Source organism: Glandiceps talaboti, chromosome 3 (genome assembly GCF_964340395.1).
Source record: "Glandiceps talaboti chromosome 3, keGlaTala1.1, whole genome shotgun sequence".
Classification (NCBI taxonomy): Eukaryota; Metazoa; Hemichordata; class Enteropneusta; family Spengelidae; genus Glandiceps; species Glandiceps talaboti.
The window spans coordinates 23,657,909-23,729,997 of record NC_135551.1 but is presented as its reverse complement, the minus strand read 5'-3'; the positions used below and the strand labels follow the sequence as shown (position 1 = coordinate 23,729,997).

Here is a 72,089-nt window from a genome sequence, read left to right as displayed (position 1 = left end):
GTTTAGTCTAAGATGGATAGAAATAGGTGAAAAACAGTGACAGTGTTGTTGTAGCATGAATCAATTTGGAATAGAGCATAGTTTGTAAGTCTAGGTAACTCTGGTGTCTGGTCTCCTAGTTACATGCTAAAAATCAAAATGGCGGACATTTTTGTAATAAATTTTAATAGTTTAGACTAAGATGGATAGAAGTAGGTGAGAAACAGTGACAGTGTTGTTGTAGCATGAATGAATTTGGAATAGAGCATAGTTTGCAAGGCTAGGTATAACTCTGGTGTCTGGCCTCATACAAAAATGTAGTTACATTTGTACATGTTTAAAACGAAAATTGCGAACATTTTTGTAATAAATTTTAGTACTTTAGTCTAAGATTGGTAAAGGAAGGTCAAAAACAAGGAAAGAGTTGATTTAGAATCCACCAGTTTGGAAAGAGCTTGTTTTGTCAAGAATGATAGCCCTGTGAAACTTACAAGTGTGTCTCTGAATTGTCTTTTATATGCTGATGAGTCTCTACCACTAGAAATTAAAGTTGAGTTGCAAAGTTGTTTATTTAAATTACATTATTTTGTACAAAGTAGAAAATAATAATCAACATTAAGAAATCAAGGTCATATGTAAATACAGGAAATCCAAATTTTATTTTTTATAATTTTACTCTCGACAATGTAAGCCTAAGAGAATACTGTTTTCTTGGTATCATTATTTCTTCTAACAGTAAATTTAAACAAAACCTCAATAACTTGAAGTTTAAATCCACGAGAGCTCTCTTAAGTTCATGTATAACTATTTCTTCTAACTAGAGTATTTCTATTGATGTGGCTTTAGATCTCTTTGATTGTTTAATTGTTGCTATTGTGACTTACAGATGTGAAGTTTGGGGTTATGAAATTGAGAAATTTTCAGATTCTTGTTGATGTTTTTTTTTCTTTTTATAGATTTCTACTTTGGGTTTCTTATAAGATATCAAGATGTGGTATTGTTGGAGAATTAGGTCATTTCCCCACTAATTTCACTGTAATTAAACTTCTGTTAAAGTATTGGTATAGATTAATTGTCGATGGACAATTTATTGTGAGCAGCCTACATTTGTTCTATGTGTTATTCAACATGGGGTATTTATATTTTATTATTAGAAACTTACTTGTTAAATATAATGAGAACAGTGTGTGGTCAAATCTTTGCAGGTTTAATTATACTAGGAAGGTTCATCATAATTTTATGACTTATGTCTAGAATTTTGTAATCATGGTACAGGGAATTACATAATGACATTAGAAGAAAAAAGTACTAATAAAAACAAAATGAGAACATTTAGATTATTTAAAACAGCTTTTGGTTTTGAGAAACATCTTCTGCAAATTAAAAATCCAGTTGGTAGAAGACTAGTGACTAAATTTAGAATTTTGGATTATAATATTTATATTGAGTTGGGGAGATGGTGTACTCCTAAGATTCCTGTACATGATGAAAGAATCTTTAAATTTTGTCAAATTATGCGGTAGAAGATGAATTTCATCATTTCATGCTTTATTCTCATTATACAAATTAAAGAAAGGCACTTATTCTTCTTCTTTTTCATTAGATAATTCAAATTTTCATTCAGTTTCTGCATATTTTGACCTCAGATGATAGACTTCCTCTTGGAAACTTTCTAGTCGATGTAAACAGTGCTCCATCAGTTGGTTAAAAGAATATATTTTAATCATTTTATTTCTGCATGTTATTTTTGTATGCTTTACCATGCATGTAAAGATTGACTGACTGTAGACACAGCTGAGAATACAGTACTAATACCAGTATCAATGTCTGTTGTTAAACTTCATGCTAGTCACTAGGAAAGCTCAGAAAACTGTCTATGTATACACAATCTTGCATGGTTCTCTTCAAAACATCGTTCATTCCAACAGCTGTGTTTATTCAAAACTCATTATATGGCCCATTTTAAACCCACAGAATGTTAATTGTACTTGTGTCAATTGCTTTGTACATTGTATTTTGAGCATAAAGATGCATTCATAATCATGTACGCATAATAAATGTTACACCTCGTTATCTTATCTTTATCTGTGTTTATGTGTTACAACTCAGAGTGAGACAATGCATAGGGATGGGTCTATACATGGATGTATCACTAATACATCCATGGTCTATACTAGCGACAAACACACTACTTTCTAAACTGCATGTCCTGCTTGATATTACGGGAAACGTTTCTGACAATGGAGAATCAGTCCCTTGTGACGTGAGCTAAGATTCTATTCAAGAATGCTATCTATGATGATCATACAAAATAATGACGTTATTTGGGTATATACAATATTCAAAGTTATCGTTGCCGGCGATTGCTCCGGAATATTCAGCTGCCAATATTGATTGTTTTGTATTACGGTCGAAATAGAGTAGAATATTGCCATCATTGAATTGTGTATACTTATTAGCACACAATTACAAGTTGTTGTGATCCAGACACACGCATAGTTTTTCTAATAATAGTGACACATGTACATTTTTGTCGATGAAAGAACAGGGGTCAACTTACCGTGAAAGTTCGCACTTGCACTACGCTCTCGCGATGTATACATCTAGACTGGAACACAGACAATTCTGTGACTTGAAGGAGCACTAGCACTGCACGTGAAGTACAAGTGACACATGTGCATGATGTGAATAACTATATACACAAACAAATTGTAACGTGTGCAAAATGCGCAGGCGTAAACCCGAATATGTATTAAAGCAGACACAGGCGTTGTTTACCAGTCACATGCGTTACTGGCAACTCTCATGTCTGCAAACTCGACAACGCGCGTACTGCCTCTATCGAATGACAAGGTCTAGCTGTGACTTAGGTCCTCTTACGTAACCATGTTACATTACCCGCCCACGTCCTTTTACCCGCCCATGTCAAGTACAAAGAATGCAAGCAATGATACACCAGAGTTAAAACTGTCAGGAGCAAAGCTTGCTATTAAAATAGAGAGGTTGTGAGTAACCAGAATACGTATTGATTTACAAAATATACTTATGTTATCTGTTAATATCAACATTGGCAAAACTGCTAAAAAAATTCGTAAAAAAAGGTTTATAGTGCAGGGGCATATGGGTTTTCGTGTGAAATGCATGTTAATTTTATGAAACATATATGGTTACGTTCATTATAGGACCACATATAAAAAAGTACATGTTGGCAATTTTTATCTTCAAAATTAGTCTTAGGGGGCTAAAAATAAAATGTGGCCCCAAGACCCTATTCTTAACCATTGGTTTGGCAATGAAAACCCATGAATCCATGTGATTATAGTCAACTTCCATTGATATGGCCTTAGCAACAGCCATTAATGCCAGTACATTTTGCAAAGATAACAACATTTTTGGTTAGTCAGGCCAAAAAAAATATCAAAACATGTATGAAATATGCCTATCAACAAGACCATGTCCATAGCAACAGTCAGAACATTATGTATATTGTAAAGATAACAACAGTAATTGGTAGGTATATATAAGGGCAGCTTTAATTCTGTTTCTCATGACCCAAACGACCCTAAATGTCTTCAATTAGATGAAAAAAATTTAAATCGACGCCCTATATGGCAGGGTTAGGAAAACCATGAGTGAATGAAAATTATTTTTTATCGCTGAAATTTGGGCAAATTCAATAAAACAAACAGTTCAAATGTTCCTTCTGACTTTACTTGCCATTTCTAAGTCATTCAGAATGTTAAAATATGATTATGAATCGAAGTAATTTAGTACATACATTAATGATAACAAAGTGCATGTGTCATAAAGTTTGATAATACCGTATAGCTTGTAATTTTAATGAGTTATTTGCATAATTAGTGATTTTCAGTAATTACGCTAGATCTTAAGAATGCACTCATCCTCTGGTGTTATATGGATGTGTGAGCTGATTAAAAATATGCACTTCTGATCGCAATAGATATTATACTTAATCGATAAAATAGAGAAAATATCACTATACTAGTACATGTATATTTTGGCATGTCATACCTCTCAGTATCGAAACAATAAACGGTTCATGCATATATTCGGAATAGGTAGCCGGTGGGGGTCAGCTATGAAACAGTGATGCGAAGCCCAGGGTTAGTCGAATCTCCACTAAAACTACATCGAGCTGTAAGCCATTAATACACGTACAATTACTGAAATTTAACTAGCAAATTACAGTCTACCATCTTTGAAACAAGTGAATATATCCATCGCCCTTTTGTAATAAAACTTGGCGAATCTCATAAGCTTAAGGTGAACAGATTACACTAACCTAGATCGTGTGGTGGTGTCTGTGGATGGTAGGCTGGTAGCCTGAATGAGAATGAATGGGTACTCTTAGGTAGGTTTTATTTGAGTAGACGTGGTAACAAGGAAAAAAATAGTTGACAAAACAACTACTTGAGTGGTAGACCTGATTATTTTTTTTTCAAAATTATTGTCTAGTATTAAATTGATTTTACTGGCACGACCCAACCTTTACCATACCTGTGACCCACCTAACTACCATCTCTGTCAAGGGGTAGTACGAGACAAAGTGACACTTTTGACTGTTCACAGCCCCCAGGGGAGAGGTCACCGGGGGTGAATTAAGTCAAAGGTGTCACTTCATCTCATACTCACCACATTTACACATCCTCTGCTAAAGATTTACCCCGGTGGAAAGACATGGTCAAATATGACTTTTCGTATAGTGAAACTAAAATGGTGGACTCTAGTGAAATTTACAGCGGGTTAAAAATACACCAAACTCAACTTTTACAAAAGAGGATATGAACAATAAGTTCCAAAGCTACGTTTTATTTATTGATGTAGTAACTAATGGATATGCAATATCATGTCTGGTAGCGCAGAATTTTTCTTTCGACAAGGCGTGAAGGAACAGCAATCTAAAGTTTTGCCTTTATTGAAGGCATTCAGTTTACATCTGATATAAACATATTTTTTTATCAATAGCATAGCATCAATTGAATCGTTACTATACAAAGTTATGTATTCGAGTGAATAGACCCAATTATTTTTATTCAAAACTACTGTCTAGTCTCTCACTCACGCCATTATGTCGTATGCATTGTCTACGTTTCTACTAGTGTAGCTATTTGGTTGGAGTTACATGTCAATTCAAGGGAACAACATGAAAAGATGTGTTCTCCGCTGTTACATTTGATTACGTTATTTCATCGAAATTCTAAAATAAAACAGGATAAACAGCATAAAATAAAGATGATAAAATCAGTATCTGAAGAATATCTTTTCTAATATTTCAAAGGAACAATATGAATATATACATATTTAGTTTAGTTATTCAGCGTGAAGGCACTCTTACATTCGATTACGCAACGAACTTTCTCTTGGTCAGTCATGAATAAAGGTTGAAAGTAACAGCAGAGACACATTCTAATGTACCACCCAACCCCAACCACCAACCCACCAGAAAATAGTATCTTAAATCAAATTTTATTGCATTGTTAGCCATCATTCCAAGTTTTTTATTACTCAAATAAAATCTGACATTCAAATCCTCAACATAAACAACATGGAATGTACCCTTCTACATCTTTTGGTAATTCTCATACACAAATAACCTTTATTGCTGGGAATAAGTAGTCACATGCCAACTTGATGACTAAGTCTATCTCATTTTGACACCATTGCAAAGTGGGAAATTAATGAGCCCTCATGAAATGCCTTTAACAACGATTCATTTACTTTTTAACATGATATTTCTACAGAACATAGAATACAGAACAAATAACAAAAACGTTCTAAAGTAGCTGCCATATTGACTTTTTCCATTGCTCTAGAATGTATCTCAATTGATCAAAAGTGGGGGTGAAACATTCTGAAGGTTTCTAAAGGTGTTTTACTGAGTGATGTTTCTTTTCTATCTAATATTTGCAGGAGGTCCAATTTATGTAACTTGTATGCTAATATTGAGGTAAAATTTCAAATTTTGTGTAGACCTAAACTTGGACTCTATATCCTGTGTAGAATGTACCTGTCCAGCATTCAATACTACATGTGTAGATACGTATTAAAACCAGATGCCAGATCTGAAAAGGAATATTTTTAATGTGTGTATGTACACTTGATAACAAGCGACTTCTGTCGTTTAGATTTCAAAATCAGTTCAAGAGATTTCGAAAAGGACCGTACACAAGCGGAGTTGCTAAACTACAAACTCCACGATCACATCTGTTGTAAGTATTCATTGCAGATTTGAATGTCGTGTACTAGTATATGTTTTGTTGTACTGTCATGTGTGTTGGCGATTTTTCGCCCAAAACTCAACATATAATCTATACACTGAAAGTTTATTTTTAGGACCAGACAGACTATTACGTCGCATTATATAAGCTTACACTCAAATGTTATGTTACAACATGACAAACGTTCACAGGCACAGACAAACCGATAAAAGAGTCGCGTGAACCACAGACAAGTACATGTATGTGCATGAACCTACAACAGAGGGGCGTGCCCGGTGTTGTTTTTGTACCAATATTTGTCAGTTTGATAGTGATAAGAAGTAGACTTTTTATTTCGTTCTGATCACAGGCGTTTCTATATAACTCCTGCAATCGTAGTATATGTACAAATATACAGCGTCAAAATGATTTAATGTGTATGTATACATATAACGGGAATATTGATTAACGTTCAGTATATGCAGTTGTCATGGGGAGGGTCATGTTTTACAAAATGGGACAAAGGGGAGGGTCACTTTTTACGAATGGAGAATGGGGGGGGGGAGGGTCATGTTTTTCTTAACAGACCATGTGTGATTTCCTCCGCCCCCTGTAAATACTGAAGGCTCCCTAAACCAACCAGAGTATTCAAAGTAACTGAAATAATTCATGGTTGGCGTACATTTTTGAAAGAATAGCAATCAGCAACATCAAACAATACAGGAAATCAAATAAACCTGAAGCATCATACATAATATGCAAATGATATGCAAATAAATAAGCCAGAATTTATAATATTGTGATTAAAATGCAAAATTATACAACAGTCTACAAGTTTATCGTCAACAGGATGCCCATAAGTACATTTATACAGATATAAAGCAATCGTACAGTTCACATATTTTAATTTGCCATCAATATACAGAAAAACCATGATTTTACATCATTTATGAAAGTGCTGCAAAAATTACCCTTCATATTGAAATAAAAATTGCCAACATATATTTTTTAATTGCTCAGATGATGGGGAACACAATGATATATGTTGGCAAAAATTAACATGAATTTCACACGAAACCCAAAAATCTGCCATATGCCCCCGCACTATTAGGGTCGGCATGAAAAACTAGATAGGTGTGGTCGGGTAACTGGAACCAAACACTTTTTAGGTCTTATATATCCCCCCGAGCATCTCCATTCCAAAGTTTAACTTTACAATAAGTCAGAAGAATTTCAAATATGTTTAAACCAAAGAAGGGAAATCCCTGCCAACTAAATAAATGTGATGAATTTAAGAAATCAATGAAGTCACGTCACACCTTTTTCCTTTTATCTGTAAATATGTAGATATCTTTTTGTGTGTTGTCATTGATTTCGTTTGTTTTGGTTTTTCGTTCTGTTTGTTTGATATTCTTTATGCTATATCATATTTTCTTTGTTTAGTATTATTGTTCATTTCTATATTTTGTATACGAATGTAACTATGTATTTGATTATTTATTTATTATCTATATGTACGCCTTGTATTTAGTTACTTCCCATATTTACCAAGTCCATAGACTAGATTAGTGAACTATTTCCATGCTCCCCACTAGAACATTCTCTTAATAATGATATTTTATGTTTGTACTGTGATTATCTTATGTTTCTGGTACAAAAAATAATTCAATTCGATTCAATTCCTCAGCATTTAATTCATTTTATGAGAAATGTCATTCATTCATTCATTCATTCATTCATTCATTCATTCATTCATTCATTCATTCATTCATTCATACACTCACTCACTCACTCACTCACTCACTCACTCACTCAATCAATCAATCAATCAATCAATCAATCAATCAATCAATCAATCAATCAATCAATCAATCAATCAATCAATCAATCAATCAATCAATCAATCATTCATTCAGTCATCACCATTAACAACATTATGTTAATGACATCTTTCTCATTAAATTGTAATCGTATGTGTTCAGATAAACGTTCAGAGCTCAATGGTCAATGACCTTTTAAAGTCAGGGCTTATTTATTTCTATTCGCTAAATTTGGCGAAATTGAATTAAGAATGATAGAATTTCCAATGATGCCGTCATCAAGTACAACAGGTGCTTATTTGTTGATGTTGAAAACTTCAGCCGCCTTGAGATAAACTCCATCTACCTTCTTCCAGATGACTAGAAATTTGCCGACAACCACACCGGTGCCATCTTCTTTGAACATTTCATAGTTGGTGCGTTCAAATGCCGTATATCAAGGCACATCTTCGTTATGCCTTTGGACTTTAAGTCATTGATAGCATCTACAACAGCTGCAATATTGTAAAAGAAAACAGACTGTTTAATACAAACTTGTGATTACTAATGCGATGGTTTACTGACAATGTCGTTCCACATCTGGCTCAAGTGTCAAGGTAATAGTTTGCTTGATTAACCGAGTTTCGATTCTGATTTGCTATGTACTCTTCTTAGTCGTCATGTCCCATGTCCCATGGCATATAGAATATTGTGTTGTATCGATGTAAGAGAATTATATCGAAGCCCGCCCACTTGCGGTCGGAAGATGTAATTTGAGATGAATCACACAAATGCATTCAGCTGCTAATAAAATATCGACGGATGCATAAGCTTGTGTGTGTGTGTGTATGTGTGTGTGTGTGTGTGTGTGTGTGTGTGTGTGTGTGTGTGTGTGTGTGTGTGTGTGTGTGTGTGTGTGTGTGTGTGTGTGTGTGTGTGTGTGTGTGTGTGTAACACTGTAATACTTATCTGTGAGCATAATATGTACTTTGTCCACTCCTTTCCCTCGGACGTGCTAAGCAACAAGTGTTCACACGTATTATTAATAAAGATCAAATTTACATCCGAACGTGAATGGTATCAATGCCAACCATATAAGAGTCATCAACTTGAGAGGGAGCTGTCATGTCATTTGACCATTTCAAACAGCAATGATCAATACCGTGACCTTGAGTACAGTTTACTGGTATGACCCTTCAATCAAAGTAGAGAAATTAGGGTACACTATGGCTATATTATGGAAGTTTGTACAATGTCCCATTATATTACAGTTGTTGAGCTTTGTAGTTCAAACCCCAGGCTGAATTGTCACAGTTCGCCGAAAAAAAGACATGTTAGAGTTACTGTAGTGCGTTCAATTGAAGAGTTCTGCGTCACAAATGCAACTTACCTTCATAACCTGTCTTTATTTCTTCACCTGGTGCCAAGAGTTTAAAATCTGCTGTGTAAACTCGTCGAAGAGACTCTAAGTCGGTATTACCACTTGCGAATAACTCCTCTATCTTACGATCTTGTTCAGCAATAGCTGCTTTTAAGCCGGAGTCAGCCATGATTGCTTTTCAGATAATAACCCGGAAGGACATCAATAAGGTCGTCATTTTGAACAAGACACACGTTTGCACAATGAGCGAGAAATGATAACTTGAAGGTTCTTTTTTCTGTAATCCACATTGGCATTATATACAAGTTCTCTCTCCAAGGGTCTTTCTTTTCTTCCGTGATTCCAATAAGTTATATATATATATATATATATATATATATATATATATATATATATATATATATATATATATATATATATATATATATATATATATATATATATAGTCCAACCCACGGCCATATATCATCTCAATGTGATGTGAAGTCTGAATATGACATTAGCTAGACGTTCGGGCAAGCCCTCACTGCGAACTTCATTCGCTTATCGTATCGGAAGAAACCCTGAACGTCTAGCAGCAAGACTAGCCTCTTGCCTGATAAGCGACTTTCTCCGACGTAAAGCTGGCGAGTTCCCCGTAAAAAAAGTGTTATTTCATCAGAGAAGAAGAAGTAGAGAAGACAAGAATTATTGAATGTACCAAAGAGATCCAGCGACAGAGTCTTGAACTATACTAGGAACACTGAACTAGCTTATGTGAACTCTGAACTTTTTAACTATTATAGTATTCATTTTGTCGTATTATGGTGTTTTTGTCTACCCAATGACTTTAGATCTTAGAAAAATATTTTTATTGTTTTTCTTGTTGTTCGGCAACATTATGCGCAGGTTTCATGGCCACTTGCATTATTAGTTGGAATAGTTTGGTTAAAACTTTTTATGTAGTCGTAGTTCAACAGAGAAAGCCAATGTCACTAGTTTATCTTGATTTCTCCAAGGGGATTCAAAATGCTCACATTCACTATTGCTATTTTGCTAGACGACATGTTTGTGAAACATATTCTGGTTTTAAAACTTTAAAAAAAGCGTCTGTAAACACCTTAAAATGACCTTCTCTCAGTCAGTTCCCTTCGGATTTACTTCGAGAGTTTTCGGGTATTTCCGGTCCCCTCGATCGACCACGCGATTTTGTTACATCATAAGGAGAAGTCGTTAGCACTAAGGCTATGATGAGCGTAGTCAACAGGTGAATAAAAATCAACAGCGTTGTGAAAAAATACATTGCTGATGGTTGTAATAGACATCAGTAAACAAAACTACAATCTACATGTCTTATCAACCAACATTTACCGATGTTTACTCATGCTATCTGACAAATTGTCAGTGTCTGTGGGTATAAATGCAAAAATACTATGTCCCCATATATAGCAAAATAAATCAAAACGGCTAGACTAGATATACATAAACACTTTTCATGTCGGGTGTTTCAAATTGAATGACTTTTATTGATCTTATTTTTTGTTATTTGCCGACAAGAAGCATTACAATACCATCGTGACGAATGACGAGTCTACGGCATATTTTAGACTACTGTACTCGCTGATGACGCATTTTGCCATTTAGCAACAAAGTAAACATATTTCATCTCGAATAAATATACTTGCTATTAGAATACCCATGGGAAACTTCAAGAAGGCGTATCAGAACATGCAGTGCAACATTATATTTGTTTGTCCCATAATAGTAGAGTAACTGATTGTATTTGCTCCGAGCACTGATGTGGAAGCACGCTCCAAGTCGTTGCATGTAAATAGCACAGTGTACCACTCAAAAGCCTGGTTCATATAAGTTACTTGCTAAATTTCGATGAAAATGATGTTAAAAAATAAGGTTTATTAACCGGATTATATTATCAGCAATACAAATTGTAAAGAATTACGAAATTTAACGAGTTTCGTGTTGCCATTTAATGACTTTATTTATCAACTCATGGAAGAAAACTTGTAAGGTTTCCCTTGTTGCTATATCACTTCATACAACAAGCCTATTTAATATTCATTAAAAGAATTTTGTAACGAATCATGGTATTCGAAGTATACAGTTTAGGAAACCAACAAATCAAATTTCACGATGTTTTCATGATCTTCTATATGATTGGACAATATTGACGTCAGCAATCATGGTTATGACAGAAAGCATGCAACTAGAATATGAGAAAGCACAGCCACCGAATGAATTACATCTGTAATTAGGTTCAAAAAATAAGTATTTGTCCAATGACCGAAGTGTGCGGAGAATAGGCTTCTTATGGATAGTGTCTGATATAAGTAATGCGGTGAAAGACCATGCAATGTTTTATAGGTGGTCAGGAGAACTTTGTAATCAATTCTGTATTGTACAGGCAACCAGTGCAGTTCCTTTAGTATTGGTGTAATATGTTGACGTTTCTTTACCAGTGTGATGATCCTGGCAGCTGTGTTCTGTGCATGTTGTAGTGGTTTGATGTGTTCATATGGTAGTCCGTAAAGAAGCGTATTGCCATAGTCGAGTTTGGAAGAAAGGAGGGCTTGAATCATTTGCTGACAAGTGTGTTTACTGAGAATGTGACCGATTTTGCGGAGATGAAATTGGATGGAGTGACAGGTTGCAAATATGTTTTCTGTATGTATGTATGTATGTATGTATGTATGTATGTATGTATGTATGTATGTATGTATGTATGGTGACAATCAAAGCTAACTCCTATATCCCTAGCTGAATCTGTTAATTGGATGTTACTAGAGCCAATCGAGATTTGGTTGATTGGACATGGCAGGTGGTTGAACTTAGATCTTATCAGCAGCACTTCTGTTTTGTCATCGTTCAGTTTTAATTTATATCGAGTCATCCAGCATTTGAAGTCATGAATTGCTGATTCCATGATGTCGACTGAGGGTGAGGTGTCTCATGGTCAAAATGATGATAAGTACAACTGATTGCCATCCGTGTATAGGTGGAAATTCAGATTATGTTGACGAATAAGCTAACCAAGTGGTGAGATGTATATGCAGAAAAGTAAGGGACCGAGCAAGGAACCATGTGGTACACCAGATTCCAGACTTTGGGATGCTGAAGAGATACCATTGATAGTTACTGATTGGTGTCGATTTCTTGGGTAACATGAGAGCCATTGTAGAGGAATACCGGTAATGCCAAAGTTGGATAATCTTGATAGTAGAATGTGGTGAATGTGATGTGGTGTCGAAAGCTGTGGAGAGGTCTAGTAGTACAAGAAGAACATATTTGCGGCATCATTCATTCATTCAGCACGAACAACATCGTGCGAATTATATACAGCATGTGTATGTGTAGAGATAAATGCCCACAGCTGGCCAATGACCTTTTAAAGTGAGCACTTATTTCTATTTGCTAATTTTGGCGAATTTGAATTAAACATCATAGAATTTCCAATGATGCCATCATCAAGTACAGCTGATGAATTTATTTGTTGCTGTTGAAAGCTTCAGCCACCTTGAGATAAACCCCGTCTACCTTCTTCCAGATGGCGAGCAATTTGCCTACATCCGCACTGGTGCCATCTTCTTTGAACATTTCATAGTTGGAGCGTTCAAATGCCGTGTCTCCTCCTTCGATTCCACCCACTTCCTGTATGTCGATGCGTATCTTTGCTATGCCTGCGGACTTGCATCCACTGATAACTTTTGCTACACCTGCAGTATTATGAAGGAAAACAGATTAATATAACATTGTGATTACTAATGCAACAATGGTGTACTGACAATGTATTTCCAAATCTGGCTCAAGTGTCAAGGCAATAGTATGTTTGATTGATTTGATTAAAATTCGATTATGATTTAATTCCTATATGCTCCTTTAGTCGTCATTGTATGTCCCATGGCATTCGTTTATAAAATATTGTGTTGTATTAATTTGCGAAAGAGAATTCTATTCTATCGAAGCCCTCCCCCTTGCGGTCGGAAGATGTATTTTGTGATTAATCGCACGAATGCATTCAGCTGATAATAAAATATCGATGGATGCACATAATCTCGAGATAGAACATAAGTCAATGTATGTACCCTTGGGTACTCACGTGTATTAACCATACGTCACGGTAAATAATATAGCAGCACAATGTAACAATGTAACACTTGACTGCACAACATATAGGTCGCATATATATATATATATATATATATATATATATATATATATATATATATATATATATATATATATATATATATATATATATATATATGACATTTAGTTGATACTTTATTTTTGGTATCACCTACAGTATGCAGTAGGTAGATCAAGTGTCTATACAAACGATCATTATTATATCTCCGCAACTTGTGCACGGGGTCATTTGAACTTTAGGGAATTAGTCTAGAAGATATCCCACAGGTTTATATCCCAAGCCGGAGTAAACACCATCAGGACAGCAGAGCACTGATTAGCATATGTACTCCGTCCATTCTTTTCCTCTGGACGTGCTAAACCACAAGAGTTAACGTTCGTACATGGTATTATCAATGAAGATCAAATTTACATCTGAACGTGAATGGTATTACTACGAACCGTATATAAGTCAAGAGAGGGAGTTGACATGTCATTTACCATATCAAACAGCATTGATAAATGATGAGTACGAATTCTTGTTATATCAATATCCGAAATGCATGTATACTTGTTATCTGGCTTAAGGCCCGGGGGCTTCTCCCCTTATTTGAGTAAATATAAATATATCAATATCCGAAATGCATGTATACTTGTTATCTGGCTTAAGGCCCGGGGGCTTCTCCCCTTAATTATTTGACTATCTATACGTATATGTGCCGCCCTTTGGGTTGCATTTTCTAGGTCTAAAATGAGGTCTGGTTTTTTTCGCGCTGCAGGTCTTAACTTTCATCTTTTGGTCAAAGTGGGTCCGGGCCTGGGGGTTCCCGCACTGGCCCCACACCGTGACCCCTACCAGAGCTGGCCACTGGCACCGCCCCCTCGTGGAGGACTCAATATCGTGACCTTGAGTTCAGTTTACTGACCCTTCAATCAAAATAGGGCATACTGTGGTCCTACATGTATTTTGGAGTTACTACAATGTCATTGGCAACACTTGTTGAATTAAACTCCAGGCTGAATTAATTGTTACAGTTCGCCGAAAAAGGATACGTTATAGTATAGTTTTTTTTTCAATTCAAGAGTTCTATATCACAAATACAACTTACCTTCAAAACCTGTCTTTGTTTCTTCGCCTGGTGCCATTATTTTTAAATCTTCTGAGTAAACTTGTCGAAGATTCTCCAAGTTGGTATTACCACTTGCGAATAATCCCTCTATCTTACGATCTTGTTCAGCAATAGCTGCTTTTAAGCCGGAGTCAGCCATGATTACTTGTTGTCCTTATATTGTAACGTACCTGGCCTATTTTACCACTTAATCTTATAGTTCAGATAATAACCCGGAAGGACATCAATCAAGGCTGACATATGTGAAAGACCCAATCGTTGGTCCTCTTATGCACATCCAGGCTTGTGTTGTAATTAATCACTTGATACCCGCCCACGTCAGGCACAAAGTACGCAAACAATGGTACACAGGAGTTAAAACTGAGAAAAGCTTGCTAAATACAAAGATTGTGAATAACCAGAATACTTATTGATTTACAAAATATATTTAAGTTATCTGTTAATATTAACACTGGCAAAACTGCTAAAAAAATTCATATACATCACAAAATTCCCTGTATAAAGAATCTTTAGCGGACCTTCAACAATTTCAAGGGGAGAGACGGGAAACTAAACCCCAGTCCATTACATTCAATTTTTTCTAAAAGTGGCCAATCCGAGTTTTCTCTAAAACATTGTCTTCACTCTGTTCAGATATGTCCAAAACATGGAGAAGTATTCTGTCAGATGTGAAAAGGGAAGCAGGTCTCATCAGAATCAACGGTAAAGGACTCAATCCCAAAGCAAATAAAATAATTACAAAAATGTTGGTTTTTATAGTGCTTTTCCACTTTGTGCTCAAAGCGCTTTACAATTATGCACGGATATATAGTGACACCACGACAATTTATACTTCAACTCCCTTGGGAGCATACAATCCATTGCAGCCTTTATAAGTCAGAGCCTATTTCTATTTGCTAACTTTTGCGAAATTGAATTAAGAATGATAGAATTTCTAATGACGCCATCATCAAGTACAGCAGATAAATTTATTTGTTGGTGTTGAAAACTTCAACCGCCTTGCGATAAACTCCATTTGCCTTCTTCCAGATGACTAGAACTTTGCCTACACTCGCACTGGTGCCATCTTCTTTGAACATTTCATAGTTGGAGCGTTCAAATGCCGTGTCTCCTCCTTCGATTCCACCCACTTCCTGTATGTCGATGCATATCTTTGCTATGCCTGCGGACTTGAATTCATTGACAGCATCTGCCACACCTGCAGTGTCATGAAAGAAAACAGACTGTTTAATATAAACTTGCGATTACTAATGCAATCGTGGTGTACTGACAATGTCTTTCCAAACGTGCCAGAAGTGTCAACGTAATAGTATGTTTGATTGATAGGGTTTCGAATTCTGATTTGCTATATACTCCTTTGGTCGTCATGGCATGTCTCATAGCATATAAAATATTGTGGTGTATTAATGTGTGAAAGAGAATTATATCGAAGCCCTCCCTCTTGCGGTTGGAAGATGTAATTTGCGATGAATCACACGAATGCATTTAGCTGCTAATAAAATATCGACGAATGCATAATCTCGAGATAGCACATATATGACTATATATACCCCTGGGTGCTCACGTGCATAGACAATACGTCACTGTAAACAATGTAACAGTGCTCAACACTTGGCTGCACAACATATATGCCGTCTATATGTATACAACATTTAGTTGATAACTTATTTTTGGTGTCACTACAGTATGCGGCAGGTAGTGTAGCTTCGTGACGTCACGTTGTAGATTCTTATCATTGTCTAATGACATATTCTATGATATTAGTTTGACCTCCACATCCGGCAGCTAGATCGTGTGTCTATACAAAGGGTCACTATCATATCTCTTGCACGGGATCACTTGAACTTTAGGGAATGTGCCTAGTAAATATCCCACAGGTTTATATCTTAAACACCACCAGGACAACAGAACACTAATTAGCATATGTTCCCCTGGATGTACTAAGCAACAAGTGTTTGTACATGCATTATCAATAAATATCAAATTTACATCCGAATGTAAATGGTATTAATGCGAACCGTATAAGAGTCACGAGAGAGGGAGCTGTCATGTCATTTGACCATTTTAGAATAGCATTGATAAATGATGAATATGAATTCTAGTTATATCAATATCCGAAATGCATGTCTACTGTTTTCATATCTGGCTATTCCCCTTATTTGATTATAGGTATACTAGTATGTGTCACCCTTTGGGTTGCGTTTTCTAGCCCTTCGTCTAAAATGAGGTCTGTTTTGTTCGAGCTGGAGAATCTAAAACGGGTCCACTTGGCATTATTATCGATTTTTGGTCGTCTAAAATGTGGTCCATTGTCCTGTACCAAATTATAACTGGCATTAATTATCCCAAAATGTTGCTTCCTGGGGAAAATGTATTAAGATCTAAACTTGTATCTTTTAAAAACCTGTAATTGTCTACAATGGGGTATTGATTTTTGATCAAAGTAGATATAAAATGGGGCCCGGGGTTTCCAACACTGGCCACACAACCATACCAGAGCTTGCCACTGGTACCGCGCCCCCTGGGCTTAGGTGACCCCCATGTCGTGACCTCGAGTATAGTTTACTAACCTTCAATCACAGTAGGGCATTATACTATGGCCATATGGAAATTCCTACAATGTCATTGGTAACACTTGTTGAACTTTGCATGTCAAACCCCGGGCTGAATTAATTGTCACAGTTCGCCCAAAATGGATATCGTACAGTATATAGTGCTTTCAATTGAAGAGTTCGTTATCACAAATACAACTTACCTTCAAGACCTGTCTTTGTTTCTTCACCTGGTGCCATGATTTTTAAATCTTCTGAGTAAACTTGTCGAAGAATCTCCAAGTCGGTATTACCACTTGCGAACAACTCCTCGATCTTACGAATTTGTTTAGTAATAGCTACTTTTAAGCCGGAGTCAGCCATGATTACTTTTTGTCCTTATATTGTAACGTACCTGGCCTATTGTGCCACTGTGCCATATATAGTTCAGATAATAACCCGGAAGGACATTAATGCTGTCGTCAGGTTGAAAAAAAAACGAGTACAAGTTTGCACAAAGAGTGAGAAATAATAACTTGAATGTTCTTTTTTTCTAACAGCAATTCACATTCAATTGGCATTATATACCGGTTTTCACTCTTAGGGTATTTCTTTTCTTCCTTGATTCCCATGAGTTGACCTCCTTTCCTCCGTCAACTTAATGAAATTAACTATCGAACTAATAAATTAATATATTTCCTAATTTCAGAAAATGTCGCTGGAATATGATCCTGTGGGTTCGTTCGCGATGCCTTTTTGTCTACTTTGATTGAGTTTGGAGAGACGTATCATGGGAAAACTCAATACAGCGGCCGGCCATGCATGTTGAATCCTAGGGTAACTTTTCTTTCTTTTTCTGCAATTTGTTTCAATATGTTCTGTATACTTCTGTTCAATATTGATTAAATAAATAATATTAGAGTATTCCATGGATGCCCATCAATCAAATTTGCCTCTATTACAGAAGTTTATTTATTGTTGGTTGATTTAAACACAAGCTACTCATATAGTAGTCCAGATTTAAGAAACTGTTGTTAGAAAATGGTCATGTACATGATGGCAACTCTTTTAGGATAATGTGATAGTGCTAAATCTAACAGGTGTGCATGCAAGGCAAAATTTTGATATTTTACCACTCAAATTAGCATACAATTTTACATAAATTGATCTTCGACTTCCTGCAAATATTTGATAGAAAAGAAACATCTTTGAGTAAAACACTTTTAGAAACCTTCAAAATGTTTTCTGGGCCCACTTTTGACCAATGGAGATATTAGCAAAGCATCATGGATAAAGTAAATATACGCCAGCTATGTTGGATCCTTTAGCATCTTTGGGATTTGTTCTGTATACAGTTTTCCTTCTATGCTGAAGAAATATCATAATAAACAATAAGTGAATCATTGTTAAAGGGATTTCATGAGTGTTCACCACTGGACTTCACACTGTACAGTGGTGTCAAGTGAGAGATCATAGGTCTAGATCTCAAATTGTCATGTGACTACTTATTCCAAACATGTACCATGATGGTGTTTAGCTGTTCTTATGTGCCCTCTAAGTACTCAGGTGGTGAATGATATATGCCTTCCCTCCTTTCTATCGCGGCTTGCAGCTTGCCCACCAGTTCAGCCCAGCCCTCGGCCTACCCAATATTGTGAATGATTTACCCAGGAAAAGTTCGTGCTTTCCACTATACAAACAACTCATTTTGACGTACACAATATGCGCCACTCCCCACAATTGCATGTTTTCCATTCCGACTTCCCATTGCAATACTTCCTTTTTTGCTTCCCTCTCACTACCGATCGAAAACATTTCCCGCCCCCCCCCCCATGATAAATTGTGTAAGAACAGCTTTGACAAGAACAGCTTCGTTCACTGCACCTGACTCTACAACGTACTTTAGTGTCGACATCCAAATATAAGACAAAACTGAACACTCTCGTACGTAGCTACAACCATAACATCGACTGGGATTCTGTTTCCAGTATTGATACATGAAGGTGCACGTGTACATATAAACTACATGATTCCCGGAATATATGGGAGGTTGTCAACATCAGACGCTGCAATCCAAAGATCAGTAGAGATGGGGGTCATCGAACTTCCTATCATATCTACAATCGGCTATGATCATACCGCCACCTAGTGGTCAGCTGTACATATGGAATAGTCATCGTGACGAGGCTCGTCAACCAAGACAGATCGAAAGCTCAATGCTAAAAACTTTGAACTGCTTGTGTGTTATAACTTTTATAAATCATTTGATCTACCAAACTTCGAACATTGTGGTCATCTGCAGTATGTAGTTTTGATGTTTTTTAAGATTTCCACGAACTCTATGAGTATTATAGCTACTCATCATTAAAAAAAATAGGCTACCACTATGACAATGGGGTACACCTCTAGAAGTTCGACCTACATTGTGTTCCACATGTGACCTTAAACCTACATTCACGGAAACCAGTACGATACATATACAGACACAAACCTAATATAGTACCATAATGAAATGAGGGCGGATATCGGTTATTTTCACATTTCTAGATACTAGTTTTACAAAAAAAGAATTAAAAGTCAAAATTTACATTTCTGACAAGCATTTTGTCGTGAAGCAATTTGCATTTCATTTCAAAAAGGTGCAACCCCCACCTGTATTGTCTTCGGAAGCTCCGCTCGTTTGATATCAACCCCGAAATTCTACATCTACTATCGAAAGTGTTTTAATGTTTGGTGATATTTGCTGGGGAGGGAATATTCTGACGTAGGAAAGAAATATTATAAAATAGAAAAGGTAATAATCAAGAAATCGGACAAAGTGGTCGGTAAGCAATTGAACACATTTCAATCGATGTATATGTATGACTACTACCCAGTTGCCATCCTTAAGTTTAGCGACGACACACCTACTACATGACTGTCTCGACAGACAACGTATGGTGAGAAGTGGAAGGTTTCGTGTTCCAATGTGTCATCATTTTTTTTATCCCAAGCGCTGTAACCAAGTTTAATGGAAGATTATGTCAAGTGTATAGTTTTTATTTGCAATGTTTTATTCCGATCAAAATCTATGTATGTATTATTTTGATTTGTTCAATAATATTGCTTTGTTTATTTGTTTGTTTTTTACATAATGTTTTGTCGTTTTTGTATTTTTCAAAGCAGACATTTACATTTTTCCCTGTGAAAGTAATAAAATCTGTTGTATTGTATTGTATTATATTGTATTGTAATGTGTTGTGTTGTGCTGTCCTGTGCGCATGCTGTGTTGTGTTGTGTTCTATTTTGTAGATATTTCAGTGCATACAATTAATCTAATTGGTAAAACTCATTAATTAGGAAATAATTAATATCGATAGGTTTTGCTCAACAGTTCTAGTTATCAATTGGATAATAGGTCTGATTCATACCACGAGCAGTTATGCAGACCCTCGCCTTTACAAATCTCCAGGGGATGTGAACAATTGAACTAATAGCAACACAATAGCTGCTGGAATCATTTACAATTTAAATCAGGTAAACGTTTACATTGACCGTCCTCTACTGATCGAACGTCACTGTCTGTTGACGTTCACTGTGTCAGTGGTGGGTAGATCGACTGTGTATAGTTTAGCTAGTGTACCAGCAGCGATGGATGTGATTTAACAAATATTGGTATACTACTAGTCCAAACCCCGGATTTGATTTACGCTCTTTGAATACCAAGGACTTCATCCCAAGATCAGTCAACAGTAGAAGGAGCACTACCGTAGCTGTGAACGGTTGTAACGGACCTCAACGGTAAGTCACTAATATGTCGTGTGTCCATACTGGCTACATAATTTTTCCCCTGCTCGGCAAAATATCTTGGCAGTACATCGTCTGCAAATTCTGCAATGTAACTGTATAGTTTGTACAATGCGTTTAGCTTGTAACTCAACTTGTAATTCGAGCCTCAATGGGAGTGAAGGTCTTTGGTATTTGCAGTAGCGATCTCGGCCTCATAATAACTTCAATGCGTCAGTAGCGTGTTAATGGTCATTGTATTGAGTCTTTTGTGTGTCTACACGTGCTACATACCTATTGAAGACATAGGGTGTAACCAGTATGTAGCGAAAACAACGTTGACTGTTATTATACATTTATATAGATTTTCAACTTCAGTTAATCGATTTTGGGTGTGGACCACTTAGGGAGGTCCCAAACTATGTTATATCTCAGACCGTTTAGTGGTCTGAGGTTATACAGAGATTTACACAAGGGCTGAGCGAATGTTGCTCAGAAAAAGTTGTCAGAGTTGTAAGTTATAATTCCGTAATTGTCCCATAGACCCTCCACCCACGGTTGTCCTAACGAGTAATTGGTTGATTACACGAAGGATCGCATCCATGGTTTGGTTTCACTGTATGAATGAATATCATATATGTGAAGGCATAATAGTGAACCACCCTGTCAGATTTACTTCTGGGTTGTTTGGACTTAACATGGATGTATTGATGAACGTGTTTAGATTTGATGTGGGTACTAGGATTTAATGTATGACTCATTGTTCCATACTAAAGATCTGGTGTAATGGTATGCAACAAGTTAACAATAACAACAACTATAGACGGTGAAGGGGAAACACAGCACCAGATAGAACGCGTTGTCACAAGATTTGGGTGGCGTAACGCGACTTAATTCTAAAATGGGTTGCTGTCCTCTAAAGTGTACGGTACGGCGGAGTGGCTGGGATACCATTTTTGAATCCCAAACTGAGGTACATCACCACTGATGAACGTCGTCATGCTACCAACCAAGTAACCCAAACGTAAATGTTCGCAAACTTAGTTTTATGTGAGTCCTTGGAGTATACTGTCAGTATAATTACTCAAATGTGAGTCTGTATACATCCATAGTATAGACAACGGAGGGGAAACTCTCTGACTGCATCATAGACAGAAGAGGTAACACCAGAGTCAACTGTCCATGATTACATATATATATATATATATATATATATATATATATATATATATATATATATATATATATATATATATATATATATATATATATATATATATATATATATATATATATATATAGGAAGCATCTCCTGATATGACGAGTGATTTACTCACGTAACAGGCTTGTAGAGACGAAAAAACCCTACTTGTTTTTATTCTACCCTCAACACACACACACACACAATATATATATATATATATATATATATATATATATATATATATAGTTTTGGTAGTACTGGAACTCTTTCTTGGGTGTAACTCGGAGTTTCACGCATATTGCGATCATCAGACACACACACACACACACACACACACACACACACACACATATATATATATATATATATATATATATATATATATATATATATATATATATATATATATATATATATGTATATATATAAGGGGTGACTACAGGCTATCTACCACGGACGTTGGCATTTATATACGACTTGTTTGTGACCCTTGTCAACGTCTATATACAAGTACAGAGGACACTTGTAACCCGAGATTGCCAATGACTTTGATACAGAGTGAACGAGTTTTACAATATTCCTGTCAATGTCGAGGGGCACTGCCTTCGTCTTCGTTTTAATTATTGGGTGTCATTAATGTAGCATCGATCATCGATACATCGATATAAATCTTTCTATAAACTAATAACGATAACTCCTTCCACTATACGAGCTAAAGGTAGCGTAATTTTAGCTTTGGACCCAGTTTATTATTTTACCATAAAATTAGTTGTAAATGAAACTATCCATTCAAACGGTCTCTTACTCAGTTCCAGAGTATTAGATTAGTTGGTTTATACACAAACAATTATATAATACACAAGTGGGTTTCCACTGTCACTATTGCACTTGATGAATCATTTATTAAATTCTAAATTGACAGTTAACGGTTCTATAAATTAATAATATGATAATCACAATTAGCCATAATTATGGTAATTGATCTGTCATTTGGTTGTCGTTCCGATCATTTTCTTATTATTCCACAGCGGGCAAAGCCCTAAGGGGGATACTACGTTAGGTTCTGTCCGTCCGTCCGTTTGTGTGTCCGTCCATGCGTCCGTCTGTGCGCGAGTCCAACCGTGCGTGCATGAATCCATCCACACGTTTGTTGTACTTGTATATCTGATGTGAACCGGCCAAATCCTTTCATGAGCAAATGCACAATCTTTAATATTGCTAAAATTTCAAATCTGAGCCGATGGCGGCTATACATACATAACATTTGACACATGAAAAATCTTGAGTAATTTTTAACTGAGGGGCGGCCATATTTGTCTTTTAAACACACACACACATATGTTAGTACACTAGCTAAGGCATATATAAATGTGACGAGGACTTGTTGATTGATCAATTGGATATTGGTTTAATCGAGACCCATTGTTCAATGTATGTTTAAACAGACTAATGCCTTTAAATTTCACTATATACATCCACGAGAAAGAACTTCGACAGTCATTCACAAACATGCCTACGATTACTGCATTCGAAACTGCATAATCTAGTTGTCATATTTACGCAACACAGAATACAAATCATTTCCTGATTCAAGTAAATTGAACCTCACGATACTAGTCTTCTCCACGAGTGTTTTTTGAGGGGTGCACTGCCCCTCTATTATGAAGGGCCACCCCTCTGTTTGTATTGATTTGATTTTGCTGTTACAAAAGTTTGGAATTGTGGAAGTGAAATAATTCCTTTAGTCATTTGTATTTTCTCACTTGCTTAATGTATCATTGCTGAAAATAGGAATTAAATTGATTTTAAGCTTAACATTTATTTGTATTGTCAAATGTAAATAATCTGAAAATATGCTAATGGTATGCAAATTAATATGTAAATGAGGTCACCCTTTCCTTTGTCAAAATTGTGGAGAACCTAGAATTGTAATTTTAACAATCAAACATTTGTACTCACAAGATAAATTCAATCCTATATTTAGCCATTGCCTTTATTATAAAGTCAAATAATATTGTAATAAATTCTCATTTGCCAATATAACGATACCATAACGATGGTGATTTTAATGTCAAGTATTTTAATAACGAAACCTATATTCAGTAATATATACTATAAAACCTATATACAGTAATATTCAATCGTATTATTTCCTTTTATTTTCATAGATTTCAATTTTCTCGTATTCAGAGAGAACGACGATTCATTAAGTTGATATTTTACAGTGCCTCGACATTAATTTGAAGAGAGCTAACAATTAAGTAGCTACAAGTTATTCATGACGCTAATAGTAGGTAAATATACTCGTGATCATAAATATTGAGTAAATATTTCCGATACGGTTTACTCACATAAAGTGAGTCTACACAGAGTAACAGTTACCTAACACCTTGGTTACATAGCACCTGATTCAACAAAGCAAAGAAAATAAAAAGATGAAGAAAGTTCAAATGGCACATAAGTCGTATTTAACATTTTGTTTTTAGATCACTGTACACCCGATATGAAAAAAATATGAAGTATTATAGTCCAAAGTAGAACTGTTACTTAAAACGCCGAGGATTACTGTGAAGCAGTTGTCAAATATTTGAAAGGACAAATCGAGTAGCGGTGTATTTGTACAACAGTATGGTTATTAACAGGAAGATCAATTTCCAGGATGATTACATCTGTACAAGTGAATTCAGAAACAGAGAGATGCCTTCGATATTATCACGGATGTATACACAGAGCCTGTTCACGTCGCAGATGTGTAATTTTAGCATGTTTTTTTGTATCTGTTTATGAAATTGCCTTTTTAAAGGAAAAGAAACGTTTAATATGATTAAGACACATCTATGTGGGTGAATAGTTATAAATAAATTTAGACTTAAATTATAGGATTATTCAAGCGTTTTTGGCGCAGTTCTAAGTTTAAATTTATTTGTAAGAAATATTTACGTGTTGAAGGTCATCGCGTGCGTGGACTGCTTATCAGTTCAACTTAATTGTAAACCACATACCGTGTAAACCAATGGTTGAAAAGCTTATTTGAAGCGCCAACAAATCTTGGCGAACTACTTATGCTATTGTGAACGAACGAGGATAAATGTAAAACACACCAGACAACTATTGTAACCTTACAGATAAAAGACCCAACAGCATCAAACACAAAAGACTTGTTTTGTTGCATTTTCTACCTTTACCCGGTTTACAATGTTTTCAACATAATCTGAATAACAATTAGTGAATACAACTGGCCATGATGACGATAATTCTATCGTGCAAATGATATGTGTGGTTTACTTACGATCAATGAACAATGGGAATTAGCTAGCATCTGTTTTCAAGTGCATGTTTTCCACTGTTGAGACTTGACCAAGGGTGAAATTGTCTTGCGTGTTTGTTCAAAAGCAAGATTTTTATTTGTAGACAAACAGCCTCCAGTTTAGAAATTGTACAAAGGTGTAATTCTTATTGTTGTATGACAATTATAAACCAAGCAGTCCACCCTCGATTTGAAACCTTATCCAACCTAAACAGTCTGACTTAATGTTTCTCTTGTACTTCATCGTGTAATACACAGAAAGATTCAAGTGGGCCTTGTTTAAAGGCCAGGGTTTCAATTCCAGGTTTTTGCATTAGTATTATCTTATGAGTGGAGCCATATATATAATTACAAAGAGTTTGGTTCTGGGCCAACTTTTTTCTAAAGCTCAGCCAGACAGTTTTTTCACATCTGATTGGAACTAGGCTTTTAAATGTAAGTATAAATATATCTGACGTAGAACTGTAATTACTTTAGTAATGAAACTTGTTGCTGCGTTCCGTTACGAGTGATGACGGGATATGGTACGTACATGTTAGCCCTCTACAGGTCAAGTTCATGTGAAAGACTAATAGCTGTGACAGGCTAGATCAGGGATACGAGTCTCGTCACAGTACGCTACCGAAACACCGTCAACGTTCAATTTGGTGATCTCTGAAATGTAAACAGGCCATTTAAAGACAGTGAGAACGCCGACCATAATGATGGTTGATGTTTATTATACATACGATTGTCAAGGCCAACCAAATTATGACCTCTCATAACCCCATCAAGTTTAAATCCAGTCTCATATGACCATGGATTTAACGATTTGTTAGCAAACGTAAGTGTTTAATTACGTGTTCTACTTTCAACAAGGCCATGATTATGATAATATTATCCCTTACTCAACTTAGACTTCTAATATGTAAATATTGAATAGTCATTCATTTAGAGGAGCGGATAAACGTACTTTCTGACTAGAATCGTTCACTTTGTGACACAAGCATGAAATTTTGTAAAAGAAGCCCCAATGTTTAGGGGTTACGAAGTCGGAAAATAACGTTAGCCACTCGACAATCCAATATGGCGGTCATTTTTCAAGTTGGCCGCCAATCCAAATTATTCAAATATGGTGGCGCTTCAAAATGAACTGCTGCATTCATACAAGTGTCTCGCCATACGTTTTTGATCATACACTGACAATCGTATTTTACAACTTATGAAGAACTGAATACTCAGGCTCGATAGTGTCTGAAATCACATGTAAAAGTATGGCATTTCTGGACGGATAAACATCTGATTTCAAAATCATATTCGTAACCTTGTGTTGTACATGGTAAGTCGTAAAAGGATATCTCTCCGAGTCCAGTTCCTTAGTCATCCATCACTTTACGTCGTATCAAGTTATATTCCATTACTTATGAATTAAAGTAAATTTGACCATCATTTACTCGCTTCCTGGTTTCCGTGGTCTATGAATATTAGAAACTTTTCCTAAGTATGTCCCATTGACAACATTGACAGTTTGATAAAACGTAATAATAAGAATGCCCTTACCATTAATTAACCGAATTTTGCTGACGCGCGGTAAATCGAATCACTTTTATAAAGACATCCATCATTTGACAAGCAAAATACAATCTGGTTTATTTGCGTACAATAGACCTGAGTCACTCAGCGAGCTAAACCAACTCTAATTTCAACATTTATGATCTCTACACAATAGACGTCTACTTCTCACGCTTGGAGTAATCTCAGATTATTCAATTGACATATGGTCATATGATGGGACTGTACACGATAGAGGTTATGAAAGGCCATCATTGCCCTACCAGAATAGATAAATGATGACATTGGAGAGAGAGAGAGAGAGAGAGAGAGAGAGAGAGAGAGAGAGAGAGAGAGAGAGAGAGAGAGAGAGAGAGAGATACATAGACAGACAGACAGACAGCCAGATAGATAGACAGACAGACAGACAGCCATACAGACAGACAGACAGACAGACAGACAGACAGACAGACAGACAGATAGATAGATAGATAGATAGATAGATATATAGATAGATAGATAGATAAATAGTCATAGACAGTGAAACAGAGGGATGGAGACAGACACAGCGACAGAGAGAGATAAAAAAGGACGGACAGACAGTCAGACAGACAGACATACATACATACATACATACATACATACATACATACATACATACAGACAGACAGACAGACAGACAGACAGACAGACAGACAGACAGACAGACATACAGCGGGGAGGGATGGGACAGTCGGAATACCCAGGGCAGTTGTTGGACGAAAATCACTGTTGTTCAAGGCCATTCGCAGTCAAACCTACACATAGACTCCAAATAACTAATTACAAATAGTAACACTAAGTTTTTAAGCTACTAGAATGACGTTTTCACTGAAATGTCAAGATCATTTGCGCTGTAAATATAGTAAAGCATATGTCTGTGATTCTAGGCTTAGAATCTTGAAATGAGATGACCCATTTGTTAGGTTAAAATTAATGGAGATAGGTACGGCAGATATGATAGAACGCGACACGTCATTTTGTTGCCCTTTTGAACCGTTTTTTGTTTTGCTTTCTTCAAAAGTTCATAAAAAAAATCAATAAAAGTGAATGCCCATCAATTAGAGAATTAATAACAACATTATTCAAATTGCATTCGCACGCAACCACCCAACAATTAATCATCGCAACACCTTTATTGACAAAAAAATTAACGAAAAGTGAAAGACCTAATTGAGAACTATGAAATATTATATAATTCAATTACGACGTGACAGCTGCCAAATCTACCATTAAATTATGAGGTTAGTGTATGAAAGCAAACCTGAATCAAGCTGTGAGTTGAACGGAAACTGTTTTATTCGGGCTAAAAATATGTCTGTATACTTTCTAAGCAACCTATAGAGAGCTTAACAACCACAGATGATGTTAGTGTTCGGAGGTAGCCTAGGTAGCACGGTATTTACGACATGACGTTTTAAAAGCAGGTCTTGAACAGTCACCAATTTTCCATCAATTACAGCTAATTACATTTTTTTAATATGTTAAGGTTTATTTTCTTATTCGACAGGACCCAATGTCGCCCCCATGTGGAGAATGTTCATGTGTTGTGATTACTGTCCTTATGAAGAGTGATTCACCGTTATAACATAATTGAGATACTATATCACTGAGGCACTTCGACATATAACAGCCATGACTGTAGCAGTACCAAGCCAGATGTGACGTTTACAGTATTTCGTGAATGAACTGTGGAATGACGGATCAAATTTAAAGCTATAGGCATTGGTGGTGACCATATAAGCACCAGTAAAGGAACTTAGATAGTTGGTTCTGCATTGAAGAAGATTTCAATGTAACTTCGCGGAAAAAAAAAACTAGCTTCAGTAAGCGTTCTAATTACCTTGCCTGTAGTGACACCTGTTGTGTGTGTGTTGAATGTTGTTCTGCTCTCATTTTATACTGACGATGGCAGGATCAACGATGAAGAAAACGTTCACATTTATAATAATTTCGGTATTTTGTATTACCGAAAGTACCGCTGATCTGTGTGCGGAATTTAACGATGATCGTCATGGATGTGATTGTAGTGAACTAGACAGTGGTGAAGGAGTAAAAATTGACTGTACAGACAGAGCACTGAGGAATTTTCCGACTGGTCTGCCAGACGTTACAGTTGTTCTGTGAGTATACTGAGTTAACGTTTAAAATGATAAGAAATAGTGGGGTATTTAGTCATTTTTGTTGGAGGGGAGTGAGGGTTAAAAGGATTATGCTTGATTAGTATAATATCAGTTTACAGTTAGTGGATTTCTTGATAGTCTTGGGCTTTTGTGAAAGACATTCTTTCACTTAACCTATGAGCTGAAAGGCTAGTCAGATTTTGTACACGAAAACATCATGGTGTTGTATTCAGCTTCGGGGGAGTTTTACTATGGAAAAAGGGAACGTTCGAACTCACAGGGAAATATTTATTGACGGATTTCTTTTTTGAACAGCACTGACGTTTTTATGTTTGAAAAGTCCATTGCAGTGTTACTAAGTATAGATTGCCATTGTATATTATATTCAATTGTGTACACATTTTGTCAAGTAATATTAATTGTTCTAGAATGTGAACACAATTATTGTGTAAGTACTCAATACGATTCAATCCAATTCAAGACTGTCCACATCGATTCACCCCACAAAGACAAACATACAATAGACACTATACATGATAAATGTACATATTTGAAGATTAAAACACTAATTTACATTCAAAAAGAAACGAAAATGACTGTAAATGGTATTACAATTCGGCTCTATGGTCGTAGGAAGAGTTGTTTATTATTATTATAATGACATCTGAATATACATTACATAGGCAATAAAACGAACAGGGAGTTAATACATCACCCAGCACATCACCCATATAAGTACTAAATGGAATCATGATCCTGAATTCAGAATGCTTATTGCACTTGGTAAAAACTCAGACCACTGTAGATTTTGTATATTACAAATAGTGAATTCACTGAGTATTCTTTCCCTTTGAAGCTAAGCCTTGCTCACTGGTAATATTTGCAATGTTTTATATAACATGACTGGATAATGAAACAGCAATCGTCATAAAAAACACAACCCGGCCTCTTTGCAGCTACCTCCCTTTTTGTGTGAACGGAAAACTGCCATGGATTGCAAGCTTGAGAGATATACATATATATATATATATATATATATATATATATATATATATATATATATATATATATATATATATATATATATATATATATATATATATATATATATATATATATATGTCCACAGGCCGCAGTAATATATAACCTTGAAGCAAATACATGATGAGCAAATACTGTTAAATTATAACTATATATGATACAATTTCCTGTTTATAATTTATCCTTGCTGTACGGTAACAGCTACACTATATTCGTGTGTTCTATACCACGATATTTCAGGAGATTTAAATCACGTGTTCAGAACAATACTCGGAAAGAGAATGTCAAATACACCAGTATTTTTTTTTTTTTTTTTACAAATTGTTACTCAATTTAAATATCGTGATGATGATGATGATGATGATGATGATGATGATGATGATGATGATGATGATGTTGTTGTTGTTATTGTATTTCAGAATCGAATACCTAGGTTAGTATTAGTACATAATTTAATAGTAATATAATGAAACTTTCTAATCATTGTTCTGTATTTGGTTTCTTTCAGCGACCTTACGTATAACAACTTGGCAAAAATTGAGTTGATTGATCTCCTTCCCTTAGTAAACCTACGAACTTTGTAAGTAGACTTTTCTGTTTCTGGGAAGATCGTAGAATAATATACCGTGTTGATTTATATTATTTCCTAAAAACCTGCTACCTTCAACAAATTCTAAACTAGCTGGAGCGCTGTTGTAATCGACATTGAAATTCATCATTTTATGTGGATTTTGACTTTCCTTTATCAGGTTTGCTTCCGAGTATAATGTAAATAAAGAAGTGTTATCTATCACCAGACAAAATATGACATACAATATACACACATACATCCATACATAACTACATAACTATAAACACACGCGCACGCACACGCACACAGGCAGGCAGGCAGGCGTACGTACGTACGTAGGTAGGTACATACACACACACATACATACATACATACATACATACATACATGCATGCATGTCCTTACTTTTGTACTTGAATAGAAAATCAATGCATAATATTAATTTTTCATTCATCACTTTAGGTTGTTACAAGCATGTTGCTTGACAAATGAAAACATTTTATTGCCAAATATGGTAAAAAGTCAACACGTAAATATCATTAGTTTCAACTTTATTTTCTATCCATCTATCTAACGATAGAATGCTGGAGGGTAACCCACTGATCTGCGACTGTAAGCTTCGGTGGTTGTATTTTGTTTACATGGGAATGGTCAAATCTTTCGAGAATCTCATTATAACTGGAGCCCAATGTTCGCAGGGATCCACACTACCTCCAGTTTATTTCGCATTACAGTCGGCAGAGGATTTCGTATGTTCAGGTAAATAGTATTTTAGGTTTAACATAGTGAATATTTAAAGTGGCACAAGCTGAGTTTATAAGCTTTTTACTCCAGTGAAAATAAAGTAAACATAACCACTTTCCAATATAATAATGTTAAAATTAAATGTCGATTCATGTTTTATGTAATATTACAATTGCCTTCTGGCATTGTTAGAACAGTTGATTGCATGGTAGGAATTTTCTGAATGTTTCGTGATACGTATCATGAATTACTTCATAGGATCGTTTATGAGTTACAAGGTCTTCTAATGCCAGGTTTGAATTCAATCGATTGCAAGTGGTGGCTAAGTGTCCTTCAGTATGTACAATTTAACGAGAGTACCTTTTAAATATGTAGTAACACAGACAAGTAAGACTTGTCTGTGGTAGTAAAAGGTACGCCTACTATGTAGACACATAAATACAATTTAGCCCTGAACTTGACGTCTAATTTTAATTGGTTATGTCAGTCAGTCAGTCAGTCAGTCAGTCAGTCAGTCAGTCAGTCATTGCTATGCCAAGTTCCCCGTTTCTCCACTATTCTTGGTTTAAAATTCGCGGACTATCTAAAGACTCGTCGTTGTGTACTCTTCATATGTGACAAGAGCGCCAACAACGGCGAATCTTTCAGTCTACAGTGTTAAAACGTTCACAGTCAAAACATCATGGCCCTTTTTAGCAAATGAGTCATTCTTACACTATGCTTCAACAGGCCTTAGTACTAGTATTATCCGCTTTTAACACTCAATCGGTCTTTTCGAAATATGTAAACACGAAAACTATTAATCTATGACCTGTAGAAGCATGGATCACTTATGATTTACCTGAACAGAATGTTTATCACTAATTTACAGACTCCTCATCTTTCCTGCAATGTTACCAGTGTGATGGAACTCAAAATATTGAGGATTGTCTCATTCCGACATACTGCAGCACCCTCAGCGACAGCGGCGTAAGTGTGAAATTTCGAACAATCTCCCAGTGTTGTTACTTCGATTTGTTTCAAACTCTTGTCGATAATACTGTTGATGTTAAATACATATATTTTACGAAAACAAATTACCCAATCAATATGTGGTATTTATTTTTAGGTGTTAGAATTCTCATAAACAACCTCTGCCCTGTCATGGTTAATTCCACAGCTAGGTATAAAAAAAAGAAACGGTGTAAATTCGTGCCTCAAACTGTGATCAACATAATGCATATTTCGGCCCCAGAAAATGAATATTCAATACCCACGTTTCTAACAACTGACTTTTAATTACTATCTTTGATGTATCTGTTTTTCACAGGCTGAACAGGATAGGGAATACAAATGCTTGACGTCGATGTACGGAACACTTGATGGCTATATGACCAGTAAATCCTGTGTACCCGCATCGGAATGTGTGGGCATGGCCAATCAATCATACTGTAGCCAACTACTCAATGAGGGCCTGCAATCTGAATATGATTGTATGTATTGTTGTGACGGTTCGCTTTGTAATATATTCACCCCTCTCGATATTAGGGCGCCAGTCAGCCCGACTTCGACTCCAATAGCAGGTAGGTTAATTTTGTTAATGTTGTCTCATTATCATGGTTTACATCTTTTTGGCTAGGTAGCCTTTTTAACATCACACCTGTATACTGTACAAATTTGTGAAACTTAATTTCAATGTATACGTGTCCTATTTCTGTTCCTTCCAGTGTAGTAATCGGTTTGAGTCTAGTACGTACGAGTTGAAGCTGTGGCACAAATTCGGACAATTTAATTTGCTTTCGATATTCGCAATTCGTGAATTACAAATTTCATTTCCAGTGATTCATCATCACCTAGCATCTCCTAGATAAATGCGATTGTTTTCCCCCTCCTACAGATGACGAATGCCAATACTATGAAGCTGAAGAATATTCTGGGTGTACATGTCATGACTTACAACAAAGTGGCGTAGAAATCAATTGTGTCGATAGAGGGCTAAGAACGATCCCACCCCGACTGCCAGAAAACACAGCTATTCTGTGAGTATATTGCTTTTACATGAAATACAGATTTCATATTTATTTTATATCATATTTCAATTCTCTAGGTGTGCTTTTGTAAAATCAATCCAGTGAGTCAGTCAACTTTAGCATGTGAATGGAAGTAATAGATAGTCAACGAGTACGGGAGCGTTATGTGCCAATATATAAACGAGGGCACATAACCCTACCGAACGAGTCGTCTATCTTACCTATACTACAACATGATTGGCTCAAACGGATATATAGGTCACACCCCTAAGAAATATACTCTAAATATACAACTATTTGTGTTCATTACACCCAAACACAGCAAAACACTAACTCATACTGCTACATTTTATCGCCCGGATCGACAAAAAGCTTTTATCGTATGGCTTCAAGCAATCTTATTAACAAAGATATTTGTCAAGCAAGACGATAAAATTTAGCAATGTCAAGTAAAATTTCAGTCGAGCCAGACGACGTTTTGTTTCATATTTTTGTGATTTCAATTGTAAATAATACTATGGGACTACAGACCAGTTGTTAGTCGTTAAATTTAGTTTATTCTTATTTGTTTTCAGGGATTTAAGTTATAACAACATCGTCAAAATCAAGATGATCGACATTCTTCCTTTGGGCCAGTTACAGATACTGTAAGTTCACATATTCATCAATATGTTGTGAGTGAGTGAGCGAGCGAGCGAGCGGGTGAGTGAGTGAGTGAGTGGGTGGGTGGGTGGGTGAGTGAGTGAGTGAGTGAGTAGCTTTCCTTGTGTTAACTAAGTCGATGTGGACATATAGCATTCAAACCATTATATTTCTGTACCTCCACTTCTTTTCAAATAAATTTAAACTCATGTCATATTTTTGACTGTAGGAAACTCGATGGTAATCCATTGATTTGTGATTGTGAATTAAAATGGCTGTATCAAATCGTGAAAAGAAGAGTGAAGCGATTCGAGAATCTCTCCGTACTAGGGGCGCAGTGCAATAGACAATCACAAGAACTCCTCGTTCCAATGATTGACACATCGGGCGATGAATACGTATGTCAAGGTAAGAACGACATAAACGATATAAATAAACCAACAATACCTACACCATGTGTTATCGACACTACATTGTTGACCGAAATGATTTTAGCTATAGAGGATCTTTTACACGCCACCATGCTATCAGTAGTCTAATATTACGTTGTGTAAGGGGCTTCATACCGACTTGTTTGTCAAACTTATATAGCTCCAATTAAGTTAAACAATCGCTTAGAGTTACAAAAAAATGCTCTCTGAAAGATGTGTGTTTAAGCGTCCTTTGAAAATGTTGGCATTGGGAGAGGTAGTTATATCCAAGAGTAGCATAAATATGTATGTGTGTATATATATATATATATATATATATATATATATATATATATATATATATATATATATATATATATATATATATATATTTGTGTGTGTGTTTTCCCTAGATTAGAGTGGATTGAAATGATAATTATGGTGATGTTAATTACATTGACTTTTGTGTAGTCCAAGCAATACTCTGTTACATCATTTGTTTTCATTTATACATTCTAATAAGATATGCTTGTATTAATTTTCCAGACTCATTCCCTATGCAGTGTTATACATGTACTGACTCATTCCAATTGGAGGATTGTTTAACTCCGAGAATATGTGCGTCGTTTGCTGGTAGGGAGAGTTTAAGTCGACGTGACAGTGAAAGTGACAGTTCAGGGGAAAGTGTAAGTCTGTAAATAATATAAAAACCATTAACTACGTCTTCCATTTAGAAGTGTTAAATCCTCTTGTTGTCTCTGGAACAAATAACAATTAATTTTACCGTCAACATCTGTTGTCAAATGATGCAACGTCAATCAAAATTATGTGAAAGTACAGTCTACACAACATCACTATAATTGAACCAATAGTACACTTCCTCGGTGATAGTCTATATATTTATTCATGAGTCTGTCGTAATTTCACGAGTGTAACTGCAGCAATGTTTCACACAGGTGATAATCAAGGTTACCAGTCACAAGATTCTCAATATCAGGAACAGTCGGTGTTATTCCAGACAACAAATACAATGTCAGAGACATTAATATGATATTCAAAACAATATCCCCCACATAAATCGTGTCTGTGAGTGTCACATTGAAACATTCTGTCTGTACCAAATAAACCATGTCTGTGAGTGTGACATTGTAACTTTCCGTCTGTACCAAATAAGCCATGTTAGTGAGTTTTACATTGTAATATTCTGTCTGTACCAAATAAACCATGTCTGTGAGTGTTACATTGTACCATTCTGTCTGTACCAGTAAACCATGTCTGTGAGTGTTACATTGTAACATTCTGTCTGCACTAAATAAACCATCATGTCTGTGAGTGTTACATTGTAACATTCTGTTCGTATCTAATACAGCTCTCATTGATGCATATTACACATATTTTCTGTGACACTTCAACAAAGAGGTAGAGTCAAAGGGAGAAATGACTACAGGTTGAAGATGATGTTGGGTAGACTGTGCTTTCCACATAAATTTGGTTTTGGTTGTAAAGAGAGCGACCCAGTTCAATTTTATCTCATATCATTATACATGCACATTTTGCAATAATTGAGTGATGTTCTCCTGCCCGCTTAATGATGTCCATACTATAATTATTAATGAATATATTTAATCATAGGGTGACACATCAGCCGTTGGTTACAAATGCCTTACATCAATGTTTTGGAGCCATGATGGTTTTGTTACCAATAAACAATGTGTGGCTGCAGAAGAGTGTGCCGGTGCGGCTAACCGTTCAAGTTGTGCTGACCTGTTACGTCAAGGAGAAGAAGAGAATTTTGAATGTTCATATTGTTGTAATGGACCCCTTTGTAACGTTTATTCTCCACTTGACATAATAAGTTATCCTAATCCTACCCCAAGAACAGGTAATTAAATATTCTAAATGTTTCAGTGTTGCACTATAAATGCAGACGATCTAAACACATTAAATTTACATTTCTTTCTTTGTTGCGGGAACCAAATTAAAAGTTACTCAAATTTCATTCCATTTGATGATCAGGAGACCAGACTGTTCAACGCAATAATGCTGTTATGATCAAAGTTCTTAAAATGTTCACATCCCAGTCTTATGATGTCTAAAAGGATTTACATGTATGGGGAAATATCTGGGACAATTGTTTTATAGACTGCAATATGGAAAATGTCTCTCGCTTACTTTGATACTTTTTGAGAGTCCTCCAAGAATGGATATATTTGAAAGTAGAGTAGTTGAGAGTTATGAATAATACACAACGTGTTTTAAATCAATACTTTTCGAAGACTATTTGATCTTTTATGCATGAGAATATATTTATGTACATCATTCAATAGTTAAAAAAAGTGGCAAGTGCATAAGCGGTAACATAAGGCCTGTTAGTCTACAAGGAGTATACGTTCAAGTAAATTCCACTCATATAAACATAACTATTGTAATTACAGAGGTGCCCATTGAGCCAACACATCAAGAACCAACACCACTAACGATTCGCCCGTGTTTTGGTGATACTATCAATGTTGAGAAGGGGACATATAACTGGCCAACAACCGAGGCTAACCAGACAGCTTATATGAAGTGTCCACATGGTCAGAAGAAAGATACGTTTGTTGCAAGCCGGAAATGGTAAGTCTTCGCTTTCGGTGGTAATGGAAATGTCGTCAACATCTTGTTGTTTCTGTCATTGTATTTGTCGTTGTTGTTGTTTACTAGTATGTTACTGTGATTAAGTAATTAGACACTCTTAAGATGACCAAAGGATGTGATTCCATAGACAATGGACGAAGTATTTGCAATTAAATTGTCAAAATTAAATAACTTTTATTATTAGATGTATTTTACTTTGAATCTCACTTAATTAACATTCCATATTCTGACCATGTTGTCCGTCTCATCTGTCAAAAAAGTACGTTATCCTATGACAATCGAGGTCGAGCTAGGGGTGTATGGGAAGATCCAGATCTCACTGACTGTAAGTACGAAAGCGATGTCACCAATCGTCTAGATGATTTGTACAACATAAACGTCACGAGCGGTAAGTATCATCATTGACACAAATTTACCCGCTAATTGCGCCTTGTAAAAACATTACAATTGTGCAACGAACAGGATTGATTTTGCTTGTATGAAGTGAGATAAAGAAAGACTTAATGCAAGGATAACACATAAGATCACTGAATCGGTATAAAAATGGAGATGTCTCTAATTTAGATTATTGTGACACGCTAATTATCAGCTTGTTTATATCTTCAGCTGTAAAAGTTACCGATATAGTAAGATAAACGTTTCTGCTTCTACATCGTACAATGGACACCGACTTGACTTCTTGAGATCTATTGAGTATCAATAAATACGTACTTGGTTAGGATTTTTGGTGCTTTTTGCTCTGATAAATTACCGAGATTAATTATATCTTGGAGTGCCATTGTCTCATTTATCAGTTACCATGAACACAAATATTACCGAAATTGCTATTAGATTGTCTTTTTCGACAAATATCACTACTGTTGGTAAACAGGACGATGAAATGTAGCACTGTTGGGGAGATTTTTGTTAAGCCTGACATAAAATTCAACACTATCACGGTGTTAGTAAGATCGTTGTTTTGTTTCAAGTTTTGCGATTTTATTTGTATATCGAACAAAGATATTCACATGATGATTACTCAAGTGTTACATTTATTTCAAAATAAGCATTTCATGATCGATAATTCAGTGCATATTTTGTAACTTTCAGAGAATTCAGTAGACTTGTCGATGGAGTTATACAATCTCACGACGGGCGCCGTGGGGTTTACGGAGACTGACGTTGACCTGTCCGTAGGTGTTGTTGAAAACGTCGTAGGAACTATCGGTAACCGAACGAGCGTTGAAACAGCAAAGAACCTTCTGCAAGGCGTTAATAACTTACTGGATGTCGAAAGAATAATACTGATTTCATCACAGAGGAGTCAAGACTCGGCTTCAAGGTCTGTAGACTAGGTTTAAACCATGCTCACCAATTTAAGCGATGCCACACATGAATAAATCATATGTATATCACAAACCAACCAACCAACCAACCAATCAACCATAACTTTCTTTATTATTATAGTTCATTGCATAGAACTCCTCAATGAGGAGACCACATTGAAATTTTGTTGTCTATTATTTTCATGTCCTTGAATTTGTTTTTTCAGAGTCATCAAGGTAGTTGACCAACTATCACAGGGTGTAGAATTCGACGGAGAATTAGTTGCCGTAGAAACGGATAACATAGCAATTGCTGTAGTGTCTGTAAATAGCAGCTCGTATGATGGCATAGCATGCCGTATTTCATTTATGGGAGACACTGATGTAGAGGTGAGTCGATTTTACAACACTAAGACATTAACCTCCTTTACATGGGCACAGATAATCCTCTTAAAGGCCCACTTCGGATTATTAGGAGTGAAGAAGTTTGTTTGCCATATCTATAGAGAAAATTGGCCCACAGCAAATTAATGATACCGTGTAATCCTTCGTAAGATAACACCCACTAATGTTTAGCTCAGAGACAGGTCGAGGCTTTTTGGTGTCTAGGTAAATATCAACGCACCCTAAAAATATCTAGAAACTGTCTTTAATTTACATTAACTTATTCTGAATGTGAGCACTGCTATCCGATCCAGTTTGCTCTTGTGTTACAACGCTGAATTAGGCAGCTGCAAGATATTGGCCTATTTCCAGTGGTAAACTCAAACTCGCTCGGTCAGCCGTTCCAGAGGTACCGGTCTATTACTTTTGGGTTGAATGACTTATACGATTTGCAGCATGGGGAACGATTCAATTGAGCTCCACAGTCAATTACAGCCAAACATCAAAGTTCTTTGAAGTATTTGCAGTATAGCTATACAGTCTTGCCAAAACCCGCTGGTACAGCCACCAACTCTTGTCGCCAACCGACCAGTCTGGGGAGATGCACATTCCATTGCTATTTAAATCGCATACGTCATCAACATTTTATTTAAAACATTGTTCATTCCGTAATACAAATATGGTTAACAAACAAGTTGTTTACAACAAAAGATTTTCTCTTAACCTTATTTAGTAAATGTTTATTAATATAATTAATTCAGCTCAGCAATAAGCAGTTTGTTGAACCGTCCTAAATAATCCTAGCTAAACAGCTGTTGATTCAATTGGGACACAATTTATCACTCTGTGATGACATGTGACCTCTACTCATTAGGATAGAATAACATTACTTGACCCGGCTCTGTCTCATTAATCAATGTGGCCTTATCACTAGTTGTGTCTTTTTGTCAATAGTGGAATTCTCGAATAATCACAATTGTTTATTGTGTGTGACTCGTAACACTTGCAAACTAACACATACAGTGCCAATGGCACCATTCTGTTGGCCTAGGTTTAGGTTTTTGATTGTGATACAGCCTACCTTAATTAAGAACACATTCAAATATACGCCCTCATGAAACAACAAATGTTGCAGCCTGTGTTAACTAATTTAGTTGTCTATCTTTCATTTTTAGAGAGAAGTTGTAAAGGGACCTGGATCTGGTCAGCCTGAGGAGAACATACAATCATCAATTCAGCTACCTTCCTCGATACTGGACAGTTTCCCTCAAGGACAGCTTGCACGAATCCAGTTTATCTCCTATGAGTCCAACAAGTTTTTCAAGGTAATACAGTAACTGATGAGCAATATCATTGTGAGAACGAATTCCAAAGAGTTTGGATCATTTAATAGGAACACAAGTCATAACAATATTAATGTCTGTGATATATATATATATATATATCATATATATATATATATATATATATATATATATATATATATATATATATATATATATATATATATATATATCCTTTAAAGTGAAAGGACATCTTGTAAATTTGCTATGTTTAATTTTTTAAAAACTGGATGTTAAACGAAATAAAATACGTTACGTTAGCTTAATTCACTACCCCTATCATATGCAGAGCTGGCTTCATCCAAACGTAGGCGGAGGTGACGTATGGACCTTGCTTAGAAACTTCCGTTGAATGCGTTGTCGACTTTTTCTTTTTTTATTGTAATTGCATAACATTCCAATCAGTCAACAGTACGTTTAATGCAAATTCCCGAGCAAGACCTATATGTCACTTCCACCTAGGCTTGGATCGATAATGCCTAATCTAGTTCAAGTTCAAACCAGAATAATGCATCTATTCTCACGAGTTACAATTTATGGTCTTACTTTAAACGAACAATTATATTTGTATCTTTTTTGTTTCTATAGGCTGTTGATGCTGTAACAACTGGTGTAATTCTGCCTACAGCAAGTGACGGGACTATAATGCTTGAAGACGATGACACTGTCATTGAAGATGTGGTGAACAGTCCCATTATAGCTGCTAGCGTTGGTGCTATAAAACTGGATAACCTTATAGATCCTGTTGTGATAACTTTGACCAGACAGGCTGAGGTATAAAATATTGCTTTCATTTGTTTGTTCGTTCGTTATTCCTTATTTTGCATAAGCTGTAGTAGTTTTGCGTTATGTTGATCATGTGTTGGAGACACTAAGTTGTATTGCCTCTTGGTATGTAATGTTTGTAAAGCTGTGTCAGATATTCACTATGCTTTCAGCAAACTCATGTGATGAGTTATATGTTTTACTTTTGGTGTCATAATGTGGTTTAATTGTATAGTCCATAGGGCATAGGCCAGAGCATAGACCCTACACGAAAGTAGGGTCTAAGGCCAGATCTGACAATATCCTTGATATGTTGATTTTATGTGAAGAAATAGACATCATGTATTCTTCTTTATACTAGAACGTGTCTACGCTAGTAACTGCGAGATATGTAGCATAATAGTCAAGCAAGCGGAGTAAATTATTTGATGGGGTTCTTTTAGGTGCATCCTAAAAGTGACACTTACCTCAGAATGGCAGTAATAGTACACATGCATAAACCTATCAATGCTATATGGATAAATATTCTTTTCGAGGCAAACAGCAACATAACTAAGTATTTGAAATTTGGATAAAAACGGGGTCTCAGCTTGTCTCCTTTAGTTGTAATGGCTTAGTTAAACGATGATTTATAAAACTTCCATAGTTACATACATTTAACCAATAGATACTCTTCCTCTACAGAATTCAGGAAATCCTGAGTGTGCTTTCTGGGATTTTCAATTAAATGGTGAGTCTTTTTTACGATATAAAAACAACATTGCCATTTGATTGCATTTTGTTCCAAAGTGTACTCATTACTTTGTTCTTTTCGTACGCGATGGATTTAATTATGCGGAATAATGCAATAAACTGTTTTGATTTATACATTGCATCCAGTGAACACTAGTGTGTGTTCTTATATTATCTTTATTCAATGTGTTAAAAGATGTTATGAAATGATAATTTCACGTTATATAAACTGCCTCGCAAAAACAACTTAACTGACGAAAGTTCTTTTTTGATGCAGAGAAACATCTTTTTACATATAACAGGTGCATTTATAAATGTTTAAGTTTGGTTTATGTTTTATTTTCTTCAGCTGGAAAGGGAGGTTGGTCGGGTGATGGATGCAGAATATCTGATAGCAATACAGAGACAGATAACGTGACGATATGTGAATGTGACCATCTTACAAATTTTGCGTTACTCATGGTAAGCAACGTTATTAATTTATTGTATAATGTACATGGTATACTATAAACACAATGTCATCTCACTTGTACAATAGTCCGCGTATATATACTTTGGGTTTGTTGTACACGGAGTCGGAATGGTCGAATGCTTAGCGTGGTCGACTTGGAGTCTGCAGGTTACTTGTTCGTATCTATCTATCTATCTATCTATCTATCTATCTATCTATCTATCTATCTATCTATCTATCTATCTATCTATCTATCTATTTATCTATGTATCTATGTATCTATGTATCTATCTATCTATCTATCCATCTGTCTGTCTGTCTGTCTGTGTCTGTCTGTCTGTCTGTCTGTCTGTCTGTCTGTCTGTCTGTCTGTCTGTCTGTCTATCTATCTATCTATCTATCTATCTATCTATCTATCTATCTATCTATCTATCTATCTATCTATCTATCTATCTATCTACCTACCTACCTACCTACCTACCTACCTACATACCTACCTACCTACCTACCTACCTATCTATCTATTTATCTATCCCTGTCTGTCTGTCTGTCTGTCTGTCTGTCTGTCTGTCTGTCTGTCTGTCTGTCTGTCTGTCTGTCTGTCTGTCTGTCTGTCTGTCTGTCTATCTATCTATCTATCTATGTATCTATCTATCTATCTATCTATCTATCCATCTGTCTGTCTGTCTGTCTGTGTCTGTCTGTCTGTCTGTCTGTCTGTCTGTCTGTCTGTCTGTCTGTCTATCTATCTATCTATCTATCTATCTATCTATCTATCTATCTATCTATCTATCTATCTATCTATCTACCTACCTACCTACCTACCTACCTACCTACCTATCTATCTATTTATCTATCCCTGTCTGCCTGTCCGTCTGTCTGTCTGTCTGTCTGTCTGTCTGTCTGTCTGTCTGTCTGTCTGTCTGTCTGTCTGTCTATCTATCTATCTATCTATCTATCTATCTATCTATCTATCTATCTATCTATCTATCTATCTATCTATCTATCTGCTACCATTTGTTTCTAAATGGCTGATGTACTTCGGCAATATTAGAAAAAAACTGTTGTGCCCGTGTCAACCCAGCTGTATAATTTGGGATCTTTAGGATTTGAGTTTGCAATGGAAATGCTTACAGAGGCTGCAATGGATTGTATATACTCCCTAAGGAGACGGTAAATTGTAAAAGGGCTGTTGTGCCAGGGTAGTAATTGTCAAGCACGCTTCGAGCACAGTGGGAAAGTGTCATATAAAACTAAACGTGTTTATTAAAATTCAAAACACTTTTCAAATTGCAATTATTGAATCAAACTGATCGAATTACAATACGTACCAATGCGTTTGAATGTACATGACCAAGTTCTGACGTAAGCATGTACTGATCCGAAAAAAATCTTAAATCTTCTATTCTGATATTACATTAACTTTGCATATCTGTTTTGTACAGGATATATACGGTGATAGTGGAAATATTGACGCAGCAAACCAGAAGGCATTGTCTATCATATCGTATATAGGTTGTGGTATATCTCTGTTTGGATTGGCATTGACCATTCTCACCTATATGATATTCAGGTCAGTTGCAACAACCTACTTAGTGACTAACACTGTTCAGATTGACCAAGATGAAGGTATTATGAAAGAGACCAACTCGAATTTCCCTGTTTCATGACCACATACAATGTGTATACAAAGCTTCTTGTTGTAGTTTTTCAGATTGAGGAGCCATTTGCATAATTAAGGATTTTAAGTAAGTTAAGCAACATCAGAAGAATGCAAGTTTCCAAATTCATACAATTTTGTATATACATTGGCGATTTTTGTTTGGTTTGATTTCGAATTTTCTTTCAAGAGTCATTTGCATAATCAATGAAATTTACCAATCAAGGGATATGCCATATATATCGTTGCTCGGAATTGCACATTCTGATAATGGGTGTAGGAACAACAATCGAAAGTCTTGCATTTTGTCCTTACGGCGTTTTCAGTTTACATCTGGTTATATTTGAGGATCATTCATTATGATTTTCGATTTTCAATGACGTATTTCAACTACATGCATATATTAAACATGCATGGATGCCAACAAATATACCACTAACAAAGACATTACCTCGTTTCATTTTCAACTAAGACCGGCAGATACAACAGATGAATTTCATTTCAGGTATAGTTATATTAAGAAATCGTGAACTCTTAAATGTTGTAGCAAACCACCACTTGTGTTTTACCCTTTTTGCCACCCTGTCCTTGATCCAATGGTAACCCCAGAACCGTTTATAGTTTGACCCACCCATTATCTTGGATTAACAAAGGTTTGAAGTAACGGATATACGCCCCTTTTCCGTGTATTTAACACGTCGCTAAATACCAATCTACCATCATGTGTAAACCGCACACTACGATTCGCACTTGGGCTTTGATTTAAACATGGTAGCGTCTATAAATTAATATACGAAGTCACAACAATTCCAAAATGGCTCATATTATTTAGCAGGAACTCGTTGATTGGTTGATGATGGCAATGTATTGTTAATACACGGACATATGCATATATCTTCAAGTGTTGCTACTGGACGACACGCAATCGAAAACTTTGATGATTCAAGATAACGATAATCCTGAGTGTGAAAATTTACCTTCAGATGTTTATTTTATGTCGGCCTTGTTTACTAGTATTAGCATTATTTTGCTATAGACTATATTTTTAGAATGTATAAGAACCATCCACATGATAGTGAATCCAATATGTAACTTATTTCATATTAAATAATGTCTCCTCAAAAAAGAAACGTCTTACAAGTTGATGTTTGATTTGCATCGGAAAATTGTCAACGTATTAGCAAAATTATTGAACACAAGAAATCCAAGGAGGACTTAAATGAACGCACTACAAATTATTTCCGAAATACATATTTTAAAGTAAAAAAACGACCATAAGGACTGAATAATAAGGCACAGAATATGATCAGTCTGGTTACGGGTTTTTTTAGAGAGAAAAATACAAAGTTTCAATCTATTTCTTTTGATTTGGTTAAAGGACGCATAAGATTGCACATGCTTTGTCTGCAATAATGGTTGCTAAGACATTTAGTATTAGAGGAGAACGCCAATTGTAGGAAATAATGATATTTTCATAGGCTTTGGGTTCTGGAGAGTCACTCGTTGTCGTGACGTTAAACGACCACAGTATATATTTCATATTGTTTTGTACTAAATGCATGTTTACAATAAGTAATATTGATTTCATTCTCTTATACCCATTTCACAGTAAATTACGAAAGGATACACCAGCTAAGATTTTGATGAATCTTAGTTCTGCATTGTTCATCATGTTGTTGATATTTCTAACTGGATCCTTTGCCACTGACTTTGCACCAATCATACCCGAACTTTGTACGGCGATAGCTGTTCTGTTACACTACTTCTTATTAGCTGTAATGTGTTGGACTGCGCTGGAAGCGTTTAATATGTACTTACTACTGGTGAAAGTGTTCAAAATTTACATTGCTCGCTTTATGATCAAGTTGTGCTTGTTTGGATGGGGTAGGTGTTTGGCAGTTGTGTGTCGGTATTACCTCACTTATCACTCTTATCTAACCCATCGAATACAATTTACGAGTAATATAGTTTATTGTTTTAAACATGTCACTACTATAAATTAGCCAGCTTTTACTTACCTTTGCATTGATTCAATGTTAGCTCATTTACATGATAACATATTTATAATGTTATATTAAGAATTACAGGGTTTTTTTTATTTTTAGTCAAGAGTACAGTCCATTTCATGTTAGTTTTTCACTGGCTTTGTTTGACACACCCACACAATCAATAAGAAACCGCATATTCCAAGTAATTTCTTGCTATATTTTGACATAGTGAAATAAACTATCTAAACGTAAGTCAACTAGACGCAGACACACGAGCGTCAATGTTTTGATGTCTGTATTTGATACCAGCATAGCATGGCGACACGGGAGTTAATTTCCTTTTGACAAAATGTATCTCTAGAGGAACCGCATGTTCATTAAATGTTGCTATCTTAAAGTGTAACGCACAGTTTCTGATTAGTTTCTGCGTGGTTGCATCAAACATAGCCAGTAAACACTGACATGAAATGGATTGTCAATAGTAATACTGAATCAAGAATGCTTCATTATTAAGTCATTATGATCATGGGGGAAATATTGAGTTTAATTTGTAGCACTAATTCTGTGTCTAATGTTTGCAAACAAGCATCCATTGTCAATTTTACTTCAATTTGTTCATCATAATTCTAATTTTTTGAATTTTGTGTCTTCCCACAAGGCGTCCCATTGGTAATCGTCGCAATCACCCTCGGTATTAACCTGGAACACTATGGATATTATAATAATATGTAAGTTATTATAATGATAAAGTTAGCCGTTTTAATTTGTGAAATGAAATTGATGACAATATGATCCTGTGGAATTGCTTTCATGATGATGTGAACCTGTGTTGATGACACTTGTTACACTGATTTCAATGTTTCATCTCTTATTCTCCTATGTCTATCTATCTGTACGTTCTCCATGTAGAATTCAATTAGTCTATAACTATTCAATAGACAATTGTAATTGGCAAACGTCATATTCTACGTCATATTAATATTAACAACATTTTATAGTGAATAATCATAATCTTCGTCATAATTAGTCATTGTATTTGCCTTTCCGAGGAAAGACTGTCCCCAATATTTTGAGCACATGTGACTTTTCGTAAGGGAACAAAAGTATTAATATGTCGTGAGTAGACGCCTATATATAAAGAGGCCTTTCATTGCGAAACCTTATCGATGGGTTTCTAAACAAAATTTTCAAATATTTACATAAATACTGAATAACATCATATACTTGCAGTACCGATCGATTGAATTTTTCATACATTATCTTCATCAGCATAAAACCACCCACAAGCAGTTTACATATGGATATGTGATTGTTTATTTTTCTATTTTCCAATACAGTTGCTGGTTGTCAAGAGACGCCTTCTACTATTCATTCCTACTTCCAGTTGGCCTTATTCTACTGTTCAACATAATAATCTATATACTTGTCATGCATCAATTATGTGGACTTAAGTCTAAGAAGCTGACGACGACACAACGCTACACGACAACTACCCAATTGAGGGCAGCCATTGGTTTGATGGTGTTACTTGGACTTACGTGGGGTTTGGCACTTTTTGCCGTCAATGAAGCCAGTTTAGTTATCAATTATTTATTTGCCATATTTAACTCGTTACAAGGACTGTTTATATTTATATTTCACTGTATCATGAAGACAGAAGTCAGGAAACAATGGAAGAAAACGTTTTGCTGTTTGACTGGATATGAATCAACAGGTAGGCTATGTAGAGATAGGGACTTTTGCAACCCTAATATTCTTCTTAATCAACTTAATATTTAATTTTTTGAAGAATACATAAAATGTACAAAATACCTATAAACCTTACCATACAAGAATGAATACAATCTTTCAAAAAACATGTACACTTTGACTAGTTCAACATTTTTCATTCATTCATTCATTCATTCATTCATTCATTCATTCATTCATTCATTCATTCATTCATTCATTCATTCATTCATTCATTCATTCATTCATTCATCCATCCATCCAATCATCCATACACCCAACCAACCACCTATCCATCCATTCATGTACAGGCAAGGATAACAGGATTCATTTCAAAGAAATTACCCAAAGAGACTGTTAAAAATAAGTTCTAAATTTTCAAACATTGCCACCATATGAATAACTCGTTGCAATCACTTTCATTCACCTTGTATGAAAAATTCCAATTTTTAGAATTACACTTATTAATTTATAAAACCGATATAATTATGTCGAATGTTTTGTTCCTATGTTTTAGCAACTTCATCCGAGTCAGCAAGTGCAAAGAAATACAAGCCGTCTTCAGACAAGACGAAATTGAAATCAGGTTAGTAGCTTTAAACATTTAATATACTCTTTACATCATCACTGATTCCAGCCAAAGTTTTAAACAGATGTATATATGTTCTTGACAATGGTTGGGTTATAAAAAATAATAAAGCGCACCACGTAGAAAGGAAGAGGTTAGTGCCATAAGGGCTTAATGATGAAATTGCCATTTGCTCTTGTGACCCTGTCAAATTAAAAACATTGTTTTTTCTCCACGACCTGCCTTCATTCAGACAATATTTGTAGAGGACAAAACAATATTGCTCGAACAATTTCACCGTGGCTTTTGAGAAATATGCCATTAAAAAAAAACCAATTACACAAAAATACACTTTATTTTGTCACTAGGCCCTTTTGACTACGGACCAACTTTACTAAACGTTCTTACTTATCTCAAAAAATATAAATTGGCCTTTTGTGAGATCAGAAATCATACATAAATTAAAAAGATTTCAGATTGAAAAAATCACAACAAATGTAAAGACGAAATTCTTGTTAATTGGACTAGAGTCTTTCTAATCCAGTTATTTGAAGTTTAATTCCAATGCCAATTATAACGATGTTATTAATATTCGTTTTCAGACACGTCGAAAGAAAAGCGTGGTGCGGATAACAAGACGATGGACACTTCATCTCAATTATAAGGAGTTTACTATATATTTACTTGTTTTTTTACCAGTCGTTATTTTTGTAAAGTTGACCAATTTCATTCTTCTTAACAAACGCGTGCTGCCAGTAATTTATACAGCCATTGACGCCTATAAGACAATCCATTAGTGTTAAAAAGACATGAACTAACTTGAGATCATTTTAACACTCATCATTTTTATGTAACATTTGATTTTTTTCTTTTTGCCATAAAAATAGCAGCATATTCATGTAACATTGCCAGGTTGACGCATATTTATTTTTACTACGATTCTGAGGTTGGTGTCACTATTTGGTACACTTAAAAAAACTACCCCACCGAATCATTATTTGGTGTGCCAGACTATAATTATGCTACATATCTCATCGTTACTGGTGATATTCAGACATGTCTTAGTAAGTAGATTACCATGATTGATTCTCCACATAAAACAAAAAACCTCATCGCACAAAATGTTTTCAGATCTACCCATGTCATGTCTCCTGATGAGAGGCTCTACTCAAAACACATCTCAATACAGACGTCATTGCTGAGGCCAAAACTATGTTCTGTTCAAGTATAATAGTAACCAAAACAAGATGAAGAATGTGAGAAACTTAGCGCACGTCTGTATTGGTGAAATACTGAATAGTTCATGTTTTTTGTAAATTTGATAATATTTATAACAATCATATCCAATTAGATTTCAGATTACAATAAATATCAGATAAGGCAAACTTGTATTATTTGCAGGTGAATTTATTTAAAGACATTTATTTGGAAGCATATGTCTAACATGTTGTTAAATAGGTTTATCATTTCTTACAAGTAAACGTACCAAATTATAAATATTTATTGTATTATAGTTACTTACTATAGTTCTTAAATGTTACAAAGTTTCTTGTTATTCTGTACACACGTTCTTTCGAATGGCGATCTACCCCCACTGCATTTTCATATGAAAAATAAAGAATTTTTGTCTATCATTTTACTAAGGGTAACAATTGCATAATATGTAAATTAACAATTAGACATTATTCCCAATATATTTTGTTCTTTCATCTAAGGAAAATACGAATGACCTAAGGGGCTCTGTTAATACGAGTCGAGTGACGAGTAGTGTCAAACCTTTACGTTACGAGTGTTTTGAAGAAAAATATTGGGGAATAATACAATGTACCTCCTCAGGCACAATTTATGAAAAATAATGGTAATTTGGAATGTTGTGACTTATATTGAGAGCAAAGTAGACCAAAAGACATAAACATGGAGTTTCGTGATGGAGATCGACCAGTGACGTAGACATAGAGTTTCGTGACGTAGATCGACCAATGGAAATTTGCCGGCGAGCTACCGAAAGGTACAGACAGAAAAAAACAACTCGCTTATGTGCTACCCGCTTAAATTCCATATTTTTGTTAACCTTGGTTTGTGTACTGTATAAATGTTGACATATGGTCTTTACAGAAAAGTTTCTGGCAAGTTGTTATTACTGGATAAAGAATATATATAATAAACAGTTCTCTCGCAAGATAATTAGAATTCGATAAATAGATTAGGATAGGATCTCTCTTAAACGCCAACAATATCTTATATGAAGTTAACATTGTCATATAATTGAACGCATTCAGTCACGACTGTTGTTGAATAATATCTCTTATCGGTCATGCTTAATTCATATGATACGTTGTTACATTGTGCATATCAATAAGATACATTTCATAATATTTTGTACTTCGAATTCATACAATTATCTCTTTATACAGGGGTGTAATGGGGAAGTACCTAACAGGTGGTCTTAATGTTTTGTATGAACGTTCTTTCTATTTCTAGGATATATATCACTGCCCTGTAGAGGATTACTAATACATGTCTAATATAATGAATAATCTACACGTATTAGCTAATGGTTGTATGTGTCTTGTATATCAGACGTAAACAATAAATAGATATCAAAGAATATATGTCTGTTGGATTTTTCTACGTTTTGTATGCATTTCACAAGTAATAATTGCTTAACAGATTACGTTGGAGCTCATTAAGGCTGCAATAATAGGCTGTAAGATGAATATTTATGACACTGTTACTGTATTTATCACTTATTTTGTTTTTAAGGTTTACTTTACTTTGTGTTTCTGCAAACGATAAGTATTGATAATGATGCACTTATGACAAACTACGTATTGCTGCCTACTAGAATGTATGTATGTATGTATGTATGTATGTATGTATGTATGTATGTATGTATGCATGTATGCATGCATGCATGCATGCATGTATGTATGTATGTATGTATGTATGTATGTATGTATGTATGTATGTATGTATGTATGCATGTATGTATGTATGTATGTATGTATGTATGTATGCATGTATGCATGTATGTATGTATGTATGTATGTATGTGAGTGAGAGAGTGAGTGAGTGATTTTTTGTCAGAGTTACCATATTTAATATAATGGCAACTCTTGTAAAAAAAACACCTAACGGGTTAATTATGTTGATGTGTGTATGCATTCTGTAGACTTATACATGTATAAAGATAGTCGTGCGATAATAAAGGATGGATGATTGCAATGTGATAAGTTACAATGAAAGACATTGTGAGAAACTGAATACTGCTTGATTTGTAAAATTATCAAAACGGTGATCAAATCAATAAACCTTGATGTTTGTCCCGTCATATACACACTAAAATAACATCTGTCACTGTGACCTCACCAAACCAGAATACATAAATTATAATACTGTTATCATTACAGTTTTAGTTCTGCATACATACATGAAGTCACTTCGGCTTTCCTCGTCTTTGTCAGTAGTCCATTGTGGTTACGTGCACGTGTCTACGTATGACAGACGCATTTCAGAATATTTCAACCCTTCAAAGTTTTTATCGCATTTGATCTTCGCTGATCTCTCTGTTCACGTGTTTTCTATTCAAACGTTACTTGGCCTCTGGTGAAGCCGTCCTTCAAACGATTGAATCCGTTCCTTAACTGACGTTCGTCGAGACAAAGTCACGGGCTTTGTCTTCTTCTTTGGTTTTACATACATCTTTTTGGAATCGTCGACTTTTCCTTCATTGTCCATGTTATCCCTACTTTTCTCTGTGTTATTCTTTACTTCCAACTGCACTGCAACTGAAGCTTTGCTAACTGCAGACTCTGATTCAGTTTGACAAGCTAGGTTGACGGTTGCAAATGCTGTTGTCGGACGAGTGTCAATGTCGACTTCGTCATTATGTGTTGTGACCTGGTTGAGATCATTTTCTTCTCGTTGATGAATAATATAGGGTTGTGCGTGTCGTTCTTTCTGTCGGCGTTTAAGGACACATATGGCGACAATGACAATTATGATAACTAGTAACAGTCCTGCACCGGCTGCACCGCCTGCAATAATGATGATGTCGCCCTGCTGTTTTCCTGGTAAAGGGGTGTTGTCGCTATTAGTATAATTAATTCCTGATGTGGTTGTTATTGTTGTCGAACTCATCACTGACGGTGTTATTGACGTTATTAGTGGTAAACTGACATTTAATATAGCAATTCCTCTACCTGTGCCAACGTCATTTGTAACCTCGCAACGTATCTCATAGACTCCATTTTGCCATCCATCAAAATTTGAAACAATGAGAAACGAATCCTGAGTCCTGGTGTCAAGGAGATTGTCATCTGCGTGTATTATTCTTCCATCTTGTAACCAAGATATTGTAGTTCCTGGTGGATTTGAATGATGTGTACAATCGATTGATATTGAGTCGCTTGCATTAAAGACTTCGACGGTAGTTGGGACTATCGCTACTAATGGGGAGTACACACTATTGAATGGTCCCAATACGCAGGTGCTTTCTGTTGATTCTAAGTTGTCAAGTTGAACTGTACACGCGTATGTGAGATCTGTTATGTCTGCGACTGGTGGAACCCACTCGTATTCAATGTAGTATGATCCATTCGTGTTCTGTCCAATAGTTGACATTTCATCCTCTGTGTTTTTAACCAACAGCATACTGTGATCACCATTTGCCGAGGGATCAGATTGGCATGATAGCGTTAACATTTCATTTGCAAGCACTAAAATCGGTGTCTTCGCCGTGTCAATATTATGACCTGTGCTGTCGATCAGTGAACAGAGCGGATACTGTATAATCGTCACTGTAGCTATGCGTGACCTTCCATCAGGTATGACAGTACCATTTGACCATCTCACTACACACTGATATCGACCACTATCCATGGCAGCAGTCTCACGTTCTACACTCGCCACAAATAAGGTGTAACGCAGGAGAGTATCATGACCCAATATATTGTAGCGACTGTCGATGAGATGACCATTGCTGTCGGTGAGCATAGCATAGTTTTCACTGATGTATTCATCATTCTTAACCCATGACACACCTTGGTGCTGCTGAAGTGACTTCACGGTACACTCCAAAACAAATGATTGGGGGTAAGTATTACCGTGTCCAAATGTCAGCGCCTTATCTTCTGGTTGGTGTAAAAATACTGCTGACTCAACCATTGCTTTTGAAGTATGATAAATTAAGAAGACAGAGATCACAGGTAAGAGTATCTTCCACGGGAAACCAGTCATATTGAAAGTCTGATAGACGACAATGTCAGAATTCGAAGGAATACGTAATTCGTAATTGGAGCGCACGAAAATCTAATCAATACCTGTACACGTACGGATACGTCATATGAATATTATTTATTATTCATCCGGGACATTTGGTTGTCAAACACAGCATGTTGTCGAATTATTGTTTGAACGAAAACGGTTAAAAATAGAATACCATATTTATATACAGAAATAAATCAGAGAGTAAGAAAAACCCGCATATTGTCCGTCTTTGTTTCACAATAAAATACACGTGTCCGTCATTTTCAACATTATGCAAGTTAGAAAGCGCGTTTAAAACGTACAGAAATAGAGCGGTTGCCTTTATTTCGACGCTCGCCTTATATCTATGCAAAGCCTTTGTTCCTGCAGTACAGTCACCACGTCACAGGCTTACGTCATTTCTACATACTATAAACCCCAACAGCTGGTTACCCTGTTTGTCCATTGTAACTCTACCTCAGTCAACAGACCATATCAAATTTGTTGTACAAAAATCAATTGTATGTATAAAAGACTACTCTAGTAACTACAATTCACATGGAATGCTAATAATTCAAGAGTTCACCCACTACACACACAATCATCGTTATCAAATTTCAGTTGAAGCCATTAGATTTGGTCTTGAGTTTGATATCGCGTGTAAGGTATGTCAGAAGCAACTCATTTCTGGCATATAACAGATACTTACATTTGCATATTTTGGTGATAAATCTCGCACAAGCGTGGTGTGGAATATGTGACATAAATATCCTTAAAAACGAATTATTTAGCTGCTCGTAACACTATGGCTAACTGGGGGTGGGGTTACAATTGTTACGGTAGTAAAATCCCATTTTGTTGCAAATTACCTAAAAACTATTAGACATATACATTGATTCAAGTGTCTAGTTCCCATGTTAGCACACGTAACCTTTCTACCATCTTGTTAGATATTTGACCCTTTGTTGACAGTTACGGTAAAATTATAATATTATTACATCATGAAGCGTATTATAATGAAAATGGTGATCGCAATCTATAGATTCGAAGCAACAATACCAGTTGTGCACTTACAATAACAATGTCACTGTGTCATTTCAAATTATATCAGGACCCCTTCTTTGTGTGAGTTGTGACTGCTGCACTATTTTCTTTACAATTATTGGCTATAATTGACGAATTGCTTTTATAGGCAGCTGTTACATATGGGACTATTTACTGCTCTTATGAGGTTATTACTGATTATAATATATACTATGAAATTCCTTTGCTGATGGCATTTTGTTACCTTATCATACACAACTGATCACATGGAGGCGGGTTGCAGTTTAAAACAATTAGAGGTGATTCTAAGAGAATGAATTTACCATTTTATGGAGTTTTTTTATTCGCATAACTAACCACTTTCTTTTGCTTAATTTGAATAATTGCAAAATTCAATGACATAACAGTATTTTTTCAATGACATGTTTACACCTGGTGCTCTTGCACCCTAGTAAATAAAGTCTAAAATCTAAAATGTTAGAATTGATTGCAGTAATGATATTAGTCTAAATTATGACTTCAATATTCAACATATACCATAATGTAACACAACTGTGATAACGTGGATATCGTTTCAAACTCGCTGTTCAGATATATTTCTCTATCTAATGGTTCTCTAAAGAATGAATAAGATCAAGTAATCCAGATATATCTTTCCTTTTCACAATATTTGAAAACATCAGTCGTTGGTGGCGCTTCAGTTAGAAAGTGGCGGATACTGGGGAAAAGAACATAACCAACTTTTGTATCGAGCAGATGACGCTTCACATCACCGAAGAAAAATATTGTTTTCCCTACCTGAGTTACTTAGTTCGAATAAGTAGCTACAGACAAACAAAATTAGAACCAACAAATACAAATAGATACAAGTTCGAAATCTGGTGAGTGTCCTGGTAAAGCAAAACGTTGGTGACTACCTTTATGACATTATAATCATAACATTGGTTTTCTTTAATCCACTAATACCATGTGGGTTTATTTAGATCTTCAATAGTATCGCTATGGATTGCTTCATTTATTAATATCCATATTGAACATATTGATGGACAATAGTTATATAATACGCTTTCTACCAGGCCCCTAGAAATATATAGACTGTTAGATACGTCATGTCACTCATCCCTCAATGGCCTTGTTACTACAGAAGTGTTAGCCTATATGTGTGAGTGCGCCACCACATGGCGAACCTTACAGACTGTTAACTAAAAATAATTATTGAATCAAGATGGACATTTCATATAAGGATGTAGAATGACGTCACTTGTATTTTAAATGTTGCTTATCACTTCTCTCATCGTTACTGACAAACAAGAAATTGTTTTTTTATCGAATTGTATATTAATATATGAAATCAAATCAGCTTTTGATTTTGTCTCCTGATAACCGTAGTACTAGAGACACCGTACCGAGAAAGGTTTTCAAACTCTAGATCTGATGACAAAGTCACATAGATTATTTTTATCATTGAAACACATATCTGTGTACCCTATAGTCTTTAGGGAAGAATTTACTTCTGCAGTTACTCGCGATAACATATATCAGCTTAACGGTGCAGTCGATATGAAAATGTAATTTTTTAGTGCATTTTCGACATTATCAGTTCGAGCAACCATGCCTATGTTGGTTTGTTTATTAACCTTAATATAGTGCTTTCCCACATTGTGCTCAAACGTATTACAATTACCCGGTAGTACCCCTGGCACGGATCTAAAGTGGCACAATGGTCCTTTACTTCCTCAACTCCCTGGGGAGCATAAATCCATCGCAGCCTCATATGATTAAAGCATTAACATTGCAACCTCTATCCCACAGGCCCCCAGTTATACAGCTTGGTTGTCTGAGGCACAAATTGAGGTTCAAATATTGCCCAAGGACTTCAGCGATTCAGACAAAGACCCCCTATCTTTACTTATATGTTCCTTGTAAAAAATACTAGGAAATAATATCTTTAATTATCTATCAAGAAGCTGTGGATATTAAAACTTTCATGATTATGAAATACGTACTTGGTCAACATTAATTCTAGCCCAATGATTGTTTAGGTACAGTCGTTTTTGTAAAATACTAATTACTCTATGATAAAGTTGTATTGATTTACACAGGTATCATTAGTTTAAATCATTCTTGTCCTAGTGACTGCTATGTAAAAATACATATATAAAATACGGAACTCTGCCTACTGCAAGGCGTCACTTGGGCTTGCATCGGAGACCGAGAAATGTCACTCAACTACGATATGCGTATTCTTCCTTGTCACCTAGTTACAATCTTAGTTCAGCATACACAGTCTCTTCGGATTTCATGACGTCATTCATTGTACTACGTCGTTGTTGTACGTTTGATAGGTCTAAATCAGCGTAGGTCAAGCCTTCTACGCTAACCATTGTTGAAGACTGTTCAACTTCTGTTGATCTTTCACCCGAAGTATCGTCTGTGTCACCATTAAAACATTTATCACGACGTTCAGTGTCTGCTCGCTGTGAATGAGTAACCTCGTCGTAAACAGCATTAACTTCAGTTGCTTTCTGTCCATCTTTGATCGTTTTCTGTTCTGCTTCTGTATCAAATTTGGACCCGGTCTTCTTCTTCGTCTTCTTCGTAGGTTTTGCATACATGTTCTCAATGTCGTCAGTATCCATAGTTACGTCACCACTCACATCTTCATTTTGATGTCTATCCTTACCATTCTTTATTTTCAACTCCACTGCAATAGAAGTTGTACTAGCAGTCGATTCAGATTCATTGTGACATGCAAGATTGATTGTTGCATATGCCGACGTCATCGTATCAACATCATCTACGGTGATGTTGTGAGTAATGTCATGTGGTTGATCACTTTCCTGCCGTTTTGGTTGTCGTGATTGTCGCCTTTTCATCACAAACAGAATCACTACGGCTAGGAAAATGACAATTAAAAGTAACGCCGCAGCAGTTGTTCCACCTGCAATAACGATAACGTCGCCTTGCCGTTTACCTGATCCAACTGGAATGTCGGCATCAAGGCCATTTCTTTGTGAAGTTGTGATGGTTGTTGTTTTTTGTTGAGGGTCAATATACGACTTGCTACTTTCATATACAGCTGTAGTCGGTTGTGCAGTTGTGGTTACCTCTGGTAAATTAATAGTTAAAATAGATGTTGCATTTCCTATACCAATGTCATTTGTCACAACACAGCTGATGACATGGACGCCGTTTTCATCCGGGTCATTGGTGGACACTACCAGGTATGATTCTTGAATACTGAATGTATTGCCTACTTGGTCGATTTCCTTCCCATCGTACAGCCACGAAACACTGTATGCCGGTGGATTTGAACGATTCGTGCAATTAAATGATATTACCGTAGTATTGCCAATGATTTCTGCAGTGGCCGGTTCTATTAATACAGTTGGTAAATACACAATATTGAAATGACCAATAGTGCATCTGTCTTGTACTCTGTTCGTATCGCTGTATTGGACAATACATACGTATATCACCTCAACCCCGGTATCTGCAATCGATGGGGTCCAATCACTCTCCATAATATAGGGTGACATACATGTACCAGTGTCTGCCTCGCATCTTAATTCATGTACATATTCGGTTTCGTTATTAATATTGCGATTCCAGTACATTGTGGGATCGGCAATGTCAGGATCTGCAGTACACCTAAACACATGCATTTCACCTGCTGTCACCGGTATTGGTATCTCAGTAATATCTATATCATGGTTTGTGCTCAATCTGATTAAAATCTGATGTTAGATAGGCTGGTTTTCCTGTATTTACCTTTATTCCATCGTTATTGCGTCTTTTACGTTGGTTTTTTATTTTCCTGGACGAACGCCTTTCCAACATCTGACACAGTATACTTGGATTTCACGTGTAAGTCTCGCCTTGCGAGCGCAGAGCTCACCCAATCAGAAATGTTCTCTCTTAGGCAATTTTGAGCGAGGCTGCCGACATTGTACGCATGCGCACGTTCATCCACATTATGAAAATGGCGACAGCGTCGGACGCAGACGATGTTAACGTTTCTCAGCAAACAAACGAAGAGTCGGAGTGTATAATTGACGTAAGTTAATGGGTCATTTTTCATTCATTATTAATTCCTCTTGTATCGAATATCTACAAGTTAGAAGCTATTCAGAATTGTAAGTTAACGGCATGTAAAATCTTGTACTAGTAGTAGTACGAAGGCAAACACAAGTAACTTCCACAATAACAAACCAACTACCGCTACCTAGCTAGTGTTCGGTCAAATCATTACTTCCATGGTCAACTTGACATTTTTAATTCTTACGCATGATTGTTGAAACTATCAATTGTCAACTTATGTTAAAAGAATTCTGTTATTAAATTTGATTTATGCATATAAAGCCTAGTATGTATCTGGCCGAAAATGACGTTCATAAAGGAATGCCAAAATAGACACAACATTTAAAAGCAAATAAAAAATATTGCGATCACCTTTAGTGATCGTGTCACCAAATATGAAATACTACTTTTTTCTTTTTTTTAAAACCCCAAACGATTATCTAATTCCATCTGTCATAGTTCAGGTATTACTTTAGCCACGTTAGCAAGACTGTGCTCTACCTTATGTATACTGTGTCTTACTGTCTCTATACTGTGTCTTACTGTCTCATTTCCATTCTTCACAGGTTTGTCAACAATTTGGAGTAGCAGTGGAGGATATGAAGTCTTCACAAAAGGAGGCATTACAATTCCTCCTTTCAGGGAATGATGTCCTCACAATCCTTCCAACAGGATATGGAAAATCTTTGATTTACCATATGTACCCACATATGTTGGCAAGTCTGGGAACTGTATTGGTGGTTTCACCTCTTGTATCCCTTATGAAGGACCAGGTAAGCTTTCTCTCTCGAAGACAATTAATTAGTATTATTTTCTTGACCTATTTGTAATAGGACTGTTACCGGTTCAACTTCTGGTGCTTGATTAAGACACACTGTACACTATGTCAATTTTAAAGTCACTGAATGTTGATTTTTTTTAGATATCAATGTTGACGGAAAGGGGACAGTCTGCAGGACTAGCCAGTGAGTTTGTTGATGGCAACGTGTTACCAACGTACCTCTATGGCTAACCAGAGGATTACCTCAAACAGCAAAATAAAATTGAAACAATGTTCAAATGTGCCAGCATATTGTAGCAAAAGGTGGTGGTTTTGCATGATTTTTGACCTTCCAAAATGTATTACCATCGACGATGTCACATAATATGCACAATTATATTGCAGAGAGTTTGGGCAAGTTGAGTGGGATGAGTTGAAATTTGGAAGAGATGATCCACCGCCCATAGAAAACTTTAGCATGTAACGAACCAACTACCCACATTACATGTTGTTGAACAGAAATGCTACACAGTTTAGGATGCTTTAAAAGTAATTAATTTAAAGGAAGTTTAAAAAGTTGAAAGTCAAAGTATTTCATGATTGTTGTAGGTTTTCTAAATGAAATAAATAAAAAATAACATGTTACAATTTTTTATATTTACTGACTGAAAAACTAGCACTATTATGCAGATGTCATCTTTTTAACCTTTATCCACATCGATTATTGTATTTTATTAAATTTATTATCATTTTTCAGGGGTGAAAAAGCAGATGTCGGTAAAAAAAAAAACAGCCAAAGAGTTCAAGAAGGAGCATTCCGTGAATACTTCTCATATGTTGGGGAACTACGTTCATTTTTCCCCGATGTCCGAGTACTAGCACTTACTGCCACTGCTTCTAAACGCTTACAATACAAGATCAAGGAGAGTTTAATGGTCGAAGGTTACAAAGTAATTAATGTCTGTCCAAATAAAGACAATGTTAGATATGCTGTTATCAAAATTCCAAGTGACATACCCTCGGTTTTCTTTTGGATGGTAGATAAACTGCGAGAAGATGGTGCTGTATTTCCACGAACTGTCATTTATTATTCCTCAATTGATGCAACAGCCAAATTATATCATTATTTTAGGGAGGAATACCCACAATCAGATCAGTTCATTGGAATGTATCATAGTGAGACGGATACACAAGTTCACATTTGTCAGAAATAACCAAAGATTCCGAATCAGTGTTTCGTGTAATTTTCTGCACAACAGTCCTCGGGATGGGTGTTGACATGAAGGACATGCATCATGTCATACACTATGGACCTTCATTGGATATTAAAAGCTACATATAAGAGGCTGGCAGGGTTGGGAGAGACAATAAATCTTCACATTCTGTTCTACTCTATCATGGGAGAATGTTGCGTGATTGTTGCCCAGAATTGAAAAAAGTATATAGTCAATGATTCTGTATGCAGAAGACTCAAATTATTTGAAAATTTTGCTTCAGACAAAGATATTGAAAATATAAAAAGTAAGTCTGGACAACACGATTGTTGTGATGTGTGCCAAAACAATTGTAAATGTGGTAAGTGTCTGTCAACGTCAAATTATATTGAGAACCATCTTATTCATTATGCTGCTAAAACTGATAGTGATGATGCCACAAGTGAGTCAGGTAGTCTGGAGTCAGATGCTGTTGTTGATTCCTTGGAAAGCTGTAGTAGTAGCTGTGAGGATTAATTCCTGCCGTCACACCTGTACCTGTCTCATTTATGATATCCTCAGTATCTGTTCACCTAGAAGACTATAGTACATGTACTACTGAATCCAATTACATTGTACATGCTTGACCCACCATACCAACTTTTCCTTGAATCCAACATATTTATAAGACAGAACATGTATTTTTGACTAATTTTATTTCTTTTACAAAAGATGCAAACTATTTACTTTGTGTACCATGTTCCATCCATTTTTTAAAAAAATACACAATAAATTTTCAAACAGATACCTCGGCCTTGTGTATATTTTTTTATGGAATTAACCAATTATGACATCTCCACTACCTTCTTTAGTTAACAGCAACTTTAATTTTTTTTACAATAAAACAGGACAGGAAAATGTATGGTCACAAAATAGATGATAAAATAAATCATGCACATGTACGTTATAGTGGCTTGCAGCCACACATGTTGACAAAGTCATCAACTCATCATCCTTTAATTTCTTTTTCCTTCGATTACCCTTCTTCTTTTCCTTGTTTGTTGACAAAGTAATCTTCAAAGTCAAACCCACATACCACACATGTATTCAGTGGGTCCGGGGCTTTCTTGGGTGGAGTTGAAAACATTCTATATAATACAGTAAGACACAGATTTTCTGTCAAAAGAAATGAAATTATTTCAAATACAATGATAAGGTAGTGTACAGTTTACCAGTACTAATAATACTATTTATACTTCAAATATGGTACAGTAAATACTGAGTAACAGTAGCGTTGTGTGTAGTATTATTTTGTTCCCACAATAATAGTTCCCTGTTGCCAAAACATTTCCTCACTTGTTGCAACAAGTCGATATAGTTTGGAAATTGAAGATGAACTGATAATCATTCAATATGGTAACACATTATCATAATCACCGTAATGTGATCAACTTGTCAATGTTTTATGGCACCACATTAACTAACCATTATTAATTACCGTTTTCGCTAGCATTTGTAATCACTGTTGATGTGTACAAAACCTATCAGTAATGGAGGTCGATTTCTTATCTTGTTAAAATATCTTTGTTTCCTAAGCGATTTGGTCTTCATTTACGAGATAACAATAGCGTAAATTCACGGTGGTTCTTTTGACATATTCACAAAATATGTCATATCAATATAGAAGCGATTTTGTAATCTTTCAATGTCATAAAAAAACATGCAAATTTCAACTGGCATAGGGTGTGTAGCTTGTCAATAACTTAGTATTGGCCCAAATATAATCTGGAAATAGATGAGTGAAACGTAACAAATCTTGGCTAAAGACACAGCGCACCGACTAGTCGATGCAGGCTACGTCTCCGTTTGCCGTGACGTTCATTTTAAGCATGAGACCGTGATACCCCGGGCCGTGATGAGGCAAGGAACGGAGACACGGCCGGTCTGCAGTTCATTAGGCGCGCTGTCTGGCCCATGCCTCAAAACTCTCTATGACAAATACGGGAAACAGTTATTCAAAAAGAAATTGGTAAATGGAAAGCAGCTTACTTACCACTACTTGGTATTTATCTCCTGTTCACGTTAGTCGTTATATGCATCTGGGCTCCGCTAGTGCACGATCGCTGGGTACGAGTATAAAGTTGGCGTCAGATTCAGATTCAGATTCAGCTAGCGTCATATTGAGCGTCAGATTCAGCGTCAGATAGCCTCAGATCCGAAGACACCCGACGGACTCAATCAAAGCTGAAATAATACCGTTGAGACGACAGGGAAAGATTCCACTTCACAACCTTTTGATGGAAGGAGGAATGTCTCTGCTTGCACAATTTTTAAATTCTAAAACTAAATTTTTAAAAATAGCAACATATTACGTATGTAAACTTAACTTTTACTGACACCTTTACTGATGCCATGTACATTATTGGCAAAATGTATCAACCAACGAACATACAGTGGCTGAACTTGGTGCTATCAATGTCTCAGTGACAAGTATTTCAACTCTATTTCACGTGTTTTCCCCAAATAAAAATTGTAAAAGCAGAGACATCCCAACTTCCATCAAAAGCTTGTGGAGCAGAATCTTCCCCTGTCGTCTCAACGGTATTATTTCAGGTTTGATTGAGTCCGTCGGGTGTCTTCGGATCTGAGGCTATCTGACGCTGAATCTGACGCTCAATATGACGCTAGCTGAATCTGAATCTGAATCTGACGCCAAATTTATACTCGTTCGCTGGGTTGTTTACAACGGAAGCTGTTTGTTTGTGCGTTTCCGATGCCTCCAATTTGACCTCAGGCGATTATTGAAACGAACACTCTGATTGGCTCGCTCGCAAGGCGAGACTTACACGTGAAATCCAAGTATACTGTGTCAGATGTTGGAAAGGCGTTCGTCCAGGAAAAAAAAAAACTAACGTAAAAGACGCAATAACGATGGAATAAAGGTAAATACAGGAAAACCAGCCTATCTAACATCAGATTTTAATCAGATTGGGTTTGTGCTGTCACTCAATGAACACTGGGGGTACTGTATGATAGTTACTGTAGCTATACGTGACCGTCCATCAGGTATGACAGTACCATTTGACCATCTCACTACACACTGATATCTACCACTATCCATGACAGCAGTCTCACGTTCTATACTCGTCACAAGTAATGCATATACCAGGAGAGTTCCATCTCCTATTATCGTGTACCGACCGTCTAAAAGACGAGCACTGCTGTCCCTAAATACAGTATAGTTATCACTGATATATTCGTCATTTTTAAGCCACGACACGACTTGATGCTCGTGAAATGACTTCAATGTACAATCTAGGACAAACGACTTGGGTTCATTATTACCGTGTCCAAATGTCCAGGTCGAATTCTTTGGTTGGAGTTGGAAAACGTCCGATTCGCCCTTTGTTCTTAAAATACCAAGAGAGACCAAAGAGATCCCAAGTGATAGCAACCTCATATAAATACCATACATGCTGAAAGTTTTCACCAACCATTTATGTCAGACATCCGCTGAAGAATACCTATCTGCGCCACTAGCTGATTCCGTGTTTACCTGGACACAATATATTCATTTCCTCATCCGGGGCTTTTACTTGCCTAACAAAGCAATTTAGCCATATTGCTTTGTTCATATATCACATGATATAATAAACTAGAAATAGTGTGTATATCACACTGATTGGAAAGCTGTATTAAACCAACAATTCATTCAACCAACCAACAATTGTAGAAATTATTACTTTAATAAATTAGAAAACATAAAACGTTTAACAATAACAAGAAAAGACAAATGGCTGGTATCCACCGGTCATATATTTTCGGACCGTCAATGAAGAGACTTTTTAAGGTTTCCTTAACAGTGTAAATATCCCAAATTATTTACATATTTTTTGTAATATTCTTTATATGTATACCTTACCAATGCGGTCTGCCTTTAGGTTCATTTAAACGAAAGTAGTAATTCTTGTGTATCAGACTGTAAAACACGATTGTTCATAACGCACCAATCATCTACATACCACGAATGTAGATTGATAATAGAGTAGCGCCGCCAACGACATGACGTTACAATCCATTTGTTTATATCATAGTTATACTATACTACTTATTAATGAATAATTTACATGTTGGTCCTTGAAGATGTGTTTGGTATAAATTTCGATTGAAGAATTTACAGAGAACTTTAATTTTCTTGTACTACTCATGAAGTGAAACGGCATGTTTATGTCAAGAGGAGAGAGTGAATTCGGCACTGTTATTATATGTATAGTGAGTATACTCCATTCAATAAAAACACTAAAATACAGGCAAAAGTTCAACTTGCACCAACAGGTAGGATGTCAAAGCCGATCCTACACTTAATAACTATGCATTATTTTTACAGTTTTAATACAATCTTAGAGTCGTCACACAGGCAATAACTTGACGCACTCAGTAGCACTGTGGGCAATTAATGTGACTACATCGACCTTAAAAACATCAACTTTCCACAAGTAAAAATATGATATTAGTTTACAAAAGTAAATAGGTCAAAAAAACCTAAAATAATGAATTTACATCAACCTTCAGGATGAAATGGATGAAGTAGGCGCTACACACAAATGGCCTTTTTTTAAATAATTTTTTTACATTTTTAGTTCTGCATACACAGTTTCTTCAGCCTTCACATCCCCATTCTTTGGACTATGTCGTAATTGTATGTTTGACATGTCTAATTCAGCGTAGGTCAATCCCTCCACATTCTTCATTGTCGCATTCTTGTCAGCTTTGTCACCAATGTCTTTTGTGTTGTCCTCGTTAATCTGTTTAAGTTCCCTTTCAGTGTTTGCCTGTTGTGATGAAGAAGTGACCTCGTCATACATTGTGTTGACCTGTGTAGATTTAGGCTGGTCTCCGTATTCTCGTGTCGTGTCGTCAGCTAGTTCTGTATGACCAGGAAGCGAGTCAGATTTAGTTCTCTTCATAGGTTTTGCATACATGTCTTCAAGCTTAATTTGCCCATCATTACCAGTGTCACCGCCATCATTTTCCGTGTTCTGTATGTTCAACTCCACGGCAACGGAAGCCGTGGCAGTAGTCGAATCCGCTTCATTTCGATAAACTGGGTTTACTCTTGTACAATTTGTTGTGAGCGCATTTAAATCATTTCCGTCTGTAGTCGCATACACATTTTCCTCTGATCTTTGATGATTGTGTTTAGAACGTCGTGTTTGTCGACGTTTCATGACACAAATGATAAATACGGCCAATATAACGATAATTAATAGCAGACCTGCACCAGCTGCAATAAAAATGATGTTGTCTTTTCGTTTCACAGGTCCAAAAGGATTTTTTTGACCAGGAACAGTTTCCAATGTGCTCGTTACTGTCGTCGTTTCTTTACTTCGACCACTTGTTTGCACTGGCATAGTATTAGTACTGTGTTGACTAGGACTATGTGCTGTTACTGTTCCTTCTGTTTTATCACTCCTTATTTCTGTCCTACTCGATACACTAGTAGTTGATGTGGTTGAGCGTTTCGACTGGGTCATTAATGACGTTGTCACTGGTAACGTAAAGGTACTCTCCGTAATTACGTCATTTGTCACTTCGCCATGTTCAGTAGTTGTAGAGTTAACTGGGTATGTTGTTACTAATGGTGGAGACACACTGACATTAAATGGTCCCAAAATACACGTGTCTTTTGTACTCACCAATGAATATTGAACTGTGCAAGTGTAAACAAACCCTGATAGCTCTGCAGTGAGTGGAGTCAAGTCATATTCGATATAGTATGACTCATTCATGTGGTAGTTTCTTAACTCAGAAAAATCAACATCTGGCTCACCTGAAGTCCAATTCATTATGATTGGAATACCAGAAAGAGGGTCCGATTGACATGATAATATCACAGTTTCACCTTGTAACACTGCAATTGGTACTCGTGTCGTGTCAATGTTATATCCCGCGCTATTCTTCAATGAACAGAGTGGATACTGTATAATCGTCACTGTAGCTATACGTGACCGTCCACCAGGTATGACAGTACCATTTGACCATCTCACTACACACTGATATCGACCACTATCCATTACAGAAGTATTACGTTCTACACTAATCACAAGTAAGGTATATCGCAGGAGAGTACCATGATCCAAAATACTGTAACGAATATCAATAAGATGGTCATTGTTTTCGCTAAGCATTGTATAGTTGTCGCTGATATATTCGTCATTTTTAACCCACGACACAACTTGGTACTGTTGGAGTGGCATCACAATACACTCTAAAAGAAACGACTGGAAGTCATTGTTACCATGATTGAAAGTCAAAGTTCTGTCATCTGGCTGAGTTGTGAAGTATGACGTCGTTTGTGCTTTTGTCCTTGGCATAAATCGAATAAAAACCAGACACATCAAGTGTGACAGCAACGTAAATGAAGTACTGTTCATGGTGAATATCGGCGTTCGAGGTTACAGGTAGTACCAATAGTGTGAGAGCCGGAGTGACTAAAGTGACTGCTGAGCACACGCCTTTTGTCTATTTCCTCATCCGGGGCTTTTCATGTTATTCATAGACTACGTTATACACCTGATACGAGAGTGTCATACTCTATGCGGACACGAAACACGATAGTCGTCCTTATCGCAATAGATTCCGTGTATCTGTGTGTGTGTGTGTGTGTGTGTGTGTGTATGTGTGTGTGCGCGCGCGTGCGTGCGTGTCTGTCTGTCTGTCTGTCTCTGTGTGTGTGTGTGTGTGTGTGCGTGTGCGCGTGTGTGTGTGCGTGTGATTTGGGACTTTTCAGTGATTTCTTGTGATTTCATGGTGTGAAACTTGTGGAATATTTCAGTCGTTTTTGTACTGCATTGCTACTGAAAGCGAAAGAAAGATAAATACTTCAGAATCAACGAGTCATCGTCCTGCGTATTTGTAAAGTAACAATATCTACTGTTCCAGCCCATGATATTATCAGAAGGAGAATATCTCGTGAATGAATCTTGCATTATAAGGGTGCGTGACTGATAACGTCATTATGGCAATTCGGTTGGCTGAACCACCATATGTACCATGACACTATCAACTCATTTAATTTTTCCATGAGTTCAAATAATAGTATACAGTTGATAATGAAGTATTTAATAAAAAGTGAAAAAGAATCACCTATGAAAAACACCGACACAACAGTCGATTCTCGGTGTCTCCGTCAGTGCACTCCCACTGAAAACATTTAAACTTAAAGATAAAGTTAACCTGAGTCTGTATATAGCTAGTTCTCTTAATAATTTGACGGTTACGACGAGATTGGTTACATGCTTCACTGCCATTAGTTATAAGCCATTACATTAGTATCGCAAGCTCTTATATTACTTAAATATCCACTTACTAGGCTGCCTTAAAGCTCTACCAGCTACAACTTGTACTTTAAAAAAAACTGTTTTGTTAGATATAACATGACGTACGAACTCAGGCTGTCAATATTGTAAACCCTGGTGTGTTTTAAAACATCTACTAGTTTCAATATCTGTACATATAACACAGTAAAACAAAAAACATGTTAAATTCTATTTTATGGTACGGACTCTAAAATCTGTGCCTTAATCGAACGAGAAGATGTTGAATTTTTACATAAAACGTAACAATTGACCTGTCATGAATTTGCAATGACCGTGTTTGAAGTTTATGTCAAAGAAAGTATTTCATTGAATTGCTGAATTGAATACTCTGGGTTTAGACATGACGCGGTTTTTACATGTCGCCAAACACCCAGTTAAAGAAATGAATTCAGACTCTTTTTATTGCTATAGTTCACACATATGCAAATACAATATAGATACAATGTCTTGTAAGTCTAGAGATGTGTGTGAATCAAGTTTTATCGTCCTTTGTTTTCATGTTCCAGGGTGCTCATAATTATGCATGACTTATTGTTATCTTAGGACGCTCGTTTACTGTGCTGTGACTTATTGTGATTTAATTATTGTAACGACCAAAGCGTAGGATGTTTGATGGCTACGAACAAGTCCTAGAGATTTTTTTTGTTTACTTGAATTTTGACTTCAAAGCTGTGAACATCAGTCTCGCCAGCTTTGAGTGAGGCCGTAATGCCAAACTCAGATCGTGAAGTAAAGTCAGTATCTTCCAGTTTTACTCCATACATCGTCTCGTATGTACGAGTAGTTTATCTTTTACTACATACACTTATGCTGATCATAGTTATACACCACGTGACACGACGTGATATATGACATGAAGATCGTTGTGACTGAATGCTTGTGCGTCGATATTGAATTGTATTTAATTAGCACTATATTATATATATATATATATATACCAAAACTATATATATATATATATATATATATATATATATATATATATATATACATATATATATATATACATATATATATATATATATACATATATATATATATATATATATATATATATATATATATATATATATATATATATATAGTTTTGGTAGTACTGGAACTCTTTCTTGGTTGTAACTCGGAGTTTCACGCATAGTGCGATCGTCAGACAACTCTGAGTAAGCCTCAGAGTTGTCTGACGATCGCACTATGCGTGAAACTCCGAGTTACAACCAAGAAAGAGTTCCAATACTACCAAAACTATTACGCTCTGCCACTGCGGTATAGAGCACTGTCTTAGCAGATTGATACTCACCGAGTTATATATATACATACATATATATATATATATATATATATATATATATATATATATATATATATATATATATATATATATATATATATATATATATATATATATATATATATATGTGTGTGTGTGTGTGTGTGTGTGTGTGTGTGTGTGTGTCGAGTCAAATCAAACTAACATGGAGATAAATTGAACACCAAGCTTTCACTCAAGATTAACCTTTCACCTACTGTTACACTTTTAACGCAAATTAACAGTTACAATTATTTTCGTTTTATGAGTAATTAAGCCACTTTAGCGAATATGTCTTCGGTTGCTTGATGAAAAACAAAATGTCCCAGTTGCTGCCGTGCAGACTTAAAGTGCTCCACATAACACCTGTTGATTTGTTAGAACCAAGCTTCTAATACGAAGATCTTCTTTGTACATCATATGTATTTCATATCCTTATATAAAGTCATAACATATTTTCCGTATCATGAATGTGACTTGTTATTTGTTTCACTAGTTGTCATCATAGTGTTTACATCAGTCGTAAATTTCACTACGACGTATCCATCTCAACGACAGAAATACCTGTAGCGGATTTCTAACCATACATGGTCAGAAGGAATGCTGACTATACCGAGGTATTATATATGTAGCATTGTTCTAGATCGTCCTTGCCAGATAGTCACACTAGATACATACCGTGTTCAGCTAGATTTGTACGTTGATAGGTAGCGATGCCTGTCGACGCTGTACTCGATAAATGACTATTGCTACAACTATAATCATAAATACTAATGAGCCAACACTGAACATACCACCTACAACAACATAACTTAGATAATTGGGTTGTTTTCCTAATACTGGCTTGTACTTTTTACGACCACTTTTGGGTTTGTCTGTAATTTCCGCCATTTTTGTTGTTTGGTTGCTGGATACTTGCGTACTTGTCATTATATATGGAGTTGATGTCTTCTGACTTGCAATTGATTGTTGTGATGATGACGTCTGTAAAGTCGGTGTACTCGTAGATTCATTTGTGGTTGTCAAAAGTGTTGTTAGTGGCAACGAGGATGACGTTTCGTTCATACTACGTAAAGTTGCAGTACTCGATAGGTTGCCGTCATCGTAGTTTTCTGTTGTGTCTGTAACTGTCGCCAATTCCTCCAAAGGACCACCTGTTGATGCAGTCGGATTAGTTGTCACTTTTGTTGTTGTGGTAGTCAATTGTAAAGTTTGTGGCAGTGCTGTTGATGTTGCATTCGTGACTATCGCTGTACCTTCTGTACTGTGACGGCCACCCGTTGATGCCGACGACGTCGTGGTCGCAGGCCTCACCGTTGCTGTTTTCGTCGTCGTCGTCGTCGTCGTCGTCGTCATCATCGTCGTAACCTTCATCGTCGTTGGATTAATCGATTGTGGAGAGGGTGTTGATGACGGTATAGGTATATCTACAGTCAGACAGGAGCTAGCGTTACCTTTACCAACGTCATTCGTCACTTCACAACCGATCTCATGCAGTCCATTTTCCTCGGGGTTAAAGTTCAAAAGAAGTATCGATGAATCTTGAATCGTAAATACATCGTTATCCTGTTGAATTTCATTTCCATCATAATACCACGAAATATTGATTACTTGCGGGTGTGCAAGTGCGGTACAATTAAACGTCACTACGTCATCATTTTGAACAAGTGTCTCAGACTTAGGTGTCAACGTTACCATAGGTATAAAGTTCTCAGTGAACGGTCCCAACGTACAGGTACCAGAACTCGATTCGTCATATTGAACGGTGCATGTGAAATACACCTCCGGTAATTCCGCCGTCTGAGGAACCCAGTCATATTCTATGTAATACAACCCGTCATGATTTTGTCCGCTATTTGATCCGATAGTCACCTCGGTTTGATCAGCTGTATTTCTAGTCCAGTTCATTCCCGGATTTGTTGTATCAGTTGGACCTGCCTGACAAATTAACGTTACTTGCAATTGCTCGTTTGATGTCACTATGGTTGGTACAGTACTTGTGTCTATATTATTACCTGCTGCATCGGTCATTGAGCAGAGCGGATACTGCTCTATGTTTACCGTTGCTATACGTGATCGCCCACACGGTATGACAGTACCATTCGACCATCTTACTACACAGTAATATCGGCCAGTATCCATTGCAACAGTGTTAGGACCGACACTAGTAAAAAGTAGTGGATAGCTGAGGGGACGATGGATACCAACGATGGAATAACGCGTGTCTATTAGATAAGTAACATCACTTCTCATGGTATAACCGTCACTAATGTATTCATCGTTGTTTATCCACGATACTGTCTGGTTCTCGTGGAGAGAATTCACGTTACAGTTTAACAAAAATGAATCAACGTGTTGATAATTGTGCTGATATGTCAATACCTTGTCTTCAGGTTGACTGGAAAAGACATCCGATTCGGCCTCAGATCTCGGAATGAAAAAAATCGAGACCAGGGTAACTGTGAACGGCGTAACGTAAAAAACGATCATGCTGAAGATGATGGGTAGATTTATCCAAATAAAATAAGGCAGTATGTACTGAATTCCCCTTTTCAAATACAGATAATATTTATGAATATACCTATTGACTACAACCCGACAACATTAATTATGCAGTTTTATTTTTGGTGTGATTACCACAAAAAAGTTAAAATAGAATGCTTACATATAGTTACGGGTTATTACCATCAAAGCAGCAGACTATAACATGTACCTATCGTATATTACAATGGAAATCAACCGACCTGCGCAATGTCACTGGACACTATGCTATTTGTAGAGATCGCCATGCAAGAGAAGGGCTTATTACTACCGAAACATGAGCATTAACAAGGTACAAAATACAGTACACATGACGTCACAATTTATGCAAATATACATGCCGTGACTATTTTAGTTACCATGATAATTTCAAACGTATGTATATGGACATGATTGCCTCGTTTTCCATCAGTCCGTAGACCACCCGACAACAC

At 36.1% G+C, this 72,089-nt stretch overlaps 3 protein-coding genes and 1 long non-coding RNA gene across 4 annotated transcripts; 2 read left to right on the top strand and 2 right to left on the bottom strand.

The window, feature by feature from the left end:
* Positions 1-8,277: 8,277 nt before the first annotated feature.
* On the bottom strand, positions 8,278-9,546 carry LOC144453911 (uncharacterized). Its single transcript, XR_013482453.1, has 2 exons — positions 9,387-9,546; positions 8,278-8,511 (listed from the first exon to the last, which is right to left on the bottom strand). It is a non-coding gene; the product is annotated as an uncharacterized LOC144453911 (long non-coding RNA).
* A 6,051-nt stretch (positions 9,547-15,597) lies between these two features.
* On the bottom strand, positions 15,598-17,544 carry LOC144433242 (uncharacterized). The gene is made up of 2 exons (XM_078121551.1): positions 17,385-17,544; positions 15,598-15,827 (listed from the first exon to the last, which is right to left on the bottom strand). Exons 1-2 carry the CDS (start codon positions 17,542-17,544, stop codon positions 15,598-15,600), a joined length of 390 nt encoding a protein of 129 aa, XP_077977677.1.
* Positions 17,545-34,506: 16,962 nt separating this feature from the next.
* Positions 34,507-48,769, top strand: LOC144433241 (adhesion G-protein coupled receptor G6-like). Its single transcript, XM_078121550.1, has 17 exons — positions 34,507-34,543; positions 35,092-35,231; positions 36,178-36,427; positions 36,981-37,161; positions 37,443-37,570; positions 38,272-38,503; positions 38,714-38,876; positions 40,046-40,195; positions 40,802-40,987; positions 41,663-41,708; positions 42,060-42,172; positions 43,607-43,734; positions 45,431-45,705; positions 46,468-46,537; positions 47,147-47,523; positions 48,055-48,123; positions 48,708-48,769. The coding sequence occupies exons 1-17, from the start codon at positions 34,507-34,509 to the stop codon at positions 48,767-48,769; spliced, it is 2,607 nt and encodes an 868-aa protein (XP_077977676.1).
* A 9,609-nt stretch (positions 48,770-58,378) lies between these two features.
* LOC144433240 (putative ATP-dependent DNA helicase RecS) lies at positions 58,379-59,797 on the top strand. Its single transcript, XM_078121549.1, has 3 exons — positions 58,379-58,453; positions 59,043-59,249; positions 59,399-59,797. Exons 1-3 carry the CDS (start codon positions 58,379-58,381, stop codon positions 59,486-59,488), a joined length of 372 nt encoding a protein of 123 aa, XP_077977675.1. The 3' UTR covers positions 59,489-59,797.
* The last annotated feature ends 12,292 nt before the right edge of the window (positions 59,798-72,089 follow it).

Bases quoted from the DNA above. Each gene is read 5' to 3' on its own strand.
- LOC144433242 (XM_078121551.1), bottom strand. From the start codon at position 17,544: ATGGCTGACTCCGGCTTAAAAGTAGCTATTACTAAACAAATTCGTAAG. The intron at 15,828-17,384 runs GTAAGTTGTATT...ATGACACTGCAG, and splicing joins AACAAAGACAGGTCTTGAAG to GTGTGGCAGATGCTGTCAAT.
- LOC144433241 (XM_078121550.1), top strand. From the start codon at position 34,507: ATGATTGACACATCGGGCGATGAATACGTATGTCAAG. The intron at 40,988-41,662 runs GTATAAAATATT...CTTCCTCTACAG, and splicing joins CTTTGACCAGACAGGCTGAG to AATTCAGGAAATCCTGAGTG. The intron at 46,538-47,146 runs GTAAGTTATTAT...TTTCCAATACAG, and splicing joins TATGGATATTATAATAATAT to TTGCTGGTTGTCAAGAGACG.
- LOC144433240 (XM_078121549.1), top strand. From the start codon at position 58,379: ATGGCGACAGCGTCGGACGCAGACGATGTTAACGTTTCTCAGCAAACA. The intron at 58,454-59,042 runs GTAAGTTAATGG...CATTCTTCACAG, and splicing joins AGTCGGAGTGTATAATTGAC to GTTTGTCAACAATTTGGAGT. The intron at 59,250-59,398 runs GTAAGCTTTCTC...GATTTTTTTTAG, and splicing joins TATCCCTTATGAAGGACCAG to ATATCAATGTTGACGGAAAG.